At 43.1% G+C, this 71,919-nt stretch overlaps 4 protein-coding genes and 1 long non-coding RNA gene across 7 annotated transcripts in view; 4 read left to right on the top strand and 1 right to left on the bottom strand.

The window, feature by feature from the left end:
- LOC310788198 (uncharacterized protein) overlaps positions 1-2,647 on the top strand; it is a 29,969-nt gene extending 27,322 nt beyond the window's left edge. Inside the window, exons 8-9 of the mRNA XM_083649733.1 lie at positions 1-170; positions 1,175-2,647. The exon at positions 1-170 is cut by the window's left edge and continues 4,656 nt beyond it. Of these exons, the coding sequence (XP_083505859.1) occupies positions 1-170; positions 1,175-1,245 (241 nt within the window). The 3' untranslated portion in view covers positions 1,246-2,647. The remainder of the gene's footprint in view (positions 171-1,174) is intronic.
- A 16,595-nt stretch (positions 2,648-19,242) lies between these two features.
- LOC310787903 (uncharacterized protein) lies at positions 19,243-33,852 on the top strand. The gene is made up of 15 exons (XM_083649357.1): positions 19,243-19,493; positions 20,312-20,624; positions 22,072-22,154; positions 22,547-22,703; positions 23,266-23,427; positions 23,516-23,641; positions 24,042-24,265; positions 24,878-24,994; positions 29,516-30,059; positions 31,220-31,302; positions 31,856-32,012; positions 32,123-32,284; positions 32,580-32,705; positions 33,036-33,256; positions 33,645-33,852. Exons 1-15 carry the CDS (start codon positions 19,354-19,356, stop codon positions 33,733-33,735), a joined length of 2,706 nt encoding a protein of 901 aa, XP_083505483.1. The 5' UTR covers positions 19,243-19,353; the 3' UTR covers positions 33,736-33,852.
- Positions 33,853-35,908: 2,056 nt separating this feature from the next.
- Positions 35,909-40,325, top strand: LOC310787589 (keratin, type I cytoskeletal 50 kDa-like). Its single transcript, XM_083649057.1, has 7 exons — positions 35,909-36,359; positions 36,904-36,986; positions 37,522-37,678; positions 38,433-38,594; positions 38,796-38,921; positions 39,456-39,676; positions 40,113-40,325. Exons 1-7 carry the CDS (start codon positions 35,988-35,990, stop codon positions 40,231-40,233), a joined length of 1,242 nt encoding a protein of 413 aa, XP_083505183.1. The 5' UTR covers positions 35,909-35,987; the 3' UTR covers positions 40,234-40,325.
- Positions 40,326-49,338: 9,013 nt separating this feature from the next.
- LOC310787590 (keratin, type I cytoskeletal 13-like) lies at positions 49,339-53,549 on the top strand (the record flags this gene model as incomplete). Its single annotated transcript, XM_083649058.1, has 6 exons — positions 49,339-49,656; positions 50,199-50,281; positions 50,523-50,679; positions 51,708-51,869; positions 52,732-52,857; positions 53,325-53,549. 6 exons carry the CDS (start codon positions 49,339-49,341, stop codon positions 53,547-53,549), a joined length of 1,071 nt encoding a protein of 356 aa, XP_083505184.1.
- A 2,073-nt stretch (positions 53,550-55,622) lies between these two features.
- On the bottom strand, positions 55,623-60,136 carry LOC310787591. Of its 3 annotated transcripts, none has more exons than XR_014553265.1 (3): positions 60,058-60,136; positions 57,340-57,478; positions 55,623-57,234 (listed from the first exon to the last, which is right to left on the bottom strand). It is a non-coding gene; the product is annotated as an uncharacterized lncRNA (long non-coding RNA). The 3 variants fall into 3 exon arrangements; XR_014553266.1 differs by having other exon boundaries at positions 57,340-57,483; positions 60,068-60,134; XR_014553267.1 differs by having other exon boundaries at positions 60,068-60,123.
- Between the last annotated feature and the right edge of the window lie 11,783 nt (positions 60,137-71,919).

Here is a 71,919-nt window from a genome sequence, read left to right as displayed (position 1 = left end):
GAGGGTGATTACTAGCAGTGATGGGCCAATCAGGACCACGGGCAGCGGTGCCGGAGCCAATACGGAGAGAATCAGTGTCTGCAAGATGGCGGCCCTGTCGATTTCAGCAGCGGGGAGGGAGAGAAACCAGGAGAGACAAGCTCTCAGGTCCCAACAGCAGCAGGCTGCAGGTAAGAGACTTCACATTCAACTTACATTCACATTAATAGTCGCTCATTTGAACAAAAACTTTAAAGTCTACACCCTGAATTGATGAACAAACAGAACTGAATCAAAATTTGACTTTCACTTAAATGAACAAAAGTTAATTCAACTATTGTCATCTGCAAGATTTGAAACAAGACTGATGTATTTCATAGGCATGGCATATTTTCAACTGGAAAGAACGAGCTAGTGAGTAGTAACGCTTTCATTGACCTGCTTGCTTAAAGGAGAATTCAGGTTTCTTTTACAACCTGGACCTTATTTCCAGCTTTAAATATCATTTTTAAGTCACCTTGAGAAGTTCGGTTTGATTAGCATCACCAGAAACGATAATCAGTTTTGATTGCCAGCAAAAAACGAGGAATATGGGGGATGTGAAATGATTGTATTTATGTCCTGTAAATAGCTTATTTTCCGACATGCAGTGGCTCATATCCTTATTATATCATAGAGAAAATTAGGAAATCCTCATTTTTAGCTGGCAATCAAAACAGATTATCGTTTCTGCTGATCCTAATCAAACCGAACTTCTCAGGGTGACTTAAAAATCACATTTAAAGCTGGAAATATGGTCCAGGTTGTAAAAAAAAACACTTAATTATCCTTTAAATAAACTATAATGAATAAAAGTGGATTTTTTTTTCAGGTAGCTGAGATTTATTGCCCCGTCATGACACTGATATTTACTGCAATGACCGCGTAGAGAATGTGGTGCTCTCTCCACCATGTTTCTCTCTCTGCTCTCGGCCTGCCTTCTTTGTGCATTCTTTTCCAAATGTTCTTACGCTAAAAAGTATAAAAGAAGTGTCACAGCTATTTCTAATAATAAGGTGAAGAGACGTGCAATTTGAAATTATATCCTGTAGCCTATTCTCACTTTTCTGCCTCCCAACTAACTTTTCTCTCTCTCTCTGTCTGTCTGTCTGTCTGTCTGTCTGTCTGTCTGTCTCTCTCTCTCTCTCTCTCTCAGCACACTGGCTGACCACAGGTCTGGAAGACACAGGCGAGGACAATGATGGCCTTGATGACCTCAATGACTAACGGGGGAACTGGTCGGCGACCCACGTTGTGCTTTCAGGACGTCATGTTCTGAGTACTAAGCAGTTATCTGAAGACAAACCAGAGAAAACAAAAAGCAGAATAAACATGGTATAATTCCAAACATGATACTACGGTATATTATATCTGAGGGGGGGGGGGGGGGGGATTACTAACAAATATCCAATGCTCAAAAATCTTAAAATACAACTCATGATATAATCTAAAATGTCTTGGAATCTAAAATGTCTTGGAAGTGAATAAATTATGATGTAATGTGTAACTTTAGCAATCTTTTTTAGTTACTTGAGTTACATTCTGACTGTGGCTGTTAATAATATTGTAACCATCCTCCATCCACCAAGCCAGGTTTCTATAGGCAGCGTATGCGATCAGCTGCTATGTGTTAGGGTGCATTCGTAAATCCAATCTGACGCTCTACGCTTAAATGAGAACGTGGCTGTTCGCTGTATCCCAACAGCGCTCCCAATTGACGAATGGTCGGAGTGGCTATTTACGAACGCACCCTTAGTCAATAACTTATAGTCTGAAACATCTTCTCTATGAAATGGTCTATGTACACCAGCTGCGTTACCGGCTCCGTGCAGCCGCCAGACGCATGCGGGATCCGACAAAAATAGAAGGTGTGTATTTTTTCCGTACCGCATGTATTGCCCATCTATTAAAATGGGCGAGAGGCTGTTCCGACAGTTTGACCAGATCCGCACAGAGCCGTACCGCATCTGGTGTACATTGAGTTTAACTCTGTCTTCACCAAGGTTTGTACACTTGATTCTGACCAATAAAGCTTGCAGATTATTTGATGTGAATTCTATCAATTGAGCAGCATCCCCCTGTGGCTGTATGATGCCACTCATCGTGTGAGACATACTGTGATTTGCACTCTGTTTTTGAACCTTTGAACTTTTTGTCGAACTTTTATGCATTTTTTGTTTTGTCCTAATCATACACTGTATTTTTTTGTGTGGTGTTTCCGATAATTGAGTGGTGTCTCCTCTAATCAAATATCACATAATTATATTATGTAAAATTCTCAAATTGTGTGGTATCGCTCTTTAATTACCAGCACATCTAAAGCTGGTTTGAGATTTGCTGTCTGCACTGCTTGACTGTTACCTGTTTTAATATATTCATTGTTGACTGTGAATACATCACATGAGTGTGTTTTTCCCGTGATAACACTGTGACATTGTGTGTTGTGCTCCCTCATTCTATGAGTTCATATTGTGTGGTGTTACCCTAAAAACCAGCAGCTTTGTTTGAGATTCGCTCTCTGTTCCTGACTCTGTTACTGAATATGTCCAATGAATGTTTTTTGTTTTTTTTACGGCATTTGAATCATTTTGTGCATTATTTCCTTGCAAAAATAAATCTCCCATAATCAGTGAATTCTCAACAAGAGTGGCTCCTGACATTTTCTAACACTGTTTGATGGTTTATATCTTTATATACACCGTTGGGGTTTGTCTCTCAGCCATTTCTCATCTTATTGTCTGGCTGGAACCCAGCCTTGATCTGCTTTGTATATTTCTATTCTCACAAATAAAGCTGATATAAGCCTGATAAGCGAGACGCTCCTTCTTTCTGTAGTCCAGGTCAGATCTGGTGTTTGTAGTCCAGGTCAGATCTGGTGTTTGTAGTCCAGGTCAGATCTGGTGTTTGATCTGGTGCAAAAAAGACTCAGAACATGGAAATAAACAGGAGTGGGTAATTGGTTGGTAAATAATAGATGTATTCAAATAAATAATATGTAACTTTATATGGAATTGTAAATAATTAATTCAAACAGTTGCAGTTGTCGGCCTGTGAGGTGCCAACAACCTTTCCTGTGTTCAAACAGGAAGGAGGCTGGTTAGGGCAATTTAAGATTTTTATTATTTTTTTTACAAAGAAAATGACAAATTATGTCAGACAATCAATAACACAGCACCATACAAGAGACAGAAGATGTAATGAGGCAGTGATGTCACTTAACTGCTGAGCCAATCAGACCACTGGATGGCAGTAGAGTCACACTGATCAGATATAGAAGGATATAGTAGATAGATAGATGATAGATAGATAGATGATAGATATGTAGACAGACAGACAGACAGACAGACAGACAGACAGACAGACAGACAGACAGTCAGATATATTTTAGTTATCAACTGAGTTACTTTACATAAGAGAAACGGTGGAAAGGGCCTTTGTTGGTTGGCCCTATGTTGTTCAATGACAGAACTGAGCTGCTCCACTGACTGCACTGTGTGTGTGTGGCTGTGTGGACATTAAACTGAAATGAATTGAGAGTAGAGAAAATCAGGAACGATGATCAATACTTTAAATCACAAGAAAAAGGCACTGATCAGAAAGATAACACACACGATCATGAATTTGTACATTAGTCATGTTAGTTTCACCTCCCATAAATCATCTTGTGGAATCCTAACCTCTGCTGCAGTGAAGCCCCAGGACTCACCTACAGCAGGTAGAGCTCAGAATTGTTGAACATCTTGTTGAACATCTCGTTCCAGATTCCAATAATATTGTATTATGATTTAAAATGACAAGTCATGTCATTATCTGTCAGTTAGTCATAGCATCACTTACAGGGCCTCCTATCTTCAAAGTGGAAACATATTTGATATTATCTATTATATTGTCTATTTCTGTCCTTTATAGCTCTACAAAGTCATTTGCTCTTCGTCACTCCCAGATTGAATACCCACATCTGGGTATTCACCCGAGTATCTGGACGTGGAAGGCAGCTCTGTTCACCCAGTGTTTTAATCCAAGGGAGAATTTTCTGTTTCTTATATGATTGCTCCTTCCCCCTTTTATATTGGCTTCTCATATTTTTACTACTGTCTTTCTATTTGATCTATTCATGTTATTGTGTGCTGTATATGATCATGATGTAAGTCGCTTTGGATAAAGGCGTCTGCTAAATACCAATAAAGTAAAAGTAAAAAGAGTTCATCTGCCCATCATGTAGCAATGAGATATTGAGGCGGGTGAGCTGGTTGCTCAGTTGTTTCTTCATCCTCTCGATCTCATTCACCAAAAGGCGTTCTTTCGTGATGTAGCCTACATGCGGTGACACTTCAGGTACTCCGACATTGTGTCCCGGATGTTTGAGACTTTCTCTTCAGTGAATACACGGCGTAACATAAGGCTAGACGTTTCGTTAGAGTCATCTGTGTCTCCCATGCACAACTCTAGGAGGAAGGAAAGCACGAGTGCATTGTGGGCATCTCGTCATCGGGCCCAAAACAGAGCCCAAAATGTTGATGTAGTCCGGCACAGTGATCTGGAGGTTCGGGTTTTTTCTGGAGCTCAAGGTTAGACTAATGGATTCTGGGATGAAGTTCTGGGATGAAGCTTCATCCCAGAACATCTCAGCAGGCAGTCATCTACAGCCTATCGACATTTGGCAGGATGCAGTTGGATTGTAAAGCAAAATTGTGATACTGATACCCATAAAACTAAAGTTAGAAAAAGCTAAACTCATAGTCATAGTCTATTGAGGGTCCAGAGCCCAAGTTGTCACACGTGCTGTAAGAGGCTCAGAGAGAGAGAGAGAGAGAGAGAGAGAGACAGAGAGAGAGAGAGAGAAACAAAGAGAGAGAGAGAGAGAGAGAGAGAGACAGAGAGAGAGAGAGAGAGACAGAGAGAGAGAGAGAGAGAGTCTGACAGAGAAACAAAGTGAGAAAGAGTGCAGGTATAGAGACCAGTGTTGGGGGTAACTCATTACAAAAGTAACATATTACATTTTAGCAGTAACTCAGTAATATAACTTATTACTTATAGGATTTCAGTAATATTATACCAGTTACTTTGTCAAGTAACTCAAATTGAGTTACATTTTATTAAATCAAAGCACATATTTAAAAAAGATACAATCATTTCCTAATCAAACTGTGTGTTTTTATGCAAAAAAAAAACTATAGATGACAATAACAAAGGAAAATAATACAATTTAGAATTTTGGATTGTTTACACTGACTTCAAGGCGTTTGAAATTATTTCTCGGGATGGTTCCGGGGCGGCAGTGACATTCTGCTGCTGCTGTTGTTTTGGCAATGCAAAAGTAGTGTAATAAGTAACGAGTTACTCTACACAGAAAGTAATATTGTAAAGTAACTTATTCCTTTCAAATGAAAGTAACTAGTAATATGTAGTACTGTACATTACATTACATTACATGTAATGTAATGTAGTATATTACATTTTGAAAGTAACTTGCCCAACACTGATGAAGGAATGAGTCCAGACTTTTTCCGCTCCCATGATGCTCCACTGTGCCTCTTGTCCCATCAGCAGCCAGCCCAGTAGGCAGAATAAAATGTCTGCATTGTATGTTTGTGGAATCCACCGATATGTTATCACATTTCTAGACATATTAACGTTACATGTCATAGAGTCTGCTATTGAAAGAGCATGGTGGCGAGTAATTAGGGTGTTGTGGTGGACAGATGGCGTAAGCACTTGTCTTTCACAATGGTTCAATTCCAGTCATGGTCACATTTAAAGTGAGCTGAACCATACGTCTAACCTTAACCAAGTTCAACCTTAACCAAAGTTGTTTTACGTGCCTAAACATAACCAAAGCTGTTTAATTTGAGTTGGTAGCAAGGTTTTCAAACCACCATTTTGTTTCAAATTTACATTGAGATGGTAGAAGTAAAATACCATGTTTTAGAAACATGTTTTGTTTCAAATTTACGTTGATATTCTACATATCCAGACACATAAAATGTCAACGTTTTATCCTGGCGACTGGGTCGGGCCTAATCGCAGCGCAGCAGCACAGCAGTGATTAGCTGCAGACTGTAGGCGTGGTTTGTCTCTGACAGCAGTTTAATTGGCAGCCGTTGGCAGAGAGAGTTCTGGAGAAACGTCCGGCTGTCAGAGCGGCACAACATTCACATCACTCGCCCGTCTGGATTACTTGATTATCTCAATTTTGTGAAACTTTCTAACCCCCCCTCCCCACACACACACACACACACACACACTACAGTTATCTCCCGGCTGGAGTTACGAGTAATCTCTCAAGACAGGTTGACGCTTGGTGGGCGTGGAAATCCGGAAGCAGCAGCTAGCTCCCAAGCTAGCTCCCAAGCTAGCTGCTGCTAGATTTACTTTGCTTCTTTGAAAATTGGTGGAAGAGAGGAAGTGGAAGAGGACAGGAAGGGTAGGATAGGTCCTAGGACGAGCTCACTTGGCTAGCTTTGTACTTTGTCAAATTCCACCCCGCCCCCTCTGTTGCCCACTGTCGCTTCACAAGCCTGCTACGCGTCGCTTGGTCTCCCAGCATGCTTCGCGAGGCGTCGAGCAGCATGTTCCAATACAAAGTGGATGGGCAGCAGCGTCAGCCCGCGTCAAACGACGCGTAGATGTGGCCGGGCCGTCAGTGTTTCGTAACGCAGTGGTGATGATGTGGCCGATGCAGCTTCCATGGACGTTTCGATCCGTTGGTAGTCAGTTCATAAAGGCTCAGGGTGGAACGCTGCTCGTCAGGTTGGGTTTGCATGAGGACCACATGCAGCCTGCAGATGTCATGTGCATCAAAAAGACACACAACTGTACTTCTTTCAAAGAACTTCCGCTCCCACATCATTCAAAATCCTTGAAATGCTTGATGATTTCACATTTTTGCTCTGACAGTCAGAAAAAATAATTCAGTGGATTGCGAGAGTTTAATAAAACCCAGATTTTACATTTTCACACTGCTGCAATGTTAAGCACATACACAATATTGAATGAATGAATGAATGAATGAATGAATGAAACAACTCACGTGCACAAAATGGACTGCATTTATATAATGTAGCGCTTTTATCCTGTGTTTTACAATCTGCCTTACATTCACCCATTCACACACCGAGGGCGGCCAGCTGCCACGCAGGGTGCTGGCACAGCCATCGGGAGCAATTTGGGGTTCAGTGTCTTGCCCAAGGACACTTCGACACGCGGACTGGAGGAGCCGGGGATCGAACCACCGACCTTCTGATTAGTGGACAACCCGCTCTACCTCCTGAGCAACAGCCGCCCCAAAGTGAATGAGTAAATGAATGACTAAATCACTGAACTTGTTTGGTTAATTAATAGGTAGATAACAAAATAGTTATGAATGAAGTGAACCATCAATCAGTCAAACACAAAAATGAATCCATGAAATGGTGAAACCATACACATAAGGATGAATCAATGAATTCACACTGGTTTGTGAGCTGCAGATCAGAGGCGATGAGAGTGAATGAGGAGAAAGTGACAGAGAATGTGACAAGCAGCATGCGTGTCTGGACCTGACTCACAGTATGACTGCTATTTCCCACAGGGCTTTCAACAGGCCTGCTGGAACAGAGCCTGCTCTCTGCCCGGCGGGGTGAGGGAAATACACACCCACCCACACGCACACACACACACACACAAACACGCGCACACACACACACACACACACGCACGCACGCACGCACTCACGCACGCACGCACGCACGCACACACACACACACACACACAGACACAGACACAGACACAGACACCGACACACACACACACACACACACACACACACACACACACACACCTACACACAGACACACACACACACACACGCACACACACACACACACACACACACACCCACACCCACACACACGCACACGCACACGCACACACACACACACACACACACACACACACACACCTTGCGTGAAGTGAGGCAGGCCCTAATCTCTCAGTGTGAGAACTACTCTTGGTTCCATTTCAGTCACTGTAACTCTTCTCCTTCTCCTCCTTTCACACAACAGATGCAAGGCCAAGGTAGAACTACGTTGAACTACATTTTGCAGTAGCTTGCTGGTAGTTCAACTACATTCATATTTGTGTAGTGAGTCAAGTAGTTAAACTACTTTTGGGTCATTTTTGTGTAGTTTAACTACTGAAACTACAAACTACAATGTTGGGCAATAAAATGAAAGGAATATATCCATTTATTTATTTTTATTTTACTATTACTGTTGAACCCGTTTGACAGCACAGCCCCTTTTTCTTTCGTCCTGACCTCTTTGAAGGCAGCAAAGACCGTGAAGACAGCCAGAATCCCAATAACCTTACTATACTTCTTGACAAGAAACACAGCCTATGCTGCCTCTGACTGACCTGATATTCTTACCCTAACCTTAACCAATCCTAGCGCAAGACACATAGCCTATCCTAGTCAAGTCTTTACTGTTTATTTGTCTGATAAAACGAAACCCAGAAGAACACAGATTTGTTTACAACAAAAATATAACATTGAATGTAGGGTTTCAGCTATTGCAATAAACTCAATTGAGAGGCATTGCCACTCAATGCCATTTTGCTGGCATTGTGCTTTTTTGTAGGCTATTATATTTTATTTCATATATCACATGTACACTGTCAATTGAATGCATTTTTTTTTTTACAAAGTATAGTATAGTATAGTAGTATAGTATAGTTTGAACTACTTTTCCTGTAGCTTGTAGTTTCCTAAACTACATTTCTCCCAGGGTAGCTTTGCTATAGTTTCAACTACTTCCATGGTTAAGTAGTTGGTAGCTTCCTAAGCTATGCTTTCAAAGTAGCTTCCCCAACACTGCTGAGGACTTCATTTAGGACTTAGATTAATGTTGTTCAGAGTACAACTTGACTTGTGGAAAAATTTGCAAAACTAGATAATTGTGTTCACATCCCCATTGGCACAGTAAAATAGGTGTAACTTAAACCTAAGATTAAATAACTTGGAAAGAGAACAGCTGAGTTACTTTGAATTAATCCTGCATGTGATGTTAAGCACACGGTCCATCCTGCACTGTCAGCACACTTCTCACTTTCATGAGAAGATCGTTCTTTCCACTGGGAAGAACTTTCTCCACAAGGTCACGAGTATCGACTTGGCCTTCTTGGATTTGATCATGAGCTCACACCTGCAGGACAGAAAGTGAATGTGATGTGAGCAGTGAAGGGTGAAGCTAGCAGTATCTACACTGGCACATAATTACCGCCAATTTAATAGAGTAGACACTTGGCAGTGGATGAATAGAACCAGTTCTATCCTCATTCCTGAGCTGTGCTTCCTCTCTCCTCCTCCTATCCTTTTTCACTTGTCGTCTCACCATCATGTTCTTGCGTGTCGCACATGGGCTGTTGCCAACATCGTTAACTGAGGTGGGAGCATTACAGAAATAACAAACTAAGTCAGTCTTTGTACTTAGAATGCAGTGAATCACTGCTTAGTGTTTCATTGATCTGCACCCTGAAGAGAAGTTTAAACTAAGTCAGTCTTTGTACTTAGAATGCAGTGAATCACTGCTTAGTGTTTCATTGATCTGCACCCTGAAGAGAAGTTTAAATTAAGTCAGTCTTTGTACTTAGAATACAGTGAATCACTGCTTAGTGTTTCATTGATCTGCACCCTGAAGAGAAGTTTAAACTAAGTCAGTCTTTGTACTTAGAATACAGTGAATCACTGCTTATTGTGTCATTGATCTGCACCCTGACGAGAAGTTTAAACTAAGTCAGTCTTTGTACTTAGAATACAATGAATCAATGCTTATTGTTTCATTGATCTGCACTCTGAAGATAAGTTTAAACTAAGTCAGTCTTAGTCTCTGAATTATTTTCTTAATAAATATGTATTGAGTAATATAGTTGTCAAATGTTATTTGGCATTAGTAGATAAAAAGGTTTACAGTGATAAGAGTGATAACACGTGTTATAGAGGCTATTTGCACTGGTATATATACAGTAGGTGTGCCTTGAGATTTTGTCTTGCCCTTTGTTGTGCCGCTGGCACTAAAAGTTTGAAAACCTCTGCTCTCTAACGCCCAGCTGTGGTTGTGTAAAACATTACACACATAAAGTTGAAGCAGGGTGGGACTGAAAAACAGAATGCATGCTCAGTAAAACAGCAGCATCAATTATCAAAAACTTTACGTTCAGACCTTTGAATTCCTGTGAGTGATTTTGCAGGCTGTTTCACAGGCTGAACTCGTCACATTTCAAAGAAATCTGCCGTTTTGGGCAAATCTACTGTTTTACCAGAGTCAGAAACAAATAAGTGCATCCAGATAGACATGGCAAACAGCAATATCAGGCTATCTAATCCAAAATGCACGTAATCTGTCTTTTTGGAAGGAAAAGAGGTCGGCAGCCATGTTTGGAAAGTATATGCCGGCTACCTCTTTTCCTTCCAAAAAAACAGATTATGTGCATTTTGGATTAATATTCCATCGTGTGGTGAGTACCCGAAGCACAACATGTATTTTGGCACCGTGAGATGTGTGTTTTTTGCAGATTTTTAACAGCTGTACCATTACTACTACTACTTACTAACTTCACGACTGTAGCTCACTGTAAACTGAGCGGACAGTGCCGGTAAGGCATGGTGTATGTTGGTTATGTGGGGGACAGTGCCGGTAAGGTATGGTGTATCTTGGTTATGTGGGGGGGATGTGGCAAATGAGCTAAACTCCAGAAAAAGTGGAGTATCGCTTTAACAAGGACGCCAAAATGAAACTGTCTCCGTGGCACTTCTGCTCCTGGTGTGTTTCCCACCGTTAGACTGCGTCTTCTGGGGTAAATGACAAAAAGGCAAAAACATCTTCTACTGTATCATGGTGCATATGATATTTGAGCTTTTTTGCATCATTCTGCTTGGTGTCTATGGGTTGGACATGAAAAGATGCTGGGCTTTATGAGAGTTGAAGCAGTGTTGAAATGTATTACTTAGTGGGACCTGCAAGTTTTTGCATTATGTCAGTTATAGCCTGCCTCTGTCTGTCTTCACCCTCAGAGTGTAAGACCACTCCTTACTCAGGAACTTTGCCGTGTTTAAACCCCTATTTCACCTCCAGGCACACAACCCCACCACTCGCATTTCAAGTGTCAAAGCAGGCATTTCAAATAGCAGTTGAGGCTTGTAGCTGATATTTTGTATCCAGAGTGGATTTACAGTGCAGTCAACAGGATACATGGTTATTGGTGAGAACACACTTTGGCTATTAGCCTTTTTCACTTCCCACCCAATTCACCCATTTTGTGTCTAAAGGGCAGGAAGTAACACAGGTGCAAGAAAGACATTAATGAGCGTTTCCAACTTCCAATCCATTTAGGTGATCCAGTGCCGGGTCCCTCGTTAGTCTTGCTTGCACCTGTGTTACTTCCTGCCTTTTAGACACAAAATGGTTGAATTGGGTGGGAAGTGAAAGAAATAAATTGTGGGGATTAAATCTGTGTGACCTTTGGGTTACGAGTCTCAGCGTGTGGTCGTCATAGTTATGACCGCTGTCTGTGGCCCTTCACCTCCACATCATCACTTACTGTACTTACTTATGGACAGCGGCAAGTGGCCTCAACTTGTGTCTTTAGCCAGATTGCATTTACACCTGAATCCAAGTTAGCATTAAAGGAGAATTCAGTTTTTTTTTTTTTACAATCTGGACCTTATTTTCGTATTTTTTTTTATGATTTTTAACTCGCCCTGAAAATACATTTTCCATATCCATCCACCACAAGGCAATTAATGAGCCCAGCCGTGGCCTGGAACAGAGGAAGGCGGGGCATGTGTAACGCGTGCATTTATGTCCTGTATTAAAGTATATTAGTGTTTATACAGTTGTTTCTCATTTTGTTCGGCCACTTTGCTGCGGTACTGCTGGACTGCTCTGGCAGCAGTAAAGAAAGAACAAAGAATAGAACCCAGGCATCCAGCTAGTGTAGCAGTAGATTCCCTGCCTCCCAACATGAGGGTCACAGGTTCGCGCCCCCGTGTTACCTCTGGCTTGGTCGGGCATCCATAGAGGCAGGATTGGCTGTGTCTGTGGGTGGGAAACCGGAATGAGGATTGTCCTGGTCGCTGCACTAGCGCTTCCTCCTCCGCCTGTTGGGGGCAGAAGGGAACTGGTGGGAATAGCATGATCCTCCCACGCGTGCTATGTCCTGCCGGTGAGCTCCCCGCTGTCAGGTGAAAAGAAGCGGCTGGTGACTGCACATGTATCGGAGAAAGCATGGTGCTGTCTATATATATATATATCTATATCTATCTATATATATCTATATCTATATCTATATCTATATCTATATCTATATCTATATCTATCTACAGTATATCTATATCTATATATATATACATACATACAGACACACACACACACACACACACACACATATATATAGAGGTAATTTCATGTATATTTTAACCAGGCCCCACAGAGACTGTGCTAAACACACCGGTAATTTAATATGCCAGGCCCCACAGACTGTGTTATGCCTGTAGGGTATAAACACACACACCGGTATGCCTGTAGGGTAAGCAGCATGGGCCTGCCTCTCCCACAACAGAGGCGCTTACATGGGGAGAGGGGGCGGAGTCTCCAACCTGCTGGTTATATAACTTTATATACACCTTGTTAGGCAGTGTAATTCAGGTCACTGAATGATGTGCTGGAGGACTGAATGTCAACATGCCTGACAGACAGCTTAATAGATGTATGGGCTAGCTGGAGCAGGTATTCTGGGTAGGGCAGGCTGCCGCAGGGCAGGTGAAGGGGGGTGAGGCGGAGGTGAGAGTGGATGGAGGTTTGCTGGGCCACAGGGCACAGACAATCATTGTACAGGAGAGCCAACCAACACATGCTGCATGGCACAAACCTCACAGCTGTTCAGTGCATGCTGCCCAACACATGCTGCATGGCACAAACCTCACAGCTGTTCACTGCATGCTGCCCAACACATGCTGCATGGCATAGACCTCACAGCTGTTCAGTGCATGCTGCCCAACACATGCTGCATGGCACAAACCTCACAGCTGTTCACTGCATGCTGCCCAACACATGCTGCATGGCATAGACCTCACAGCTGTTCAGTGCATGCTGCCCAACACATGCTGCATGGCACAAACCTCACAGCTGTTCAGTGCATGCTGCCCAACACATGCTGCATGGCATAGACCTCACAGCTGTTCAGTGCATGCTGCCCAACACATGCTGCATGGCATAGACCTCACAGCTGTTCAGTGCATGCTGCCCAACACATGCTGCATGGCATAGACCTCACAGCTGTTCAGTGCATGCTGCCCAACACATGCTGCATGGCATAGACCTCACAGCTGTTCAGTGCATGCTGCCCAACACATGCTGCATGGTACAGAAATCACAGCTGTTCAGTGCATGCTGCTCAACACATGCTGCATGGCATAAACCTCACAGCTGTTCAGTGCATGCTGGCCAACACATGCTGCATGGCATATACCTCACAGCTGTTCAGTGCATGCTGCCCAATGCATGCTGCATGGCATAGACCTCACAGCTGATCAGTGCATGCTGCCCAACGCATGCTGCATGGCATAGACCTCACAGCTGTTCAGTGCATGCTGCCCAACACATGCTGCAGGGCACAAACCTCACAGCTGTTCAGTGCATGCTGCTCAACACATGCTGCATGGCACAAACCTCACAGCTGTTCAGTGCATGCTGCCCAACACATGCTGCATGGCATAGACCTCACAGCTGTTCAGTGCATGCTGCCCAACACATGCTGCATGGCATAGACCTCACAGCTGTTCAGTGCATGCTGCCCAACACATGCTGCATCGCACAAACCTCACAGCTGTTCAGTGCATGCTGCCGAACACATGCTGCATGGCATAGACCTCACAGCTGTTCAGTGCATGCTGCCCAACACATGCTGCATGGCATAGACCTCACAGCTGTTCAGTGCATGCTGCCCAACACATGCTGCATGGCATAGACCTCACAGCTGTTCAGTGCATGCTGCCCAACACATGCTGCATGGCACAAACCTCACAGCTGTTCAGTGCATGCTGCCCAACACATGCTGCATGGCATAGACCTCACAGCTGTTCAGTGCATGCTGCCCAACACATGCTGCATGGTACAAACCTCACAGCTGTTCAGTGCATGCTGCTCAACACATGCTGCATGGCATATACCTCACAGCTGTTCAGTGCATGCTGCTCAACACATGCTGCATGGCATATACCTCACAGCTGTTCAGTGCATGCTGCCCAACACATGCTGCATGGCATATACCTCACAGCTGTTCAGTGCATGCTGCCCAACGCATGCTGCATGGCATAGACCTCACAGCTGTTCAGTGCATGCTGCCCAACGCATGCTGCATGGCATAGACCTCACAGCTGTTCAGTGCATGCTGCCCAACACATGCTGCATGGCATAGACCTCACAGCTGTTCAGTGCATGCTGCCCAACGCATGCTGCATGGCACAAACGTCACAGTGGTAGTGCATGCTGGCTGCAGCTTTTAGGTGGGTGGCAAACAGATTGCTGTAAAGCACATTGTCCATGATTGTCCTCTAGGCTATGTATGTTGGTTTCCTTCACATGCCCAATGTCTGCATATCTGAACATAAAAGCTACATTGAGGAGTGCCAATCCACATACTTAGTTAGTAGAGTAAGAAGATTAACCTTGACGATCATTTAAATTAAGTAGGACTTTTGTTTGTGTTAGCAAAAAGTATAATGTAATGTAAGATATAAGCTAGCAGTCGACTTGAATCAGTGCCCGCGCACTGATAAGACTCCCAGCATAATGAGTGTTTTTGCGTTAATAAGAATGAGAGCAGCAGTGATAAGAGAGTACAGACGCAGAGTACAGAACTTAACTTCTGAACTAACTTGACACAACATAACTTGAACCAATTCAGCCTCTTAATAAACAGTATAGATAGCATTAGTATTAATTTATCTAAAAGCAATGTCCCTTAATTGTGCTGTAACACAGTGTAGTTCCCAGGGCAGCAGCCAAGCAGCTGAAAGGCATTCGGCTGCCAGTGCAGGAGATCTTCAGAGATCAAATATATATTGAGGCTTTTGGTCCGTGCAGAGATGAGATCCAAATAGTCCCATTTAATTGTGAGAAATGAAGCTGCAGGAGTGTTGGTGGTGATGAAGCTGCAGGAGTGTTGGTGGTGATTTCTGAAGAACAGATCTCAAAACAGAAGACAACGCTCTGTCAATGGGAGGGTGAGGCACTGGTAACAGCTGGTGCTCTGCAGCAGTGGATTCAAGTGATCATAGTCTGCCCTGCAGGAGGTCAAGTGTGTGTGTGTGTGTGTGTGTGTGTGTGTGTGTGTGTGTGTGTGTGTGTGTGTGTGTGTGTGTGTGTGTGTGTGTGTGTGTGTGTGTGTGTGTGTGTGTGTGTGTGTGTGTGTGTGTGTGTGTGTGTGTTAAGGTGTGCGTTTGTGCTCATAACAATTGGCTAAAAGGGGGTGGTTGGGGGTGGGGCAAATTTCAAAATGCAGAGTAGGTTGTGCTGCCCTGCTGTTATTTCTCTAGGCTCTTTTCTTTGTAGGCCTATCTATTTCATGTAAAGCACTTTGAATTGCCTCTGTGTAGGAAATGTGCTATACAAATAAACTCGCCCTGCCTAAAAATAGTGGCCTCTGATTCGTCTGTGGGCTCTGAAGTGAAAATACTGGCATCTGATTGGTCTGTGGGCTCTGAAGTGAAAATACTGGCCTCTGATTAGTCTGTGGTCCCTGAAGTGAAAATACTGGCCTCTGATTGGTCTGTGGGCTCTGGAGTGAAAATACTGGCTTCTGATTGGTTTGTGGAGCTCTGAAGTGAAAATACTGGCCTCTGATTCTGGGCCCTGAAGTGGCCAGTTTTGATGTCACGATAGGCTGAGCCGAAACTCCTTTTCTCTTCAAGCCTTGCAGACACTTCTCCAACAGTATAAGTGCATTTGAAATACCTTTGGCATCCAGTGACAGAGGTTTACAAGCCTCTTAGCAGGACACGCTTGGCATCACCTTGAATCAGGTTAAAACAATTCATCTTAATGATTTGAGGTTATAAATCGCAGGAGTCTGTGTGAACTTGTTTGTTATTCCTCCGGCTTGAGGAGAGCGCCATCCGATTATGAGAACGCCTCCAGCAAAATACCACAGATGCAAGGGCGTAGCTTTGATTTGGAAAGTGGTGGGGACATTTGGCAGGTGGTTCGCAGATGCCCTAGGGGTCCGGGGGCATGCCTCAGGTTATAAACCGCAGGCGTCAGTGTGAACTTGTTTGTTATGCCTCCGGCTTGAGGACAGCGCCATCCGATTATGAGAACGCCTCCAGCAAAATACCACAGAGGCAAGGGCGTAGGTAGGGCGTACACCCCCTATAGGGGTCCGGGGGCATGCCTCAGTCGCTCTCCCCCCCCTGGGAAGAAAATTGTCTATATTTTAAAGTAAAATGCATCAATCTGGTGCACTTTGAGTGCAAAATGAAGAGGCTAGATCTATGAAGAACTACACACATCACATTAATATCCTCTTTACTATGCTGTGGCTTTACAATGATAAAAAATATTATTGTCTCATTATATATTCTGCATACATAATTAATTAAGAACATTCACATATCGACAAACCAAGAACTCGACATCTCTCTCTCTCTCTCTCTCTCTCTCTCTCTCTTTCTCTCTCTCTCTCCCTCTCTCTGTCTCTCTCTCTGTCTCTCTCTCTCTCTCTCCCTCTCTCTCTCTCTCATTTTATTTAATGACCAAACACAGCAGCACAGCAGGGCAATCAATGTACTGAACGTACAACCTTATTATACTGCACTGCAGCTTATATATTCAGAATATCAGAGCCACACATGCTAAGGTGACCAGATTTCTGTAATGAAAATCGTGGACAATTCCCCAGTTCTGCAGTCAATGTATCAATAAAATATCCAATATAATTGTCTATGAAATAAAAAAGGGGGACAATTCCGGTTTCATGTATTTTGACCACTGTAATAAAGTATGCTTCAGGCTGACTAATATTGCTCCAAAATCCCACCAAGACCTTGAGGAACCCCATAGAAACATGCATGCTGTGATGGGATATCAAAAACTTTAGACAGTTGGAGATTGCACTAAATATCTGTAGCATGACATGGTTGGGAGCTCAGGCCTCAGGTCTTCTAGATTCATATGATATAAGTAGCCTATCTTCATTATAGCTTTAAAAATGAGCATGCTAGAACCTCTGAAAGGCAGTAATGTTGGCTGGGGACGAGGAGTAGAAAATCGGGGACAGCTCCAGCCGAGGACAGGTCACCAAAATCGGGGACTGTCCCCGGAAATCGGGGACGTCTGGTCACCTTAACACATGTGCCTATCCCATTCCCGACAGCAGAACAGCCGAGCGTAACAGTCCGGCACAGCTGCTAAATCAGAGGTGCCCAAATTATTTCGTATGAAGGGCCAAAGATTAATCTGGATGGAGGGCCGTGGGCCAAAAATAAATGTTGTTACGTGAAATTACATTAGATTAAAATTTATTATAATTTATAGACTATTATAGACTATCAAAATCTAAAATAAATAATACAAATAATAAAAACGTTATTAGAACTTTTATTAAAAACTTGTATTCAACTTAGATTCAGACTTAATTGGAAAACAAAGTTTATTTATTATTATTATTATTCCACATTTTCAAAGTGGAAAAACACCTTTCTGACAGAAAGTGCATGTAGCCCTAACCCTACCCATATAACCCATTTTTATTCAGATATCTTGAGGTGATTGGTCAAGCGACCCCTTTGAAAATGCCCATGCCAAGTTTTTCCCTTGCCAAAATTGAGCCTAAATTAAAAATAGTTTTGTATGAAACCGCTCAATCGACTACATTTCTCGTGTCGTGTCGCACAATACGTCACACTAACAATAACATAGCCTGGCGGGAGGGACGTCACTTACGCGACTGGTTGTGCATAGTCTTTCTCATTTATAACTTATTATAGTGCCACAGTTTTATCACAAACGGCGACTTTCTTGACTTGGAAACTTATCTTTTAAATTGACAAACATTTATGTGCACCCCGTGGCACAATCCAAACGGGATCAAAAAAGTAACGTCTTTCTCTGTTAACCACCATTTATATTTTATTTTTTCAGATGCTGGTGTGCTTATTAGGGTCTGACCCAAAGACGAGGGACTTTGACTATATTTTCCTCACCAGATGGCACAATGTAACTGCAGTGTAGAGGCGGGCACTGCCAGTCTGCTCCGGTTTTGCTTCTTTATGGTAAGTAGACCAATGTCTCAAAATGTAATATTGTTATTAGAGTCAAGAGTGTAATCAAGAGTGTAATATTGATTTATTGATGTTTCAATTCTGCAGAAAGCACCTTCATAATCTCACTTGAGCTAATGGGCCTATAGACGACAAGTCGGAGGGATTAAAATTCTCCACACACCTAATCAGTGTTTACAGAATGCTATTTGGCAGTAGAACTTTGTTACTTCACACTAGATCAGATTCTTTTAGTGATCTTAACGAGCGTGACCGAACCACTCCTCCCTCTTTGAGATATAGCTGCTTATTGTTAGCGCTGTTTACTCAAGATAAGGCAGAGGCAGAGCTTTAAATCTTTAGTCAACTTTAGTCAAACAAGTGGTTTACTCTTTAAACTGGTTTTGCGCCTGTGTCACAGTGAAACAAACCAGGAAACGTTGTCAAGAGTTGCGCAACGCTGCAGTAAAAAAGAGGGAAGAAAGTTGGTGGTATAGCAGCCTAGGGGGGTCGAGGGGGGTCGCGCGTAAACTGTTTGATGGGGATCTTCATGCTGGGAGTGTGAACTTTAACGAGCTCAACTGAAATCACAGCCTTTATTGAGGTAAATGTCAGCCAGGACCGGGCTTGTCCCTCAGCACTTCCTGTGGATTCTCCATTGCTCTTTTTTTTTTTAGGTGAAATGAGAATTGGGCGTGCAGTGACCAATCCCTCTATTGAAAATTAGCCTACGGGAGATGGATTAGATATGACATGTTTCTGCCACACCCACACCCTGTTACCTTTGTTCGTTAACTCAGAAATGCTTTTTATGAGTTGGTGCAAGGACAGGTGTCTCCTCCCACGCTTGGCACAATCTCTCCCTCTCTCTCCCTCCCTCCCTCCCCCCTCCAATGTCATGGAGTTGTATAAAAAACAGCTCTGGCCTCAGCTCTTCACTCTCTCCTCTCCAGCCACAGCAGGAAAGCAGCCTCCTGCAGCAGCAGCAGCAGCATCATCATCATCATCATCATCCTCAGCACCATCACCACACTGACAACATGAGTTTCAGAAGCTCCATGAGCGGCGGCGCCCGCGTGTCCGTGTCAGGCGGGGGCGGCGGCGGCCGCATGTCGTCCAGCAGCGTGTACGGTGGAGCCGGAGGCGGAGGCACCCGGGTGTCCAGCGCCAGAGCCTACAGGTCAGGGATGGGGATCGGGGGAATTTTGTATTGATATTTAATATAGCGATCCGCGTCTTTATCGATACTACTATCGATAATTTCCTATTATTTGGAGGAAAGACGAGACGACAATACATTCTTAACAGAATGGGTATTGCTTTTATTGTTTAACTGTGAGTGAATGATTTGATGTTTGAATGAGTGATGTTTGATTTCTGAACAGAGTTAAATGTCCCTTGCCTGGTGAGGGAATTCAATTCTTTGTTTAGTTTATGGCAGTTGGCAGCAGGGTGGGAATTTTGTCCTTTTAGGGCTGAGGCCATTTGGGCCTTCAGCGTCACATATTTTTTTAGGGCACAAGGCCACATGCCAGCGCACAAAGGTCATTGCTCTAGTGACATCGTGAAGAGCGACTTTTCTGAAATGTGTGTTAAAATGAGCTAATGACACATCCTTAGCATACGGCAGCTACATTAAATTGAGACCACTGATGCTTTTAAAGCACCTGACAGTAGCAGGCTGCTAGCAGGGCACTGCCAAGGTGGCCTTATAGGGATCTCAGGGCATCACGGCCAGAAGGAGGAGCAACGGAGGCCATGGCCTCATGGCCTCCGTGGAATTGCCACCCTGGTTGGCAGGCAATTCAAACACTTTAATCGATGTATGTTTGTGCACCAGCATGACTCTCGAGACATAACAGGTCTCTCAAGACACAACAGGACCCGCTAGTCCAGATAGCAATATCGATAAGCTCAGATATGATTGATTTTTGTGTTTTCAGAAATGATCGATCAATACCTATTGATACCGGCTCTTCATTCCCATCCCTACGACAGGTCCTTCTCCTCCGGCGGTGGCGGTGGTGGTGGTGGTGGCGGCGCGGGGGCCGGCTATGGCTTGGGTGCAGGAGGCGGCTACGGTTTTGGCGGGGGCGCCAGCGGCGGGTGCATCGACATCTCTACCAACGAGAAGGCCACCATGCAGAACCTGAACGACCGTCTGTCCACCTATCTGGACAAGGTCCGCATCCTGGAGAGGGCCAACGCGGAGCTGGAGCTGAAGATCAGACAGTTCCTGGAGAGCAAGGTCGGCCCGGCTGCAAGAGACTACAGCGCCTTCACCGTCAGCATCAGCGAGCTCCAGGGCAAGGTAGGTCACCACCGACATGGAGATGACGTTTAGTCCCGTGACTCAGCACATTTCAAGTTAACATCATGATAGAAGGATGGTGTGCACAGACTATGTGACATGCCACGTTCTTCCTATCAGTCTAAATGTATGAAGAAAAAGTCTCTAAAATGTCGACTTTAGAGGCAGTAATCAAAAAAGCCCTGATCTTTGATTGGCCACCATGCATTTCTGAGTTTAACCAATGAGCTCTGAGAGTGCTTCATCAGCCCAGGGGGGTTAAGTTAACATGACTGTAAAGCCTGAAAATCTGTCAAATGATAGTGACAGTATGGTCAGAGACTGTGATGCCACTGCAATGAGACTTGCCTGCATTCCCAAATCACAAGAAATAATAATTTATGGCCGACTGTAACCTGAAGCTAATGTTTTACATGACTGCACTGACAGCTGGAATTCCTCTGATACTGAACCAAGCTTTTTTTTAGGGGGGTTGCTCAAGAGTGTTTTTTACATGGACTGAGAAGCACTGCAGGTGGCGATCAAGGTGTACAGAGTCAGTTACACCTGCATATATATATATATGTTTATATATATATATATATATATATATGTGTGTGTTTATATATATATATATGTTTATATATATACATATATATTTATATATAGATATAGATATAGATATAGATATGCCATATATATATGGCAAAGCAAGATCACAACTGCGTTAGTTAATCAAGTTCTTCATGTGATTTTCCACTATGAGTCACGACCCACACTGCCTTTTGTCCCTGCTGGCTATTGTTGACTGTCAACAGAGCAGTGAGAGAGTAAGAGGGTTTGGCCTCGAGCAGAACATCAACACCAGTCAACAGCAGCAGCATCTGTGTTGAATACAGAACATCACAGCCTACAGCGAGCAAGTCCAAATCTATCTAATGGAGACTAGTGGACCCGTGGGCGTTAGATCCCCACTGGGAGTTGGACCGCCCCTGATGTCACCAGGGATGTCACTCGAGCACTCAATGATGATATCATCAGTGAGTGATGTCATCAGTGAGTGAAGTTATCAGTGATGATGTCACCAGATGATCATTGCTCGTGTGACATCATCATTAGGTAATTAGGGCAATCATTTATCATTAGGGTAATCTGCTCTAATTAAATAATTAAAATAATCCGGCTCCGTAAGGTCACCCGCAAGGGTGCTCTTTACACTTCCTGACAGATTGAGCCCGAGCACATGTAAATTGGCATAGCTGTGGAACACCTATATAGCCTTGGAACCTGACAAATCTGCATGTTCATGTTTGATTTGCTCTGGCCAATGCATCTGGTCCCCCTTCCCTTCAGGCAGATTTCCACCGGACGTGAAAACGGACGGGCCTACAGTGTACTAACAGTTGATGAAGAGTATAACTTTGCATCAAAAAGGTCATCATCTCCGTCTCCTTCTTTTTTCTTGCAGATCAATGACGCTACCACCTTCAGCAGCGGCATCTACCTGGCCATCGACAACGCCAAGCTGGCCGCCGACGACTTCAGGGTCAAGTGAGTGACATTATTTTGACCGTTGATTCATGTTCGTTAATGAGGCAATGGAGGTTTGGGTGAAAGAGCAGAAATGCCACAAAAATCTGAATTTGACAGTTAACATAGAAAAGAGGATTTGATGTTAAAGTCCTTAAGTGCCATAACCCAGGGCTAACTCACAATGCGACATCAGGCTACCTGACTAGATTAGCCTCCACGAGATTTATAAATAGATTTCTCTCAGTCTTCAGTGAAGTCTGTTCATCTGATTGTCCTCCTCTCTCTGTTCGTGTCCTTTCCTTTTCTCCCCTTGCATTCAAGATTGTCTCCAGGCTTTTTCCTTCAAAACCAAAAATCGCTTTAATCGCAGGTAAAACCTGTTCAACACTAAAAGTCTTCCCTGTGCTCAGGTATGAGACCGAGCTGGCCATGCGTCAGTCGGTGGAGGCAGACATCGCCGGGCTGAGGAGGGTTCTGGACGAGCTGACGCTCAGCAGAGCCGACCTGGAGATGCAGATTGAGGGCCTGAAGGAGGAGCTGGTCTTCCTCAAGAGGAACCATGAGGAGGTCAGTGTAACACAGTAGCCTACCCTAACCCAAACTTAACACTAACCCTAACCTAATGTAACATGACACTAACTCTAACCCTAAGGCAGTGTATTGAGACCATCTGCTAAAACGTTAGACCCATATTAGAGCAAATTGAAAATATTTTGTCCCATACAGGGACCCTCGATAGTTGATGATTTCTTATTGAACTATCTAAACATGAGGAATAATAGGAGTGATAGTTAAATCTATGACTAGCTATGAAAAGCTATTTACAGTCTTTAATTGAGACCATGACCTTGGTAATTGGAAATGAACAATTTCTCACGTGGTTGGGGACCACCTGTAGCCCCCTCAATGACCACTAGGGGACCCCCGTTTGAGAACCAAAGTGCGAAACCGTATAGCTAGCTAAGCTACTGTAACTACTTATTAGACATGGAAAATATCCCTTGTGGTCTCTTCGCAATCCTAACCTTTTCCTTATTAGACAAACAATTTTCCCTTCAGTTTGCTGCAGGTTTAGCAGGCAGCGACGCTTCTGCGGAGGTTAACATGTCCTCTGTCCATGTTGCTGTAGGAGCTGCTGGCCTTGCGGGCACAGATGAGCGGCCAGGTCCATGTGGAGGTGGACGCTGCTCCTCAGGAGGACCTCACCAAAGTCATGGCAGAGATGAGGGAGCACTATGAAGCCGTCTCCGGCAAGAACCGCAGAGATCTGGAAAACTGGTTCCAGTCCAAGGTGAGCTATGTGGTTTACGTGGGTCCTACTCCAACAAATCTCAGTTGTTTAATGTTTTAACCATGATGTTTCCCCCCCCCTCTTCCAGACCGAGTCGCTGAACAAGGAGGTTTCTGTACACACGGAAACTCTCCAGACGTCCCACTCAGAGATCACAGAGGTCAAGCGCACGCTACAAAGCCTTGAGATCGAACTGCAGTCGCAGATGAGCATGGTAATCCACACGTCCACGTCACTGTGCTGCTAGCTTTAGAAGAAACCATACAGGCCTTTCCCAGCAAACATCTTGACGTTGATTCAACAGCCTGCCCCAACATTGGAAACCTGTTTAAACAAAGTAAAAGTTGAACATGAAATGTCCTCCTGCACGTTACCGTCTGTCAAATGCTTGCTGGGTCAGCTCACATTTGATGCACTCGTATTACGAACAGAAACCACAATCCACTTGTTCTTGATAGGGAACTCTGCATTATTTCATAATATTTTGTAACAAGTTCCTAAGCCTGACTACTATTATCTACTTCATGACTTGACTTAATTCAAAGTAGACTCAACCCAGCCCTGCTAACGGTCGGCCCAACTGGTCCCTCGGTTGTTCACTCTCTGTCCTGCAGAAATCGTCCTTGGAGGGGACCTTGGCTGAGACGCAGAACCGCTACTCCATGCAGTTGTCTAGCTACCAGGGGCAGGTGTCCAGCATGGAGGAGCAGCTGCTGAGCCTCAGGGCCGACCTGGAGCGCCAGGGGCACGAGTACAAGATGCTGCTGGACATCAAGACCAGGCTGGAGATGGAGATCGCCGAGTACAGGAGGCTGCTGGACGGAGAGGGCAGCGGCAGGTGAGATGTAGTTTTAGGCTTCTCCGAATCAGAATAACTTTATGTTAAGTACAACACATTTACAGGACCGCACATAGTGCAAGAACTGCAACAGTGAGCAGCAATAAAAGGGTTGATATTGATCGATTTATTCAATATCGGCACTTGGTCATGTTGTTGCCTGACCAAAAATTGACTGAAAATTTATTTATTCATTTCATTGTTCAATAAAGTTTTAATAATGATAGTTTCTCTGAGTAGATGTGGTGGGTCCCTGCCTTAAAGAGCGGCTGACAATAAAACAATTACTCTGGGTTTCAAGTAAGAGTTTTAGTTTCCTGTGATACTGTTTAATATGGCCTTCACAAGGATATTGAGTACCGGTAATTGTAATTATTCAGTATGAAAATGGAAAGATTTAAATTTAATATTGGTATAAAATATCTGTTATCAGTAGTGTCAGTACAAAAACGTTCATATCGGCCTTCAAAAACCGGTCAAAGCCTTAGTGTTACATTGCTGTCTTGCATCTTTGATTTACTGCTGACTTCCATCTTGCTGATGTGATTGTATTTAGAAGTAAAAGCTCTGCCTAGAACACTAAACGCTGACTGTGCTGTGTGTCTCCCTCAGCTTGTCCAGCTCCTCCTCCCACACCACCAGCACAACACGCAAGGTGGTGACCATCGTGGAAGAAGTGGTGGATGGCAAGGTGGTCAGCTCCAAATCAGACGTCATCAGCCAGACCTTGTAAGAACCTGCAGGTTTCCTCTCGACGCTGTCCAGCTGATGATGCCCAACTCGAGACACCAACAACTCATCAAGCAAGAGGGCAAATAAAAGTGTTCTGAGGTGCTGAAACATCTAACACGGTCTGCTGTGTCTTCTGTCCAAACTGTCATTCAGAGTCAGAGAAAATCAGTGTGTAGCAATGTGGCCACATTCAGTTTCAGAGAGCCAGATTCAATAAAGGTTCATGCTATTCTCTAAGCTGCCTAATAGCGCCAATCAAAAAATAAAGCCTCTTTGTGTCCATCATGGTCATGCATATGCACATTTTATGTATGCATATTTTTAGTTGAGGTCATGTTTGTCTCGCTTGCCAGACTCTCCCAGCAAAGGGGCTGGGAGAGTCTGGCTGGGGACGCTTTCTATTGTGGACTAGCCACAATAGCCATCCACCGAACGTACCATGCAGGCTGGCTTCATTGCATAATCCACATCAATCATTTTCAGCGTGTAGCAACCAGTGTTGGGCAAGTTACTTTCAAAATGTAATCTACTACATATTACTAGTTACTTTCATTTGAAAGTAATAAGTTACTTTACAATATGACTTTCTGTGTAGAGTAACTCGTTACTTATTACACTACTTTTGCATTACTTTTACCAAAACAACAGCAGCAGCAGAATGACATCGCTGCCCCGGAACCATCCCAAAAAAGAATTTCAACCGCCTTGAAATCAGTGTAAACAATCCAAAATTCTAAATGTTTTCTTTTCCTTTGTTATTGTCATCTATAGTGGTTATTTGCATAAAAACACACAGTTAGATTAGGAAATGATTGTATCTTTTTTAGATATATGCTTTGATTTAATAAAATGTAACTCAATTTGTAACTTGAGTTACTTGACAAAGTAACTGGTATAATATTACTGACATCCTACAAGTAATAAGTTATATTACTGAGTTACTGCTAAAAGTAATATATTACATGTAATATGTTACTTTTGTAATGAGTTACCCCCAACACTGGTAGCAACGAGCTAGCGACTAGCGTTGCTGTTGTTATCGTTTCAAAGGCAGCGGCGCAGGTATCCACACGTACAGCAGCAGAGGCATACAGATTCGACACGGGGGGGCGTGGAAAGGAAATCCAAATATGGTCGCAGCTGCAGTCAAGAGTGGGTCGGAGCCAATGCAGAGCTTGGAGGGAGCGGAATGGTATTTCCATCCGGCACCGACTAGGTGTAACCATTAAAACACAGCAGAGGAGATTTTGAGTGTGCAACTTCTTTTCTTTATGTTACTTTGACTTTACATTAGTCTGCACCTCTTCAAACTTTTTGGCTGTGCTCCACTCTATATACTTTGAACATCCGGCACCGACTGAAATGGTCGGCACCAATGAGAGAGCTAAGTCCACCACGCTGCTTCCACCCAGTCAGACTATAGGTCATGTAAATCAACAGTTCACAGTGGCTGAAAAATTAAGCCAATGCAGAAGGGCCTTAAACCTGCATTCTTTCTAATGGCCAGCAGGGGGCAACTCCACTGGCTGCAAAAAGAAGTCCAATTGTATAGAAGTCTATGGTAAAATGTCCTACTTGCTTTATGACCCCAGTGAACGCATTAAGAAAGTTCTTCATGGTCTCAAATCTCTAGTTTCAAGTTTTCTTCAATTCAGCATGACATTAATTTAGTAAATTAGGGTCCAATTTAGAGTAAAGCAGACTATTGGTGTTTCCTGGAAACAGAGTTCCCAGAGTAAACGTTGAGAGGGAATGGGGAGAACGAGAGGAATGGCATTCCTCCTCAGGTTCCCCTTCAACATGTCTTGCAGTGCAGTGGAGAGCAGAGCAGTGGAGAGGAGGCAGCTTGAAAGAAGCAGAGAATATTAGGGGAACATGTATTTGGAAGCTGAATAAGCAACGTCAATATCAATGTGTCATCAAGTCTGTCATGAATAAACTCAAGGGGAAATAATCAGTAGTGCTCGGCAATCTTTCATAAGACATTTCTATGCAGCTGTAATGGTATAATAGGTAAAATAAAATAAAAAAGTCAAACATTCAGAAATAATATCGTGGCCCGCGCCTCGTCCAGGAACCCCCATCCTGCGTAAGTAAGGTTCCCAGAGTAAAACCATTTCTGGTAACTTGGTTGTTACGACTGGCATAGTCAGTCAGTTACTGTCATAGTTCCAACAAAAACAAACCAATCCCTGACTGCATGCAAACAGTATGAAAATCCTGCTTCCTGAGGGAGAGGCTGTTTGCTATTTGGTTCCACGTAACAAAACCAAGGCGAGGCTCACAGCCTCACACAGAAATTGGACCAGATTTGTAGTGGTAAACTTTTATTATAAGAAACAATGAAAGAAAGAAAGAAAGAAAGAAAGAAAGAAAGAAAGAAAGAAAGAAAGAAAGAAAGAAAGAAAGAAAGAAAGAAAGTAGAGGGCATAATGAGCACACACACAGAGGGGAGACAGAGAGAGTCAGAAAGTCGAGACTGCAAGTAGGAGTCAGTGTGTTAATCTTCCACTTTATGCACAACGGACCAAACGAGACACTCATTTCCTAGTTACTAGACCTTAAGCCAGGTAATCCTGTTAACTCCCTTTGAAGAGTTCCCTTTGATCGAAGTGCAAATCCCAGGTGAAACAATAGCTCATAAAAACACACAGAACATTTGTATTGTAAGAGGAAGAAACTTCATACAGTATGATGATGCAAGAGATTAAAAACATGTTTTCTGAGCATGAATCACTGACAGCCTACTTATAATGATGCAAGATCCACAATATACAATACGTACCAACAACGCCACACTAACATGGCCGTACAGGAAACTAATCTCTCAAGACAGACTCCATCAAAAGGGGTGTAACAGCGCTCGCACGCATGCTGCGCTTTACCCGATCAAAATGAAGTGAACGTGACCGGGTGGGTAGTCAAAACTTACCATTTTTAGCATATAGCAAGTTGCTACTTGCTACTAGCAACGAGCTACAGTAGAGTTGTTATTGTTGTTTCATAGCGACGGACGGATTTGAGAGCGACACACAGGGATCGGAAAAGAATTCCATTAATGGGCGGAGTCGGTCGGTTGGAGCCAATGGCAGAGCTTGCAGGGAGCGGAAAGGGTTTTTCTTCCGCTGCCGACCGCGCCTCTTGAGTTCCTGTTGCACCTCATTGAAACGGGGCTGCTGCCCCCAGAGGATAGAGAATTTTTTTGTTTGTTTGTTTGTTTTGTTTAACCGATGGGTTCCCAGATTGACAGGAAATAAACCCTACGTAGTTGTATTGATATCACACTGTCAAAGATGGTAAATTGAGGGAAAACTGCTGATGTGTCTCAGTAATTGACTAAACTAGTTTGCCACAAATTTAGGGCAACGCATTTGCCAACATTTGTACATCTTTACATTAGTAGATCTACAGCAAACTGTATTCCTCCACATGCCATTCTGTCACTGGAACCTGTGGCCAGAGGAATTACTGCCCATTTCCTTCCAGGATGGCCTTTTTCTGTCCACATGAATAAAGACTGAAGAACACTGATAGAGAATAGAATTTCTCTTCTCCGCTAATGTGATAATTATAACAGCCTATCTAAACCAAATAAATTGAAGCCAGGAGTCTAGGAAGATGTCTCATAAAAGTATATTTATTTACCATAACATTCTCTGCAATATGTATTGTCAGAGGGCTGAATCTCAATGTCCACATTTCTGATCAATGTACAGAGTCAAATATTCAGCCGCGATGTCACAATTTGACATAAGCTTTATACTGTAAAGAAAGAGGAGCAGAGAGGAGGGGAGAGGAATGAGATGATCTCTTGGAAAGGTGTGTGCATCGTGCAGGCTCCTGTCTGGCCTGAGTTATCAGTTGTTATGGAACATAACGCACTGACCAAGGTCTCAGCAAAAGGAGCAGTCCTCTGCTATGGGTGAATCTTTATGTGTCAGAAGTCATGTCATAATGGGTGAGATGTCATGTCATGTTAACTTATAGCATAATTATGCGTATGCAATTATAGCTTATAGCTTATTGATTAGGAAATGCCAATGGAACTTATATTTTTCTCCAACAAACACACACAAAGGACTTCACTGTTTCCTCACACAACGCAGACAGAGATAAGCTGCTGCTGGAGGCTGTCTCTCCGCACACATCCCAGAACAGACGGCAGAAGGGAACAACAGACAAGCACAGGCAGGTAGAAAGGAATCCAGGTAGAGCAAAGGGGGGACAGAGTTGGGGTCTTTAAAAAAAACCTGTCAATCTAAAACAGATCAAATGACTCATTCCAACAGAGGAACATAGATACACCTGAACAAACAGCACCTCTGAGTCACACGAAACACATGTTTTAGATAGAGGCTCCACAGCAAATAGAGGGGCCCAGTCCAAGTTATTGCAGTGTTCCTATAGTGATATCATTGTGCAAGGGGGTATACTTAAGATTCCTCCTCTGATACAGGCATGTCTCTTTGTTTGCAGTCTGATTACGTCTGTCTTTTCCTAAGTCCTCCCTCCAGGCAGTGGGGGCTGTACCGCTGCAACCCTTGACTCCCCTCCCTCACTTTGTTGTGGGTTAAATAGGAGCTGTGCCTGCACCTTCTCCACATTCAGCCTTCCCTTCTCCCCTTCATCCAGAGCAGACAGACAGACCGCAGACGTGTCCATCATGTCCTTCTCACGTTCGTACGTCTCTGGGGGAAACCGTATTGGTAGCATGAGGGCCCGTAGCGTTTACGGCGGTGCCGACGGCACTGGGGTTCGCATCTCCAGCTCCAGTGTCCCCAGATCCTTCTCCGCCCGTTCGGGGTTCTCTGCCGGTGGCACTTGCGGGACCGGGGGCGGGTTCAGCCTTTCCGACGCCATCGACAACACGTCTGACAACAAGAAGGCCACCATGCAGAACCTGAACGACCGTCTGGCCAACTACCTGGAGAAGGTCCGCACCCTGGAGAAGGCCAACGCCGAGCTGGAGCTGAAGATCAGGGAGTTCCTGGAGAACAAGACCAAGCCCGAGGGGCACGACTGCACCGCCTTCAAGGCTGCCATCAGCGACCTTCAGGAGCAGGTGAGGCTGAGAGTCAACACTCATTTAGATCGCTTTGTAAGTCCGTAGTAATACAATTTCAAAGGGCATAGAATAAAGAGAAATCAGAAGTGATGTTATAACTTCATCAGATGACAAGAATACAGTCTGAAAATGAAGATGTCCCATTCATCTGTACACAAAGCCTTTATTGTGATGAAAAAAAGTGTTGTATGAACAAAAGCTTTGTCTGTTGAACATTCTTCATCTTTTGAGAAAGACCTCAGCAAAATGTAGGTCAGAAACATCATTAAAATTCAGTTGATGCAGCCAAAGAGGCAGATTGATGCCAGACAATAATTTGTCCTGTGGGCTGGATACAGCTGGAGCCACTCCCTCTCAGCAGGTACGCTCACCTGTAAACTGATCCGGCTACACCGAGGCGCCATGCACTCCGGGTTTGCATGATATGCAGATACGAAAAGGGGGGGGGGGGGGGGGGGACACTACAACTACAAAGGAGAATTTTGCAAAAGTTCTGTATCTTTCAATTGATTGTGTTGCCCACATTTACATGCTGTGCCTCAAAACCCTTGAAGTCGGTGTGCAATTATTTTCACAACCGTTTTTTATTATTATAAGAGGTTATAAAGGAATGAAAATAATTACACATTGTGACATATAAGCTATAACTCGATAATAAACGTTAATGTTAGTACTGTATGAACAATGAATAGATTTGTCTCGAATAGCCTTGTACAAGTTTTCCCACAATTTGCATAGTGGAAAAGGTTTGAGAAGTCCTGCTCTACACAATGGAAATTAATTCATGAAATCAGAGCAGAAGACTTGTCACTGATACATCTCAAAATTAAGAAAACATGTATACTATTCTTTTGTATAATACAATTGAGTAAAATGTCAACATGATGCCGTGCCAACGTGGTAAACAAATTTGCGAGCCACACCCGATATTGACCCCTGTTTATTGTTGCAGTGTCTGGTGCTAACGTCGCTCCTGGAGCATTCGCTGAAATACTCACTGTGTCAATGTAAATAGTTGTACTCAAGTGCAACAAAGTCCCTATAAGGACAAGCATACTCTGACTGCAATACTGGATCAGAAGTACTTGAAGCTAGAGATGGAGGAGACACACCCTCCCTGACATCTGTGTGAACAGCTGTGTTGTGCATCCTTTCAGATCTTTGATGCCACCCACACAAATGGAGCGCTCTACCTGGCTATTGACAATGCTAAGCTGGCTGCAGATGACTTCCGGGTGAAGTGAGTCAATGAATATCTACGTTAGTTGCATCATCAGCTCCGATTGTAGTTTTTATTGTAAAACATTTGGAGACAGGAACCATTTCAATGGTTGATTTAATTCTAAATGGGCGGAGCCAAATAATCTCAGTTTTTCCTAGCTAAGTAAGACAAGAGAGGAGGAGGCTAATGTGAAGAATAGCATTGTGCTGCTAATACAATCCAGCCTATCCATAGTGAGTTATCTAGGCTATAGCTACATCACCTTCAACAACATCATGAATTAATAAAAAAGGTCACTGCAAAAAGGTCCTTCTTTGCAATTCAAACTAGCTAACTTGAAGAGCATTTTTTTTGGCTCCGCCCGCTGATGTTCACTCCAATAATGTTGCCTCCAACAAATGTGTGGAGAATAAAAAATACAATACGCAGGCAGATATCTTTCCTCCGTTTTTAAGAGCTGCACTGAGGCAAATGCCTCGTACTCTGTTGACATGGCAATAAAGTATTGCATTTTGAATTACTTGATTAAAGCAGCTGATGTGATCCATGTTGATGGTCTGATGTTGCTCAGATATGAGAATGAGCTGGCCATCCGTCAGGGTGTGGAGGGAGACATCGCCGGGCTGAAGAGGGTTCTGGATGAGCTGACCCTTGGCAGATCCGACCTGGAGATGCAGATCGAAGGTATGAAGGAGGAGCTCATCATGCTGAAGAAGAGCCATGAGGAGGTGAGGATGAAATTACAATATAACATCTACAAACGAGGCATAGATGGTGACGTTCATTATCAAGTATCACATAAGATATGTAAGATATACCACAATGTGTGTTCCTCCAGGACCTGCTGGCCATGCGCGACCAGATGGGAGGTCAGGTGAACGTGGAGGTGGATGCTGCTCCTCAGGAGGATCTGTCTGCCGTGATGGCTGGAATCAGAGAACACTACGAAACCGTCGCCGGCAAGAACAAGAGAGACCTGGAGACCTGGTTCCAGGCTAAGGTAAGGATATGAAATGTTTGATTTGGGGTTTACTCTTGAAAATGCTTTTAACAGCATTGATACAACATAACAAAAAAAAAGACAGGAAGGACACATTTTCCCATATTTTACCACGCTAGAGCGGGTTTTAGCCTCTTGCTGAACCTCCCATGCCGCGGTTCTGAGTTCAATCTCAGCTGCGGAGGACGTTACACAACGTGGGTTACATCCTTGATGCTCCCTCCTACAACATCACCTGCATCTTCCGTAGAGGTGATCTCTTACAGAGTGTGTCTGGTTGATGTTCCTCTTACAGTCAGACGACCTGCAGAAGGAGGTTGCTGTGAACACCGAGACGCTACAGACATCGCGCTCCGAGATCACAGAGGTCAAGCGTTCACTGCAGAGCCTGGAGATCGAGCTCCAGGCACAGCTCAGTATGGTGGGTCATTCTTGTCCTCCTCTACATTTCTGGTGAACGACATCTGAAACTGGCCTTCACTTAAAATGATAGACTTCAAATCAGCTGTGTTCAAAAGACTCCTATAGTACTGGAACATTAGCTAAACAAAATCCACAAGATATATCAGTGAAGTGATCAATTATCGAGCTGAGAAGGCCAAAATGTCTGTTTGGAAACACAATCAGCTGTTCTCAGGTTTTGTTGCTGAGCTGAGGACCGGTACTATGGCGCCCCCCAGAGGGTCCATTGTCATAATCAGGTCAAGAGAATCTGGAATCAACCCATCTCCTCCCTGCTCTCCCATTGCAGAAAGCTTCTCTTGAAGGAACCCTCGCAGACACCAAGAACAGGTACACCATGCAGCTGACGGGCTACCAGAAACAGGTGGGCAGCCTGGAGGAGCAGCTGGCCCAGCTGAGGGCCAACATGGAGAGCCAGAGACAGGAGTACCAGAGGCTGCTGGACCTCAAGACCCGGCTGGAGATGGAGATCGCCGAGTACAGGAGGCTGCTGGACGAAGAGCTCTACAGGTGAGTTGGGTTTGACCGGGCTGATATAGCAGTTTTATTAAATTGGTTGTCTGGCTAAATTCCCAAACAGGCCTTCCTTCAATCATGGCCACCAAATCATCCCTCGTTACTTAATTTGCACATTCAGTCCTCAACTCTGCACAATGAGAGCTGATGTGTGGTGAGCGTTCTGGCACAAACTGGATGCCGTGCATCACCCAGGCGGATTGCTACACATCGGTGGCTGGATGAGTTGAGTTCCCTCCCCTGATAATGTGAAGCGCTTTGAGTGTCTTGAAAGGCGCTATATACCTCCAATCAATTATTATTATTATTATTGACTATCTGCTGGTTTTGCAGAGAAAGCAAGGCTAATATGAGTGGTCTGTTGTTTCTGTGTTCCCCACAGTCCCCCTGCCTCCACTGCAACCCGCAAGGTGATGATTGTCACCCAGGAATATAGTGAAGAGGAGGACGAGGATGCCATCGTAACTGACTGAAACACAGGGACGGGGTGAAGACGCCTGAAGAAATCCCAGCGCGCAGAGCATCTTACCATTTACATACGCTGCCAACCGTTCTCAGAAATAAAGAAATACAAATGTCTGATGAACAGAGACATGTGTTCCGTGTGTTTCTGTGTTGGCATTAATTGCTGCTGTCTGCAGGCAACACTCAGCAGGTAACATTCAAATTGAACACACACTTGTTTTCGCTATTCATCAAGTACATGAATAAATGCACAGGAATGTAACGGCAAAGTCTGTTACTAAATCAAGTAGTACTGTGCCAATTATGTGTGTGTGTGTGTGTGTGTGTGTGTGTGTGTGTGTGTGTGTGTGTGTGTGTGTGTGTGTGTGTGTGTGTGTGTGTGTGTGTGCAACCCAATCTCACAAGAAATTGTGACATACTGTATAACGTTGGTCCATAGCCTAAAGACATCATAGTTTCACAAAAACAGCTTTAACAAACGCTACAACTGGAAGTAAGCTAGGGACAATTTAGAATGTCTATTGTCAAGTTAAAACCGTCTATAAGATGGATTGTAAAAACGGGTCTTTGTCATTAAGAAAGAAAAACAAACTAAACAAAATCATGACTTGACAAGTGCTGTCCACATACTGTTATAATAAGGACATGCAAAAAAAACATTACAATTGGGATTTGAACCCATGCCTTCCAAGTCTGCAGCATGGACCAAAAGCCACTCCACCACAGAGACCCTAGAATCATGATCACTGTGTTTTGCATTAGTTCATTCCTTTCTATGTGCAACTCTGCCCTCCTATACATGCTTGCCCCCCCTGTGTAAACACCTCACATCTCTTCCACTGTCTATAATATGGTAAACACACCTTGTGCAGAGCTGTTCCTCCTGCAGTACCGCATTTCAACCACCAGGTGTACAAATGTTTATCCCATGGACGCTTGTGTTTAGAGACTACAAAATAATCTAACCTCATCAAGTATGGTCTGCACACACTAGCCTATTTAAAGGGAAAGGGTTCAAATGTATATTTAGGTTGTGAATTAATTGGAGTACCAACATTTCATCTCGTGCGATAAGATGGACTGTAAAAACAGGTGTTAAAATAAATAAATAAACAAACGAATGTGCGGTGGAACATAAGGAATGCATTTCCTTGCCATAAAGATACCGGTGCCCATTTTCCGTGACCGTTGTGTCAATGTGTTCCACCCATGACAGTTGACTATTTATTATTACACCCAGAAGTTTGACCTTATCCACTTGTTGTATGGGTTACCCGACAAATGCAGATTCAGTGTCGCCATAGATGACAGTTTATGACTGGTTCCCAAGATAATAGATTTGGTATTTGAGATGTTCAGTGCCAACTTATTTAATTTTATCCAGTCATAAACTAACTCAAAAGATAAAACCTTTTCTAGCTCTGCACTACAGTAGTATTAGCTGCGTAGTGTAGTATAGTATAGCATCCTCTGCGTACATTTGAATGCTTACTTTCTGCAAGATGGAATAGAAGAGTGGTCCAAGACAGCTACGTTGCAGCAGGCAACAGTCTAGCCCTAAGCAGTTCCACATGCTGCCGTTGTAATACACCTTTAGAGTTGTGCATGAAAGGTAACTCTGCATGAATGAGATGGCGCTAGGGCTAAATCCATAACGTTCTAGTTTGCCAAATCAAATATTATGATCGATAACATCAAAAGCTGCGCTAAAATCCATTAGCACTGCACCTGTCATCTTTGTGTTCGCCATCTTCTATAACCAGTTTGTGTTAAGAGCTTCACTATTCACTCTGTAAAACATGTTGGAGCCTCTTGTAAATAGCTCAGTGTCATGTGCGGCAGTGTGTGGATGTTCAGGCCTCAGGCTGTGAACGTGGACAGACATCCCTGCTGACAGGACCAGTCCATCAGGTAAAGAAGCTCCAGCGAGCCACATCGCCCAGGCCCCACGGCGACGAGGCAAATCACTGAGCAGAATCTGACCAACCAAGAATGGAGAAAGTGCAGTAACTAACCGTGTCTTTCATTTTTCAAACCCATCGGACCTGCTGGACCTGAGCAGAAACCTGTTTACCCTCTGCTCCAGTTCTGTGTGGCTAACCATCAAGGATGTGTGGTATTCTAAGCTGGCCAACATCTCGCCTCCCCGTCCTCATTTCGAGGTATAAAAGGAGCTCCTGTCCCACCAAGTCTTCACTCAGCTCTCTCCTCTCCACCCAGAGCAGCAAGACCAGCCGACCAGCCCGCCTGACCTCCAGCCATGGCCTCCTCCTCCAGCCGCAGCAGCTATGTGGCCTCCGGCCAGATCCGTTCCATGCGAGCCGGCAGTGTTTACGGCGGAGCAGGAGGATCTGGTGTCCGGGTCTCCCAGGCCTCCCGCATCTTCTCCTCTGCTGCCACCAGTGGAGGTAACTTCAACCTGTCTGATGCCATCGACATGTGCGAAAACAAGAAGGCCACCATGCAGAACCTGAACGACCGTCTGGCCACCTACCTGGACAAGGTCCGCAGCCTGGAGAAGGCCAACGCCGAGCTGGAGCTGAAGATCAGGCAGTTCCTAGAGAAGAGAACGGCACCTGCATGCCACGACCACAAAGCCTTCAAAGTCAGAATCCGACAACTTCAGGACCAGGTGAGAGCAGAATTTAATCTCTAACCTAACTTACACACACTGGTTTCCAGAATGAAGAGAAAGGCAAAATAAACATTTTAGGATCGTGCTGAAGGATCAGAGTAAGTTATAACATTTCACAGGCTGATGCTCTTGAGGCAGAAATCTCATTGGTTGAGTTAAATCTCAATGGTAGAAGCCAAACTATGGTTTTTGCCCCCCGTCCAGTGAAAAAGGCAAGTGGTTCAAGCATATGCCCTGCTGAAGTTTTGAGCAAGATGCTGAAAATGTTTAATTCTTAACAGGGAACAGCTTACCTAATACCTGGTAATCAGTTTGCAATGTAGGCTACTTGCATAAAACCCACTTTAGCAGCAGCTGAGGCCTTCCCCGTGACAATGAAAACATTCTACAGTAAAACGACAGCTCCAGTGACATTTCACATTATGAAAGCAACAAATTAAAGTATGTGTTCATTGTTCCCTAACTGTTCGAGAGCATGTTTCATTGTGGCATTTGCCAATTTGCTTCACAAATAATTTTTGCTTCACCTCCCGCTCCTCAGATCTACGATGCTGCTCGTGGAAATGCAGCCATCTACCTGGCTATTGACAATGCTAAGCTGGCCACCGATGACTTCAGAGTCAAGTAAGTGTGAATCTGTGCTCCTCGTTTCATTGAACCGACAGGAATGAGCATCTGCAAGAGGATTAACCAACCAGGGGAAAAAACTTGAACATAACATTTACCATTTTGTGGACAATGTTTGTCCAAAGTCCTTTATGTGTGACAGGTGCGTAGATTGTTATTGGGAGTCAAATCTCTAACATTCCTAACCATGAGTCGTTCCCAAACTGCTTTTTCTGTGTGTGAAAGAATAAACATAGATGAGATATGCGAGTGCCAAAAGTTTGGTAGTTTTTGTAATCTATATGTACAACTAGCAACATTTATACATGAATTTGGCAATACCCAAAATACTTATTCCACCAACACCAAGTCAAGTTTATCCCTCGTCTGGGATTTCTGTGTACAGTAAAACAATTAAACAAATGTCAAAATGAAAGAAAGCAATACAGTAGTACTGTAGAGCCAATACTCTATTCTTTTCTTTCATTTTGACATTTGGATTTCCATGGTCTGTCCTCTACTGTAAGTGGAAGTCACCCTTCTATCTCTGCAGGTATGAGACTGAGCTGGCCATGCGTCAGTCGGTGGAGGGAGACATCGCCGGGCTGAGGAGGGTTCTGGATGAGCTGACCCTCGCCAGAACCGACCTGGAGATGCAGCTCGAGGGGCTGAGGGACCAGCTCATCATGATGAAGAGGAACCACAAGGAGGTGAGATCAAATCACCTCCAAACAGGGTCTTAGAGAACCAACATAGAATGAGGTCCATCTGCATCAGGGAGGGGAAACTGGAGGGCCGTCACCGAAAGCATGTCACATACCTGACAACACTCCCAGTTTTTGTGGGAGTCTCCCCATTGTTAACCCTTTCTCCCGCTGTGCTCTCGATTTGTAATTTCTGCCGTTAATCTTCCGATTTCATAGTGGGCTTACGGCGGGGACACACCAGAAACGTCTTCAATGCAGAAGCGTCACCACCTGAACGCAGTTTCATTTCTGCATCCTTGTTAACAGTTAGACTGATCACACGCATCGTGTCCGTCTCGTATCCTGCAGCGAGAGTTGTGACCGGCGCAGATGCATCGCGGAGCAAAACAGAACGCTTCTGGTGTGAATGGCCAGGCTCTTGCTCAACGCTTCTGTGACACGCTGCGACGGAGACGTTTCTGGTGTGGCCCCGCTAGTTTTAAAGCCACCTCCTATGAAACTAGAACACCTAAAGCCACATTGGTAAAAGTTAGGAACATTTTTGGTGAGGGAAAAACTAGCATGGCTATTTTCAAAGAGGTCCCTTGACCTCTCACCTTTAGATATCTGAATGAGAGGTAGTGAGGAGTGGCCATCTCTATCCTCAAAGTTGCTGATCCCTGATCTGCATTAATGATACGTGCAGTGAAATGAAAGCACAGTCAACCATGAAGGAGTTACTTTACTGATGCATCCTTGTGTGTGTGTTTCCCTCCAGGACCTGCTGGCTATGCGCACTGAGATGGGAGGTCAGGTGAACGTGGAGGTGGATGCTGCTCCTCAGCAGGATCTGTCTGCTGTCATGGCTGGAATCAGAGAACACTATGAAGCTGTCGCCACCAAGAACCGCAGGGAGCTGGAGACCTGGTTCCATGCTAAGGTAGGTCACTCTGTCCTGCTTTCGTCAACCACAGTTAGGCTACTGTCCTCTACTGCTGCTCACTGCTCTACGGCAACTTCATATGTTGTTACTGAGGCTAACATCTTGATTCATGTCTATATGTCTTTTTATAATAGCAGTAGTTAACCAGGACTTTCTGCCCCCCCCCCCCCCTCCCCCCCAACACCCCCCAATCCACAGACCACTGAGCTGAACAAGGAAGTGGCTGTGAGCACCGAGACCCTCCAGACGTCCAAGTCTCAGATCACCGAGGTCAGACGAAGCCTGCAGAGCCTGGAGATCGAGCTGCAGGCCCAACTCAGCATGGTAAGATGCCAAAAAAGAGGGGAAATGGTTCTGAAATAGAATTAAATGTCTGTTCTGTTTGATGCAGAAAATGAGACGAATTTCTGTCATTTGTGCTGGAGGTATTTGATGTTACACATGGTTTTGGTTTGTGTGCTGACCTATAGTGATAATGACAATGGACAGTTAAATTACATGGTTGAGCCATAATATGGTATTCAGTGAGTGATGTAATCGAGGGTAAACTCGGATTATTTCAAATGTAGGCTGACAAAGCTCTTCATCATAGTTTCAAACTGATGCAAGAGGATATAGGGCTCTTTTTTAAAGGAAACAGTAAGTTTTTCTGAAAGTAATTTGAGTTTTTGTTTATTCCGATGAAGTTTGATCACCATGGGAGTCATATTTCAGCCTGCTTTATATTTAACACCACATCATGAAACAAGTGAAACTATTGATGCAGAAAGCATTTCTTGAGCAATGAACCCAAAATAATTTTTTGCTTTCCAAGAATACAGTTTGACTGACCAAGTCTTCCTCCCATCTCCCGAACAGAAAGCTTCTCTGGAGGGCACTCTGGCCGACACCCAGAGCCGGTACTCCAGCATGCTGGTGGGCTACCAGAGACAGGTGGTCTGCCTGGAGGAACAGCTGGCCCAGCTGAGGGCCGACCTGGAGCGCCAGAAGGCGCTGTATGCCGAGCTGCTGGACCTCAAGACCCGGCTGGAGATGGAGATCGCCGAGTACAGGAGGCTGCTGGATGGAGAGTCTGAGAGGTAGAGCACTTCATTCTATTCTGCTTCACGGGATGGTTGATGTAGGAAGAGAGACAGGAAAGATGGGTGAGGGAGAAGAATGACATGCCGACCCATGGTGTTTCATGGTGTGAGCTATGGAATGAAACTTGCATGCAACTTAATATTTCACATGTAAATAAATCATCATCATCATCATCATCACCATCGTCTTCTTCATCATCATTATTATTATTATTATTATTATTATTATTATTATTATTATTGTTATTATTATTACAAGCGCAAATGTGTTGTTTTCTGTTTTTTTCTCAAATGGCCACCTCATTTTGTAGGCTAATGAAAATCAGGACTTTAAGGATGTCTACTCAGCCTATAGGTTGTAATTTCAGCTCATTCTAGGTAAAGTGAAGAAGCAGTGAACTTAACTGTTTTGTGTCTTCCTGGGTCTCTGCAGCTCCATCACCACCAAGACCATCAAGGTGGTGACCATCGTTCAGGAAGTGGTGGACGGCAAGGTGGTCAGCTCCACCTCAGACGTGGACCTCTCCAGCACGTCCTCGGTCAGCGAATGCTGAGCCAAAACTATCAACTAACTAACTAACTAACTAACTAACTATGGTGGCCTGTTGGTAGCCTAACTGACATTCTTCAATAAAAATGAAGTCCTAAGGTGATGCTGTCTTCCAGCTGTTTTTATTTGTCTGATACTCAAATGAATGGGAAGGTTTCTACTGAATGAAGGGGGGGATTTTAGCAGTGTGAGACGGCCTGTAGCTGTGTATTTGTACATAAAGGGACAGAATGTGCCTGCAGCTGAATGACGTAAACCAGTGGTTCTCAACCACTGGGGGGGAGCGCCCTCTAGTGGGATGTGAAATATTTTCAAGTTGAAGCTCGTAAAATTACTGGGTCTTGGGTCGCAGGGGCGATTTTAGCGTTAGCCCTTTAGGGATGCTAGAGTTATCTGATTATTCAAGTGTCATGTAAACAGCATCCTTTATTGGATAAAGGCCGTTATCAGTTTATGAGAAAACCGATAAACACACCTAGGTTACTGCTGAATCATCGGGTTTATTAATTGCCGTCAATGTCCACTCACACACTTTGAGGTGAGTTCCCACTATTTACTAAGTGCATGTAAATGCGGAAATCAGATTATTGCCAGTTACCTGATTATTCTCAGTTATCCGTTTATTGTTTGCATGTAAACGCACAATGAGAACCCTCTACGGGGGTCCCGGGGTCATACCCCCCGGGAAGAAACGTTTGTACATTTTAAAGTAAAATGGATCAATCTGGTGCACTTTGAGAGCAGAATGAAGAGACTAGATCTATGAAGAACTATACATACACACATCATACAGACATTATCCTCTTTACTGTTCTGTGCCTTTACAATGATGATACAATTATTGTCTATAATATTCTGCATAGGCGTACAGCTAACTATATGGTGGAATACTGCTTGCTTAAATACAATGGCCCATCTATTCCAAAATCACTTCCAGGGGAGAACTCAAGTACAGAGTAACATTTGCTTTGTAGGCATAAACAAAAGGTAAAAAAAAGGGGGGGGGATTTCATAACGTTGATTGGAATGATGTTCGGCCAAGACCATAGCTGAGCCCACCCAAAGAAAATACTCGACATCCAGACGAATCTGTAGGTACCAATCATGTTATGCTAGCTCGCCTGGAAGCGGGTTTAACATAGCTCCAAAGTTGGCAAAGTTTTTGACAAATGTAAATGGGCATTGACTACTCAATTGGGTCCCTTGACCTCTCACATCAAGATACTGTATCTGAATGAAATTGGGATAATTAGAACCACATGAGTCTTAGCTTTAAGCCAGGTCTGACATACAGTATGGCAGCTACATAGGGTATATGAGCTCCAGGGTCCTAAAGACAGTATTCTGCATGCAGTGAAAATGTTATTCTTGTCTTTTTTGTTTCCTTATTTCTGCACACTGTGGTGCCAAAACAATCTTGGAATTGTATAATTTGGGTATGGCTACAAAGCTGAGACTCCTGTTAATCCAAAGAGCCCAATCACGTTAATGTGTGATGCAATATGGCCTCATAGCATAGAATGTATTGGCCTCAAAGTGATCCTTTCCTCTGAAATGTCCTTCACTTTAATTTGCATGTATCGACCACCTTCCCCGAAAATCGCTTTTTATGACCAACTCAAGGTAATTTTAAAACACTGTGACTCAAAACGGGAGCTCATCCTTTTGGGGGATTTGAACACAAACTGGGATAACAAAAAAGACAGAAAAAATCTTAAAGCAGTTACAGATAGTTTTAACCTAGTCCAACTCATAAAGGATCCCACTAGACTCACAAATCGTACCAAAACCAAAATTGACCTGATCTTCACCAATAATCCGGCCAGTATCACCAAATCAGACAACCTCCTGACCGGTCTCTCTGACCACAATATAATCTTTCTCACAAGAAAACTCACCAAACAACGCCTCCGTCATTCACATACTTTGCTATCTGACAACTCTAGCTCAACCTTTATCCCAAAGAACCAACAACCCGATCTCGAATCAGCCATTAGGGGACTCGACAGGGATAACTTGATTTCCTGTGACAATATAAACCTTTGTGCCTCCTCTTTCCTCAATACTATTAAAGATGTCTTACAGTCACTCTCCAGAAGAGGGAGCCCTCGGAAAAGAAATCTTGGCTCTCTCCCGTGGATTACAAGTGACTGTATTAATATAATGAAACTTAGAGATCAACTACTCAAAATGGCTGGGTTTCCCAAAAGCTTCTTAGCGCTAAGAAGCTTCTTTAACCCTTCTCAAGGCCCCCTTAAGAAGCAAACGCGTTTCCCAATTGCTTCTTAGCCTAAGATGATCTTTCGTTACGAAGGCATGCGTTTCCCAAAAGCTTCTTAGCGCTAAGAAGCTTCTTTGACCCTTCTTAAGGCTCCCGTAAGAAGCCAACGAAGCCAACGCGTTTCCCGATTGCTTCTTAGCCTAAAATGATCTTCCGTTAAGAAGGCTGCGTTTCCCAAAAGCTTCTTAGCGCTAAGATGATCTTTCGTTAAGAAGGTTTTGTAAGAAGGGTCTGGGGCATTCTTAACACCTTAATGACGAAACACTGGCAGATCCAGTCGCGTCAGGCAAAAGGAGATACTTGTGTCCACTGTTCCTCTTGTGTTTTTCCCTTTTTCCTTTCTTTCATGCACCCTTTAGTGTTTAAAATTGGGGAACACTTGACAATCTCCCCTGTATGTATGGTTACTTGTGTTTTAAATGTTTTACCGTAGGCTATATTCCTCTAATCAGAATGGATTCCTTTTATAATAAGAATCTTGTGGATTTATATAGCACCTTTCACAGAACCCAAGGTCGCTTAAATTCTGTAGTGTTTCTCGCAATTTTGTTGTATGCTGTGTATATAAAGCAATTTGAACTGCAGTCCATGTCTGAAATAAATAATGTTCTGTTCAGACCATTTTCTGTTCAGACCATTTTGTCCATTGTTGGCGGTAGGGTATGGAACGGTCTCCCGCCCGCAGTAAGGGAGTGCCCCACATACCCTACCTTCAAAACTAAACTTAAGGAATGGCTCAAAACTAACCAACACTGCACCCATAACAATAACCAATAGCCCTCTCATCATTTCCTTGATTGCACTTTACTGTATCAGCACTTTATTGTACTGATATTGCACTTTAACTGTGCACTTTAACTGTATTGCTTTTATCTTGTTTGTGTGTATTGTTTTTATCCTGTGTATGTATTGTTATCCCTTGTGCATTTTTATTTTATTATATTGCTTTTATTCCCGTATTGCTTTTTATTCCCGTATTGTTTTTATTCCTGTAGTTACCTTGTAGTTTTTAGTTCTTTATGTCCCGAGGACTGCGGGTGAAAACTAGCTTCGGCTAATCCCGGCACTTTTACTGTTGACATGTATGATGATGATTCTATATGTGTAAACTGTTTTATTAATGTGCACTGTCCTGTCTAACTAAACAATAAAGTAAAGTAAAGTAAGTAGTAACCATTTCAAAATGTGATGATACTTTTTTTTTTACTTGACCTTATATAAAATGACCTATAGAGACATTGCGTAACGCGCCATCATTCAGAAACCACGCCCAAGACGGGGGAAAACAGAAACCAACCCTCCAATCCTGGCGTTCTCCTATGTCACGTGCATGGTTGCGTGTTGTACAAATAGATCGTATATACAGAAGATGAACACTCCAACTTATTTCCTTGACAGCTAGATCCACATTGTTCTTCTCGTCAATTCTCAATGGCTTCCTTGTTTTGCTCAGAAGTACAAAAAAAACTTTAACTGGCGATTTTTTACATTTGTTGTCTGCGCAGCCCACCACACAACAGCTTTTAGCTATGTTTAATTCAAGGAAAATGATGCTGGTGTGTGGAAATGAACAGAGCTTTTCCCCCGTGATGGGCATGGCCTATTTCATGCAGTGTCTCTATTGTGGGCTCTAGGATAATCACATCCTGGACATCATTCCAAACAAAGTTAGGAAATTCCACTTTTGTTATTTTATTATTTTACTTTTGTTTATGCCTAAAAAGCAAATGTTACTTTGTACTTGAGTTCTCCCCTGGCAGTGATTTTGGTATAGTTGGCTACCATTGTATTTAAGCAAGCAGTATTCTACCTACCATTCTACCTATATGCAGAATATACAGTATATAGCGAGACTATTATTTTTTCATCATTGTAAAGCAACAGAACAGTAAAGAGGATATTAATGTCATGTGTGTAGTTCTTCGGAGATCTAGCCTCTTCATTTTGCTCTCAAAGTGCACCAGATTGATTAATTTTTACTTTAAAATGAATAATTACTTTAATTATAAAAAAAATCACATGCTGGGCATACCCCCGGATCCTATAGGGGATCTACGGTCCAGGATAGTGTGATTGGGGGCTGAGCCCCCCCAAAGGTCTGATCCTAAAACCGCCCCTCCCAAGACATTACAATCAAGCCCTTGCCAAACAAGTTCCCACTAAAGAGCTAAACAGTCACGTGACATATTTTGCCCCGGAGGTTTCCCATTCATTCTCTCCATAGTCATTTAGAAAAATCCTTAAAATAATAATAACATCTATTTTTTCACCGTTTTTATTTTTTATTTTTGCTCCAAGAAAATGAATGGAAACTCACTTCCGGGGCAAGAAATGTCATGTGACTGTTGAGCTCTATATGCTGATTAGCCTATCAGTGCAGCTCTCTCTGTATTCCACAGACCAGAGATTTCAATCTGCTGTCACTCGGCCACATTCCCGTGCTCGGCTCCGCCCGGCCTAGCCGGCTAATTCCAGTTAGCCAGCTGCTTTTCTAAACTTTCCAAATGTTATTGGATCGAATGGATCAAATTGGGAAGTAAAACGAGTCATTTTGCGAGGGCTGTGTGACTGTGTATTACAGTCCTTGCATGGTCCTATTTCCCGAGTTAAAGAGTTAAAGAGTACAACAACAATGTGTTGGACTTTATTGCTCAGAGCGCGGAACAGAACGGAACGGAACGGAACGGAACGCAACGGAACGCAACGCAACGCAACGGAATGCAACGTTCACACTCATCAAAGTTCTGAAACTGGGGTCTGCAGATGCAGAAGAGTCTATTCCATAACAGCTCTGGAACGGTACCGGGGCGCCAGTGAGAAAGCACCCTAGAAATCCCAAAAACTATACATCACATCGCTTATATTTTGACATTCTGAGTCAGAAGTAGCTCAAGGGTCTGATGTACAATATATGTACTGTATGTGGTGTTAAAGTTGTGTGAACTGCCTGTGTGTGTGTGTGTGTGTGTGTGTGTGTGTGTGTGTGTGTGTGTGTGTGTGTGTGTGTGTGTGTGTGTGTGTGTGTGTGTGTGTGTGTGTCACTAGCGTAGCCAGACTTGGCTCTTGGGTGTGCCACAGAAAGCCAGGGTATGCCAGGGGGCGGACCATTTGGTGGCGGCAAAAATTTGGGTATTTTCAAACCAGATTTAGAGGAATATTAAGATAGGACCATATGACCATAACCATCAATGTTTGCTCCTTTTCGCACTCATTATTAGCAGGTAGAAGCAGTCAATTAAATTGTATTTTTTGGCAACATGTAAAACCACTTTGGTATCTCAAAAAAGTCTCACCTACTTTTTCCAATGAGCGTTCTAGTCGGGAAAGAATCTTAAAAAGTAAACGCCCACAGCGCTCCTCCAAAAACAACAGACGCCACCAGCACTGAAACGCCAGGCGCGTTCAAGAGGAGCACGTCTAGCGCGTCCTTACATAGAGAATGAATTGCAGAAAGACGTTGGCAGCTCCAAAAACGCTATTGGTCTGAATGAACAAACAAACAACTTAATTTTTCCCCCTTTCTGTTTGGGTGCGCCAGCTGCCTGTGTGGGTGGCATTTGCACACCCAGGCGCACCCGTGGCTATGCGCATGGTGTGTGTGTGTGTGTGTGTGTGTGTGTGTGTGTGTGTGTGTGTGTGTGTGTGGCTGTGCATGTGACTGTGTGGGTGGGTGTGTGTGCCTGTGCGTGTGGATGTGTGGGTGGGGGGTCTGACCTGTCAGACTGGGCGGAGGTTGGTATGAGACTTGGACCTGTGTGACAAGTCGAACAGCAAAGACAGCAGTGCCTTTATTCAATTTATTCAAGAGAAACAGCAGAGATAATTTGGTCACCTGTATGTCTGGAGGCTTGGGAGGGTTACTTAAAGAATGGAATCCGATACAATTAGGCCTCCTAGTTACCTGCTAAAAATTTGAATCAGTAACGTAATCCAAGTATCACAATATTAAAGTAGTGTAACTGATTAGGTTCCGTTACTTTTCGATTACTTTGAACAAATGTCCTGCATTTGACTACTGGAGTCGGGGGGCATGTAGCTGCTCAGGGGGACATTTTCCCATAAAAAAGCTCTGTACTCATTTGACCCATCATGTGTTGGTTACAGCAGGCTATCAGCTAATCTATCTAGTGTCACCTGTTTGTTTCTCATTAATACGATAATAATACAATTACAATCATAATATTTCTACACAGTGCACTGATATTATCTGATTTATAGTCATTTATTTTCGGGTGCACTCGTCCTTTTTAAGAGCCAATTGTTTTTTTCCCCTCCAAGCTCTGCCAGTGTTGGGCAAGTTACTTTAAAAATGTAATATACTACATATTACTAGTTACTTACATTTGAAAGTATGTTACTTTACAATTTTACTGTCTGTGTAGAGTAACTCGGTACTTATTACACTACTTTTGCATTACTTTTACCAAAACAGCAGCAGCAGAATGACATCGCTGCCCCGGAACCATCCCGAAAAAATATTTCAACTGCCTTGAAGTCAGTGTAAACAATCCAAGATTCTAAATGTTATTATTTTCCTTTGTTATTGTCATCTATACTGGTTATTTGCATAAAAACTCACAGTTTGATTAGGAACTGATTGTATCTTTATTTAAATATGTGCTTTAATTTTTTTTTAAAGTCACTCAATTTGTAACTTGAGTTACTTGACAAAGTAACTGGTATAATATTACTCAAATCCTAAGTTATATTACTGAGTTACTGCTAAAAGTAATATATTACATGTAAGATGTTACTTGTGTAATGAGTTACCCCCAACACTGTACTGACTGGCTTTAGTTTGAAAATATGTTAATTATAAAGTAAAGCCAGCACTGTACCTATATATTACCTATGCATTACCTGTTCCATTAGGGTAGGGTAATGAGCCATGCAAAGAAATGTTACAGACAAGACGCAAGCCATTCAATATGGTGAATAATTAAGTTGAAGTTTAGCTGTAAAACAATATAGCACTGGTGCAGAGCTCCCTCCCTCACAGACTTTCATTTGGTGGTAGTTTCTGAGGTGGTTGGTGAATTCAGTGGAATTTATGCACCAGGGTGGAACATTTTAGGTTCACAAAACACCAAAAACAACAACACAAGATACAAGAAGCCAGAAGGCAATTAGTGAGACACAACATATAAACAGGCTTATAGACAGACACATGAAAAACACTTCATGTCTGTGCTTTAAGTCTTGTTGGTCACATTGTAGATTTAAGGATAGTAATGGCACTTGGCATGATGGACTTCTTGAATATATTTATAGTTGTCAGAGGGACTCTATAGCACCTCCCAGAGCTCAAAGGCTCAAACTGGCTCAATAAAGGATGGGAGCTTTCTATGAAGAGTAGAGTCAAGGGCTTTTGAAGTGTACCCACTACTTTGCTGCCATTGACACAATAAACCCTTTTCACGGGGGCCATTTCATGTCAAAAAGGCAGGGTAAACACAGGTGCAAGCAAAACACTAATGAGGGTTTCCAACTTCCATGATTGGAAGTTTGAAACCCTCATTAGTGTTTTGCTAGTGGTGTTTAGTCTGCCTTTTTGACACAAAATGGCCCCCGTGAAAAGGGTCTATCCTATTGCCATGCTTCATTCTGATTAACACTTTACCGCCCTGTGCTCATTGACTGCTCTCCTCTATCAAATTCTAATCCTGCTAGTCCCCCTTTTTTTTACTAAATGTAAAGTACCCTAATATTGATTACATCTTTTTTCTGTAACTGTAATGGATTTGCAGTAACCATTTTTGTAATCTGATTACGTAATTCCATTACATGTAATCCATTACTCCCCAAGCCTGCATGTCTGTATAAGTCTTATTGAGTTTAAAAGGGTCGAAAACTGCCTCTACCTTCATGCCTCTCTGTTGCAGGGCTGCCTGTGTTTACACTGTGAATAGGTCTGTGTGTACAGTATGGCTAAGCATTACCTTGTGTACACAGAGAGAGAGAGATGGAGAGAGAGAGAGAGAGAGAGAGAGAGAGAGAGAGATGGAGAGTGCATGAAAGGAGAGGTCTAAGTATTATAGGAAAAATGGAACACTGAGTAGATGAAAATGATAAATTATCCCACCCATGACAATAGCATTTGATAAGCAAAACTCCTAATTTTGCTTACAAATCAAATGCCCCCCCCCTTCCACACACACACACACACACACACACACACACACACACACACACACACACACACACACACACACACACACACACACACACACACACACACACACACACTCAATGTTGAGAGCATTCTGAGCTTCAGTATTCACTTTTTAAAACATGTTGGAGCCGCATGTGAACAGCTCGGGGTCATGTAGGAGGGTGTGTGGATGTTCAGGCCTCAGGCTGTGAGCGTGGACAGGCATCCCTGCTGACAGGACCAGTCCATTGGGTAAAGAAGCTACAGTGAATTGCATCACTGAGGGGGGACGGGAGGAACCATTGAGCAGAATCTGACCAGGAGAAAGTACTGATAACAACTTAATTTCCAAACCCATCGGACCTGCAGAACGTCACCTGTTAAGCAGAAACCTGTTTAGCCTCTGCCCCGGGCTGTGTGGCTAACCCCAGAGGATGTTTGGTATTGTAAGATGGACAACATCTCGCCTCCCCCGTCCGTCCTCATTTAGAGGTATAAAAGGAGCTCCTGTCCCACCAAGTCTTCACTCAGCTCTCTCCTCTCCACCCAGAGCACCAAGACCAACCAACCAGCCCACCTGACCTCCAGCCATGGCCTCCTTCTCCAGCCGCAGCAACGTAGCCGGTAGCTGCGTCATGATGCCATCCTCCATCAGCTCCTCTCGGCAAATCGGTTCCATGCGAGCCGGCAGCGTTTACGGCGGAGCAGGAGGATCTGGCGTCCGGGTCTCCCAGGCCTCCCGCATCTTCTCCTCTGCTGCCACCAGTGGCGGTGACTTCAAACTGTCTGATACCATCGATGTGTCCGACAACAAGAAGGCCGCCATGCAGAACCTGAACGACCGTCTGGCCACCTACCTGGACAAGGTCCGCAGCCTGGAGAAGGCCAACGGCGAGCTGGAGCTCAAGATCAGGCAGTTCCTGGAGAAGAGAAGGGTACCTGAAGGCCACGACCACACCGCCTTCAGTATCAGAATCAGACAACTTCAGGACCAGGTGAGAGCACACGTTTTAGAATGGTGTGGAATGGTGTTTGGTCAAAAGAGAAAGGCAGATGTTTGAGGCAAAAAATAAAATAAATCTTAATGGTTGAGTTCAATCTCAATCGGCAAGGGGTTCAAGAGTCCGTGTTAGCAAGCATCTGATCTGTCCTGCTGACATCTCCTTAAGAAAGGCACTGAACCCCCACCATTTAAATTATTCTCAGTGAACAACTTCAGAGGCCCAGATCGGTTAATTCAATATTTGCTGTGTGTCTTATGTAACCAATGCACACATGGTCTACATCTCAGGCTGAGCATCTCATCTCAGACCGTTTGCAGTGTATTTGCATAAGAACATGAATGTGGCCTGTAGCACATCTTCTCCAGAGCCACACCCGAACCTGACATTTGACCCAAAGCAGCGCCATCTTCATGACAGTGAACACAGTGATGATTTAGGATCATGAATCTTGTGTCTGTTAAAGTATTAACTTTTCAAGATCATGTTTCGTTTTAGTATTGCTAATTCTACATTTCTGCTTCATCTCCCCTCAGATCTACAATGCTGCTCGTGAAAATGCAGCCATCTACCTGGCTATTGACAATGCTAAGCTGGCCACCGATGACTTCAGAGTCAAGTAAGTGTGAATCTGTGCTTCTCGTTTTATTGACTGACAGGAGGCTTCCTATTCCTCTATCATCATGTTCATCTGAACTGAACACAAATGCTGTTTCAACTCTAGATGATTTGCTCTAGTCCAGCATTTCCTAAAATATTTAATCTGCTCATACACTGTTAAATATGTGCTTTGGGGTGCCTTGCTGAAAATATAGTTTTCATGGTCTGTCCTTTTAAGTGGAAGTTATACTTCTCTGCAGGTATGAGAATGAGCTGGCCATGCGTCAGTCGGTGGAGGGAGACATTGGCGGTCTGAGGAGGATTCTGGATGAGCTGACCCTCACCAGAGCCAGCCTGGAGATGCAGGTCGAGGGACTGAGGGATGAGCTCATCACGCTGAAGATGAACCACGAGGAGGTGAGATCAAATCACCTCCAAACAAGGGCTCTGAGCACCAATATAGGATGGGGTTAATCTGCATAAATGATAACATTCAAGTTGATTAGGATCACCATTAGCTACAGCATTGCAGCAGCTATCTTTCCTGGGGTCTACAAGCCTAGATGTTATTAGGATTATTAACCTTAACATACATATCTTTGGAAGAAAAAACACTCACTAAATATTCCAGTTATATTGGAAATGACAGACAAGTTAGATTACAGTTATCTTCACAAATAAAATAAAAATTACATTAACGAAATTACTAATCTGTATAATACATGTATGTTATGGAAACAGGAACACAAATTAAAGGAACAATGCCAATTTTCAACCAGCTTGCTGCACAAAATCAGTAGTATCTGAAAGCTGTAAACAGTTTTGCAGACATTCATTTAGTTTGACGGTTATTGAGCGTTGATTTGAGTTAAGTTGTGGACCAGTGATGTCATATTTTGTAATGATACAAAGCTGTTTGAAAGTGTTCCTTTAATATAATTCCGTTACAGAACAACCTCTGTAACCATTAGGCCGACCTGACATATTTTTCCGTTTGATTTTCAAATCTACTATGGCTCAAGATAAGAAGATAGGTGGTATACATGTGGTTTAGTTAACACAAACAAACTAATTTAATTGATTAAGATGAATGAATTTGAGTACTAAGTCCTGACAATACCGAACTCTGATTGGCCGACAGCAGCAACATCTCTAATTAAATTGAGGGAAACCTGATGAGTGGACGCTTTCCAGTTCAAATGCTGCAAACTGACCTGATTGTTGGACAGATGAGGTAGCCAATCAGGACCAAGTCCAATTGTGATGCATTTCCTGGAGTTATTCTGAAATTTGCTGCGTGGGAAAGGATGGGTTTATGACAATGCAATAACTTTGAATTTGATCACCCAAACGAAATCCAATTTGATATAGGTGAGGAACATCTCAATTCATGCAGTCTGGCCTCATTAAAGAGACGAAACATCATGCTGTGTGTTTTCCTCCAGGACCTGCTGGCCTTACGCGCACACATGGGAGGTCAGGTGAACGTGGAGGTGAATGCTGCTCCTCAGGAGGATCTGTCTGCTGTCATGGCTGGAATCAGAGAACACTACGAGGCTGTCGCCGCCAAGAACCGCAAGGAGCTGGAGGAATGGTTCCATGCTAAGGTATGTGAAAGAAGTAGGGTGCGCACATTAAGCAGCTTCAGCAGATCAGGTGCAGGACAGAAAGAAGTAGGGTGCGCACATCAAGCAGCTTCAGCAGATCAGGTGCAGGACAAAATACCAAATCAACTTAGAAGAAAAGTCATGTTTGCACACTGAAAATTAGCTCCCAGGTCAGTTTATTTGACGTTTCGACCCAGAGGTCTTCATCAGAATGTCAGGTCACTCTGTCCTGCTTTCGACAGCCACTGTTACTGCGCTCTACTGCTGCCTTGCTCTACGGCCACTTATGTCCGTTACTGAGGGAAACATTGTTTTTCATGTCTAACCCTAAGAGTTCATTTGAAAAATAATAATAATAATAATAAAAAAATAAAAATAAATAAATAAATAAATATATATATATATATATATATATATATATATATATATATATATATATATATATATATATATATATATAGTAGTAAGTTTAAGTATACAGCTACCTACCTGGGGTTAACAGTAGTAAGTACAGTAACCAGGTGTGAAGTACTAACTTGCCTAGTAGTCATAATTTGATCTTCTGTGTTAGCCAAGTGGACAGATGTATTTTGGGCTCTGTCCCTTGTTGTTGTTGTTGTTGTTGTTGTTTCTCTCCCCCGTTGATTCATGGACCTGATTGGTGGTTCAACAAACTTGGCACTTCTTCACTTTCCCCGTCTAGATGTTTCCAGTACGCCTGCTTCTTTAGCCCCCCTAGTGCTAGACTGAGTCAAAGAAAAAACAACTGTTTTAATGATCTACTATTAAAAATGGCTCACTTAATTTTATAATTTCAAATGAGCACGTTGGAAGACCACAGCTTTTACATTCTAATCCACAGACCACCGAGCTGAACAAGGAAGTGGCTGTGAGCACCGAGACCCTCGAGTCGTCCAAGTCTCAGATCACTGAGTTCAGACGAAGCCTGCAGAGCCTGGAGATCGAGCTGCAGGCCCAAACCAGTATGGTAAGATGTCGAAAAAGAGGGAGAATGGTTCTGAAATGGAATGTAATATCAGTTTAATGCAGAGAATGAGATTTGGTATTATGTTGTTTTATTTAATAGAGATATGAGATAGACCTATGGACAGCTAAATTACTCGATTGAGCCATAATATTGTATTCAGTGATGTAATGGAGGTTAAACTCATCTTAGTCCAAATGTAGCCTGACAAAGCTCTTTATCATAGTAAGTAGTTTCAAACTGATGGAGGATATAGGGTCTTTTTTAAATGGAAACAATATGTTTTTTTTTCAAGTAATTTGATTTTCATTTGGTGGTTGTTTGATCACCATGGAGGTAATATTTCAACCACCATCACAAGTGAAACTATCCATGCAGAAAGCATCTCTTAAGCGATGAACCCAAAACAATTTCTTGCTTTCCAAGAATACAGTTTGACTGACCAAGTCTTCCTCCCATCTCCCGAACAGAAAGTTTCTCTGGAGGGCACTCTGGCCGATACCCAGAGCCGGTACTCCAGCATGCTGGTGGGCTTCCAGAGACAGGTGGTCAGCTTGGAGGAACAGCTGGCCCAGCTGAGGGCCGACCTGGAGCGCCAGAGGGCGCTGTACGCTCAGCTGCTGGACCTCAAGACCCGGCTGGAGATGGAGATCGCTGAGTACAGGAGGCTGCTGGATGGAGAGTCTGAGAGGTAGAGCACTTCATTCTGCTTCATGATGGTTGACGTAGGAAGAGAGAGAGGAAAGATGGGTGAGGGAGAAGATGTGAAAAGGTCCTGGACCGGAGTCCGACCCAGGACGTTTCATGGTGTGAGCTATGAAATGAAACTTGTATGCAACTTAACATATCACAACAGGGAAGAAAAAAAAAACATAATTTCAACCGCAAAAGTGTTGTTTTCTAATCTAATCCCAAATGATTCCATCTCAAAGTAATGAAAATCAGGACTTTAAGGATGTTTACTCAGCCTAGTTGTAATTTCAGCTCATTGTAGGGAAAGTGAAAAATCAGTACACTTAGTTTTGTGTCCTCCTGTGTTTCTGCAGCTCCGTCACCACCAAGACCACCAAGGTGGTGACCATTGTGCAGGAAGTGGTGGACGGCAAGGTGGTCAGCTCCACCTCAGACGTAGACATCACCAGCCAGACCTTGTAAGAACCTTCTGGTCCCTCTCAACGCTGTCCAGATGATGATGCCTGACCCGAGACACCAACATCTCTTACACAGAGAAAATGGCAAATAAAAGTGTTCTGAGGTGCTGAAAGTGATGACTGAGACAAAACGTTCACCAAAATCCTGTTTGGTGCCCTTTTGTTAGCAACATTCTTCAATAAAAATGAGTCTTACAGTGATGCTGTCTTCCAGCTGTTTTTATTTCAATCAGAAGAGACCCATTTGTAGTTTTACAATGATTCATTAACAATGATTAAGTTACACGAGCCTTTAGGCAACATTAAGAACATCTTGGATGATTAGACTCCATCATGACATCAGCGTGATAATGACATCATGATCAGTAGGGGTAGTGCAGTCAGGAGTAGGATGGAATAGCGCCACCACATGGTATGCAACATGTTTTGCTTCGGAAATTTCATATTGTATATTTCTGTGGATCAAACATACAATGCTGACATTGTATTCTGGCGAGTGGGCTGGTCTTGTGGTCCTGGGTCTGTTACAGTCTGATGTGGGTGTGGCTTGCAGATAAGCAGATGTTACATTTTCTTTAGGAATATTTGAGAGTCTCTGAAGCCCTCTTGATGGCAGCACATGCTGCTGTTAAGCTCATGAGGTGTCAGCAGTCACGTCTTTGACTGGTGGAAGAACCTGCTTCACAGGTTTGGATGGTGTCAATCTTGACACTTTTACTACCTGAGAGGCAAGTATGTGCATGGAACAGGTTATAGTAATCATTTGCTAATATGTAGTCTTAGTGTTGCTACACGTGTACAGGTACCATACAAATACTTAGACTTACCCCTGTGGGTAATTTATTTTGAGTCGACTATCCACCTGACCTGCATGTCTTTGGACCGTGTTTAAGAATATTATAACTGTATTTGTTTCCTCCATCTAAGACACATGACTGATTTTTGTGTGTTCAAAGTCAGTCTCAAGATGGTCCATATCAAATTCCATGTGAGTCAGATGACCGGCTCAAGGGCAGTCATGAAAAAAGTGACTTGGGACGAAAAAAAATCCAATATGGCAGACATTGAAAGTGATGTATGGGTTGTACTCAGCACCTTACAAAGGGGACATAATAATTTTCTCTCTGTGAGTAAAGCAGCAAAAATGTCAAGTTGCTTGTTACAGCGCCACATGTGGCCGATCGATATAATTTAGTTTTGTTGAGTAGTGGAGGGCCGTAGGAGCCCACTTGCAATATGGTTACTGTAGGACTTAGGGGTTTCTGAGCTAGAGACACTTTTACCAGACAAAAAGAAAACACAAGAGGAAGAATATTTCCAATAAATACAATAGGGACCAGCACAAAAACAATACAGGGTTTCAGACATAAGGACTTGAGACCATAAAACAATTAAAGGTGAAAGAAGAAGATATAAAAACTCTTTACCTACAAAGAAGTTGAGGATTTAGAAAGCAGAAGCCTGAGATGTGACCAGTTTTCCTCACTGTGAGTGAAGACTGCCCTCTTCTGCCATAAGAGAGAACTGCATCTCATCCCTGCATCAGTCTTTATTATGCACCATGTAATGGTCATCAGCAGAGGATAGAAAAGACCACAGAGGAACAATCACAAACTGTCTGTGAAGAAACGTTTATTAAACTCGTAATACACAAAGTTTTTGGTCAATTTCCATGTTAAGTTTTGATTTCTGGGAATAGCACACTTTGACACAGTGAAAGCACATATTTAGAATGACAAGTGGAAAGTACTGAAACATTGTTGAAAGACCAGCACCTAATTTCCGTGAGAAGCCAGTCAGTGTGTGAAACGCAGATGTGAGTTATAGTCTTATTTAAGTCACTTTTGGGGTATTTACATACATGCATTTCCTGGAGACTACTTGCTTTTTATCAACTGGCGAGACCGTTTCTGTCCCCAATTGCACAAGCCGTCGCTTAAATCACCTTGTCTTAAGTCATGTGTGTCCAATTTTGACTAAAGTAAAACCACAACAATATGACTGATCGCTGTGTCTCAGTGTTTGACATCATTTAGTGTAAATAAAGCTGTGCACCGTCACAGATATCATCACAGGCAACATTGAATAAGTCTCCTCCTCAAACAGCTTAATCACATACATCATCATGTGTCTATATATTTCAGTTTCTGAGGCGCATGAGGAGTAAAGCAGACAAGACATATCTACAGTATAACATATTCTTGATCCTTTGTGCTCAGGAGAAAAATCTATGAAAATACTTGATTAAAGGACCGGCTTTTTTTAGGGACCTTCAAACAATCTTTTTTCTTTCTTACATCATAAAGTCATATTCTTGAAGAGTAGAACTTCTACACTTCCAGATTTAATTATTGCACCATAACTCAAAACACAAGCATGTTTTTCCCCACCGTTTACAAACAATACAAATGTAAACCAACTGTTTATGGCTTTCAATTAGATCTCAAACTCATTTTCAGCTCTTACAAACTGATATTCCTTGTTTCAAGAGCTCTGTCAGAGCTAAAACATACTTAAAATGTAAAACAGAAGAAACAAAATAATGTTTGTTTACATTTGAAGGGCCCCCAAAAAGTTGCATAATACCTTTAATGTTCTATACGAGTAAATGCAGCGGTGGTGAGACAACCAAAAGCTTGTGAACATGTTTGAGAGCAACGATCACTGTGGATTTCTGACGTTACATTATATTCTCTATCAGCCCAGACTATTAAGACAATAAATCATATATATATTTAAAAAAAGAGAGAAAGAATAAAGCTGAATTTTGGAAATAAATAATTTACACATCATTTCGATTAACTACTCACTGGGTCTGTTTTTCACTTGCATCCTGATGGCTGCTATGGCAGCATTTGACATTGTGGCCATGATGAGAACATCACTGCCTTCATAAGTCAGACAGGCTTCATCTGCTTTGCCTCTGACAAACTTCTTCTCACTTTTTGTATACATCTTATCATAAAGATCATAATCACAGTTTGTGTTCTTGTCAAAGATCCCCGCTGCATACCAGTTTCTTTCAAACATGTCGCTATAGGGCACCGTGAACATGACAGCCATCTTCTCAGTGACCTGCTTTGTGTGGTTGTCATGGAGGTCATAAGTGATGACGCCAGCAGATCCCCACAGTGAGTAAGGAGTCTTGCTGAACACCGCAGTGGCAGATGTGGATGGCTCAATAGTAGGCGGGAACGGGTAGCTGCAGTTCCCGTTTTTAAGGTACATCCTGGTCATAGAAGCAGTTGAGAATGTTAATGAATTGAACATATTTGTGGAGAATATTATAGGATTAATAATGTAGGAGAGAAAATATTTTGGGGGAAAAAAGTACCTGGGGTTATAAAAGGCGTAGGTTGAACACTCATTTTTGACCTCAATTGTGCACTGGCGATGTGTGCCAACATCAGTGCTTACAGTGAATGGTCCTCCTGAAGCTGACACATTGGTCATGATGACTGCTGTGTGTCGACCTGTTCTGACAGATGGAGCACAGTCACAGTAAAAATGCATTATATTTTAGAGACAATTTACATTCTAAATCTAAAATATCTTCAAAATCTTAAGGGAGCATGTGGGCAATGTTTCTCTGTTTCTGTGTTTGTTTAAATTTGTGTCCCACTGCAAGATGTCATCAGTGATGTCATAAGAACAATTGTGATGTCATCAGTGATGCATGCAGTAGTTGATTGATGCATGTAGTAGTTGATTGAAATAACACATAGCCCATTTTCAAAGGGAAAGACACATTTCTAACAGAAAGGCTCTAACCCAGGGGTGCCCAACCAGTCGATCGCGGTCTACTGGTCGACTGCGGACTGACCCCAGGTCGATCGCGAAGGGTGTCAAAAATCGATCATTAAAAAAAAATATATATAAAATAAATAAATGAAATACAATATAATGGAAGTACATGCAGTTGTTTATTTTAATTATGGATCATAATACAATGCAATTCCAAATGCACTTTTATTTTAAAAGTAGCCACACAGTGAGAAAAAAGTAAGTGAGAAAAAATAAATCATGTATTGGGGAAAAAAAGTGATGCATCAATTTAAGATGCATCGAGATGCATCGATAATCGTAATCAAATCGAAGCCCTCTGAATCGTAATCGAATCGAATCGTGAGGCCAGTGAAGATTCACAGCCCTAATGTCAAGTGGTTGTGGGACAACGAGAAAGTGTTGTGAGGTTAGTTACTGCAGGCTGGAAACGATGCGTGTGCGTTTGCGATGTTGAAACTGGACTTGTAGATCTCGGGAGGCTGGCTACTTGAAAAGTAGATCTTGGGTCAAAAAAGGTTGGGCACCCCTGCTCTAACCCTCCCCATACAACCCAATCATTCAGATTGAGGTGAGGTCAACGCACCCGTTTGAAAATAACCAGAACCGTTTTCCCCTCGCCAAAATGTAGCCTACATTTGGAGCGTTATTTACCGCCCCTTCCTGACGAGCTATAGGACGAATCAGCATGACGTCACTTGCCACCCAGAAATGCGGAACCCCGCGGCAGTTAATAGTACTGTATGAGTTGTGTCAAACAAACGTTAATATCTCAAAAACTATACATCACATCGCTTATATTTTGACATTCTGAGTGAGAGCAGAAGTAGCTCAAGAGTTTGATGTATAATATATGCATGTCGTGTTAAAGTTGTGTGAACTGCGCAGTTTTTAAAATGTAAACAGAGTCAAGCCGGCTAGAGCAGACACTCACGCCTCGCGCCACTCGGGCTCCATTCAGAAGCGTCATGCCCATTGTAACTTTCAAGTTTACGTTTATGTATGTTTGTAGTTCAAACAAAAACTTAAATACTGTATAGGCTACATACAGTACAACACAAAAGGCTGTTATTTACCCTTTGTCGCCACCTGGTGAGTAAATATATATAACTAAAACCATTCAAATTGACAACCGGTCCGCAACTTTTTTCCCATGTATCTACCAGTCCTTGGCACAAAAAAGGTTGGGAACCCCTGCTCTAGAGGAAAGATTTCTACCTTCTGAAAAGGCAATACCAGCCAAAATAAACATTGTGTTACATTGCTTTGAAACATGTGGTCTCCCTTTTTTGTCAAGTCCATTGAGCCTGGGCAGTGGCAATGTACTTAGTCTGGTGATTATGGATCTTTCCAGGAGGCTGAGCAGTTTGGAAAATAGCCTTATGGTTACACCTGCTCAGTCTGTTAATTTAAAATGAGATATTCCTCTAAATCTGGCTTCCAACCCCACAAATTTTTTGGCGCCCTGTGGGCGGCGCCAGAGTTCACCCCCTCAGATTGTTGGCTTGCATGACGCCCCTGGTTCCATTGCCGTTGCCACCCAGTGACGCGGTTTGTTTACCAAAATGCTACTCGGCTGATCCCTCGTATAATTTGACATTGTTGATACTCATGGATCCCTTGGCTCTTCCAGGATCATCGCGCTAGCTTCAGCCCACCACAACCTTTGAAACATATCGGTTAACAGTCATATCGGCTGCAGATTTCTCTTTTTTAGATCCGGGGCTATTTCTAAAACAGCCCCCAATGCCCAGGCCAATGCCCAGGCCTAACAACGCCCATGCTGCCCAACACTGTAGTTCAACACCTGGCTTCTCCTTTGTTTAAGCCTTCCCCACAACTAACAACACAATGAAAATAATACTCTAACCTGCAGCTTTGACTCACTTCCTGGATTCCTGAGATCAGGGCAGTTTAAATAGTCGACTGATTAGACCAACTGAGTACATCTGCAGTGGAGGTCAATTGGACCAAAATCAAGTTGCACAGAAAATGTATGTTTTAGGTTTAGCTTAATCTTCACAGGCAAACAAATGATAAACATGATTATTTGCTATTTTAAATTATTGGACACATTCTCAGAGACATTGGAGTGAGTCAGAGGTGAATAAAGGTGCAGCACACTGAAATAGTGTGAGAGTAAGAAGCATAGGGCTCATCTAAAAACCATTCCGTGTGAAATAAAAATAGTTGCAGACAGACAGTGAGGATGCCAGAGCCTACAACACTGTTGCAAAGAGACGTTCGGCATGAGAAGTTGAACGTGTACCTTTTCTTACCTGGAATGGAGACTTCTGGAGGACGACTGCAAGCTTCAGCTATCAGGCTGGAAGTGCGCTCCATCTGGGTCATTTCCCAACATTCAAAAGTAAACAGTTGAGGGCTGAACCTTGTCCCTTTTTTTTCTTTTAGGGGAAGTCTCACTGAGAGCAATGCTCTCTTTTTCAGGAACGCCCTGTTCACATTCACACACACATTCATACCTGGAAGCTGACCAGCACAACCACAGTCTGATCTGCTGGCCACTGATCAGCTCCACTGGAGCAGTTGGGGTTAAGGGCCTTGCTCAAGGGCACCTCAGTGGTGGTAATGAGGGAGGGGCCAGCGCTGACTTTTCACTAAATTTCCCCACCCAGATCTATCCAGCCGATCCTGGGGATTGAACCGACGACCTTCCAGTCACAAGTTCACTTCTCACTTCCTTTAAGGCCCTACCTCCAGATAAGATTCTGCAGTTTACAACCTACTAAGTCACTTTCACTTTGCCACCTACACACACACACACACACACACACACACACACACACACACACACACACACACACACACACACACACACACACACACACACACACACACACACACACACATTTTTTAATGTCTTGTAGTTTGCAACAAATACCTTTTTTTATTTTCACTTGTTTTCATTCTAGAAACATGAAATCTTGTCACATCCCTTTCACACGCATCAATGAACAACATGAGGCTGAAGCTAGATGCAGCGTCCTCTGAGAGGCTGAAGCTAGATGCAGCGTCCTCTGAGAGGCTGAAGCTAGATGCAGCGTCCTCTGAGAGGCTGAAGCTAGATGCAGCATCCTCTGAGAGGCTGAGGCTAGATGCAGCATCCTCTGAGAGGCTGAAGCTAGATGCAGCGTCCTCTGAGTTGCCCAGCAGCAGAAATACACCTTTACTCTTTGTCATTTTGATTAAGTGCTGTGATTTGTCACCCGCCCCATTGTATAGCTATGGGCGTGAGTGGAACCATATCATGGCTGACCTACTGCATTGTTATCCAGGGCGGGTTTTACTCCAGGCCCGCTTCGAGGCACAAGGGTCAAAAGAGTTTGTAACTGTGTCATGAGTGTCTTCTTGACCTCACCTACAGTGGTACAATTTGAACTTTTCATTAAGATGTCATTAAGATGTCATAGTAGGAAATGAAGAACAGCCCATCCAAATGCTGGCATGCTGGATCCACTTTGGATCCAGCTGGATCCACTTTGACCTGTGGATGAGAGAGTTCACTCAGTGCTGTGATTCAAACAGTAAAGCTCTTCACTGTGCTGCTGGCACACACATCATGCTGTCTCTTACATTCCTCTGCTATCTCTCAGTGCCTGGTCCGGCCCCACACCGCTCCTTCTTCTTATCGTCTATCATGACATTTATGTTCTCTTTAAATCAGTTGGACTTTTTGTTCAATACCAGATTTAATGAGACTTTTCTCTGCTGAGGCTTCGTGTGCTTGTGCTATAATAATAGCTCTTCCTGAGAGAGAAAATACTTGATTCAGCTGTAAATAGGGGAGTTTGCCATATTCTGATGTCTGAAAACGACAGTTTATTTTCGTTCCTTGTATAAAAATCCTGAGATGTGAGTCACATAGAGAAGGCAAAGCTGCGGTCAAGTGTCTGCAGCTATAGCAGCTGAAGCAGAGACATAGACTCATGCAGATACTGTGTGTCTGCAGGTTATAGCAGCTGAAGCAGAGACATAGACTCATGTAGAAAATGTGTGTCTGCAGCTATAGCAGCTGAAGCAGAGACATAGACTAATGTAGATACTGTGTGTCTGCAGCTATAGCAGCTGGAGCAGAGACATAGACTCATGTAGAAAATGTGTGTCTGCAGCTATAGCAGCTGAAGCAGAGACATAGACTAATGTAGATACTGTGTGTCTGCAGCTATAGCAGCTGAAGCAGAGTCATTGACTTGTGTAGATACTGTGTGTCTGCAGCTATAGCAGCTGAAGTAGAGTCATAGTCTCATGTAGATACTGTGTGTCTGCAGCTATAGCAGCTGAAGCAGAGTCATATACTCATGCAGATACTGTGTGTCTGCAGCTATAGCAGCTGAAGCAGAGACATAGACTCATGCAGATACTGTGTGTCTGCAGGTTATAGCAGCTGAAGCAGAGACATAGACTTGTGCAGATACTGTGTGTCTGCAGGTTATAGCAGCTGAAGCAGAGACATAGACTCATGTAGATACTGTGTGTCTGCAGCTATAGCAGCTGAAGCAGAGTCATAGACTTGTGCAGATACTGTGTGTCTGCAGGTTATAGCAGCTGAAGCAGAGACATAGACTCATGTAGATACTGTGTGTCTGCAGCTATAGCAGCTGAAGCAGAGTCATTGACTTGTGTAGATACTGTGTGTCTGCAGCTATAGCAGCTGGAGCAGAGACATAGACTTGTGTAGATACTGTGTGTCTGCAGTTATAGCAGCTGAAGCAGAGACATAGACTCGTGCAGATACTGTGTGTCTGCAGGTTATAGCAGCTGAAGCAGAAACATAGACTCGTGCAGATACTGTGTGTCTGCAGTTATAGCAGCTGAAGCAGAGACATAGACTTGTGTAGATACTGTGTGTCTGCAGCTATAGCAGCTGAAGCAGAGTCATAGAAAGACTTAACGCCACCACTCCCATCCCTTCAGTACCAAAGAAAATGTAGGAAGAATATTGTGTCGATTCGTAAAAGTGTACTTCCTTTTTTATCCATAAACACTCTCATGTCTTTTCCTCTGGCCCGGTTGTTTCATATCCTGCAATTGTTCTCACTTCTTGCCAGCGGAGCTACAGTGGCTCCACATGCTCTTATATAAGATGTTTTTGTGCAGACAGAACATTCACTCCAGAGGTCTCTCTCAGGATGTGAACACTTGACTGAGATTTGCTGAATTCAAACAACTCATGACATGTATATATTATGCGGTTGTTGAGTATACGAGGGATCAGCCGAGCAGCATTTTGGTAAACAAACCACGTCACTGGGTGGCAAGTGACGTCACGCTGATTCGTCCTATAACATAGCTTTCTTCCACACCTCCTACAGAATTTCTATGATGACTTCAGTGACAGAGACCCAAAACAGCCCAAGACCCAAGACAGCCAATCACAGTTTAAAGAAGCATGACATCATCCATAGCAACAGGGTCAACCCCGCCCCCCGGCATTCCAGCACGACTCATCCATTACAGAGTGCCCATATTCAGGCTGCAGATGAGGAAGCGGGTCGGAGAGCGACCTCGAGCTCCAGGCAGACAGTTCTTTGTATGTACATAAACACATAATGTTGTAATGTATGCTCATGTTTTTGTATCTGTTGGCGGGCTATTTTAGATGACTTTTTACGACATGGGTCTTGGGGGAAAACCGAGTCAATGCATTGAGAACATAGAGATTAGTTTTTTTCATTTCCCCCATTTTTTTTTAATCCCCCATTAGTGCTAATTTTAATTTATTTATCGTGGTTGCTGCTCCACCCTCTGCCGATCTGGGGAGAGCCGAAACTGGTTCCATGCTTCCTCCGAGACATGGGCAGTATAGCCAGCCACTTCTTTTCACCTGACAGGGGAAGCTTCACCGGTAGGACATAGCACGTGGGAGGTTCACGCTATTCCAACGAGTTCCCCTCCCTCCGAACAGGCGCCCTTAATGACCAGAGGTGGCACCACATCAGTGACCAGGATATTGCATGTTTTGGTGAGGGGTTCCTATATGAAGGAAACCCCCAGGGGGCATGGGGAGAACATGCAAACGCCACACAGAAAACGTCCTTTTTGACAACCCCACCCGGGCGGTGGACGCTCGAGGACATGCGGACGGGCACGCACTCCTTCAGAGCTCACAGCGTCCCAGGTGGGAATCAAACCCAGGACCTTCTAGCTGTGAGGTGACAGCTCTACCAGCCACTAACAATCACAAACCGTCTGTGAAGAAGCTTTCATTAAACTCATGAACCAGCTATTGTGGCCACCTGAATGAAAATAATACATGTACAGTGGATAGATGGATTGGTGTAGATACTTGTTATCTACCCAGCTAAAATATCTTCTTCAATTCTTGTCTGAGTCATATCTATGAAGGATTTATTGGAGCAAAACACCTGAGATCTTGCATGTTGGGATTTCAACTCAGAATTATACAGTTGTTTTTGTTTGGGGAAATATAGTCAAGATAATTGAGTGTTTACAAGTCTGGAGCTTCAATTCCCTTCATTCAAATGTTCACTTGTACATTTTTAAATGTTTTGTGTTCATTCAAATTTAGGCCAGAGGTGTGTGAATATTTTCTGGTAGTGTAATGTATAAATGTATAACCAGTTGGCGGGTGATTAGTGGTGAAGGAAGGAATAGCCAGAGTTTTTGGGAGATTGGTCTATTTCCCTAAGTTTGTATCCTGGCTTGGAATAGGCTACATGAAAGCACAACTAACATTGAAAAGTTGGCACACTAGCACAAGGCAAACATAGCTTACAAAGAAACAGAAAGTGTGCCAGAACAGCAACACTCAGTGGTCTCAGCCAATCGCAGTGTGAAACTGACTGATGGTCATATTATGATCAGTGAGATCAGAATTATTCTCAGTTCTCTTTCATTCTTCTGATTGGACCTGGAAATTATTTTGTGACAAAAGGACTATTTTGATATTAAGGGGATCAATAATGCAGGTTAAAACAAGCCTCTCTTAGAACTTAGAACTGGTTTCACACTTTTCACACCCACTGGCCAAAGGAGTGTGTGCCAATGGGCAGGTCCAATCACAGAAAGGCGCCTACATTCCAAACGGGTTACGTAACAGCACAAAACATTGTAGATTGGTCATGGGCCAATGCTGAACTGATCAACTTTCCACGCCCTCTGGCCAAAAGAAGACGTGGGGGTAGCCATGTCACAAAAAGGCCAAACGTGTATACATCACGTCGTGGTGGAGGTACAGTGTTGGGAGGGTGAATCTTAAAATGTGTCACTCAAGTTGGTAACCTATTCTGAATACTTTGCTATTGTTAATATGTATATTATGCCCCCCCCCCCCCTCTTTTTTAGGCTACTTTGTTATCTGTCTCGTTTCCCTGAAGCCCAGTGCGCTAGGCCTATGTATCAGATGTGAATTTAGCTTGAAGTTTGATATTCATCAGCTAGCTGGGGGGGGGTTTTAGAGAGAGAGGAAGTGCTAGCCTGGTAAACCAGCCCGTCACGTGAACCCACATTTCATTTGGTTCTGCGAGACGGTCTGGACCATAGACTGTAAATATAGGTCTGGACCCAAGGCCTGGGAGGGTGTTAAGCAGAAGCTGCAAAGCGGAAGAGCCAATCAGCGACTGCGCTGTGATTGACAGCGCAAGGTGGCAAATCAGGAACGCCACTAGCACTGCACTAACAAAACAATAATGGTCGCCTCCTTGCCTGATCGTCTCGAGGAGGAATGTCAGCGGTTGTCTAGTTTAAACAGCCATAAAGTGCAGTTATTGCAGAAATAGACTCAATAACAACAATTAAACAAGTACAGGAGTATCGCCGCAACCGTGGAGTTTCTCGGCGGAAAACATGTTTTTTTCTCCCGAGTGGATTTGGGTTTGACTGGATCCGACGCTGATTGGCTGAAGGAGTTGTCTGTCAAGGCAACTACGCCCACCCATGCTGCCGCCCCTGCTAAGGACTGGGTGAAGAGTTGTGGCCAGACCGTGACGCAGAACCAAATGAAATGTGAGTTCACGTGACGGGCTGGTTTACCAGACTAAGGAAGTGCCACAATCCCCCCTGTTTTCTTTAGCTACTTTATCTTTCTCATTTCCCTGAAGCCCACGTGTCGTAACAGATGTTAGCTTGAAGGTTCATCAGCTAGCTTCCTTTTTTAAGAGGAAGCTTAAGAGGAAGTCTAGATTGTGACACATTCCTCTAGAGGAATGTGTCACAATCTAGACCAGTGATATTCAACCTGCGGCTCCTTTATGGGTGGTTGTGGCTCTTTTAAGACCTACTTAAAAAAAACAATAACAACAACAACATTGTCAACAGAATAATTAGTCAATATTTCATTCGCATTCTCAAGTCACATCAATCTATTACGCCCCAACCCTTCAACCATCTGAACATCCAATCACAATTTTTCTCAGGTCTCACGTTCTGTTTGCAGGTGTGCAAAACTCCATGACACTGGCAAAACTAGCTTAGCATGAAAAAACAAAGACAAATATGAAGAGGAATGTGGAACATTTAAAGAGGACTGGGAGCTCGAGTGTTTCTTTGTGTCCATGGGCTCAGGAAAATGCATGTGTCTTCTTTGTGTTCAATTCATTTTAAACAAAGCACCCAAGGTTCAGCACCAACTTTCTGAAAGGTGGAGAGCTATAGGGCTGAAGAGCTGGAGAGACTCAAACAGAAACCAACTGGTTTCAGGGAGGAAATAAGGGACCTTTTTGTATTGTGGTTCTTGCAAAACTCTTGTAAAATATGTTTTTGTCAATGTGGCTCCTGAGTACTGCAAGGACCGTTGAGTACTGATCTAGACTAAGTCAAAAGTGCCACCTTAGTGCAGAGTCACCAGGCTGATTATAGACCATCATAAAAGTACAGTGTGTACAGTTTAAAAAGAAACATCACCGTTTCTCAGCCTTTTCAATGGATTCACGTCAAGCCATGTCTAATTTGTCTATAATATTGCTCACCACCATTCACAGTTAGTAGTTTGGAGTTTTATATTCACTAGCAGTTATAGTGACTATAGCTGACTTAGCTTTTAACATCAGCAGCTCTGTGATAGCATCTTTGCTCTCAGATGAGGCTGTTTCCTACAGATGCAGATGAGCCAAAGTGTCACAATCTTGATGAAGTCAAAAACCACTACGGTTATGATGCAACCGCCTCACCACATGTCTCAGTCATTCACTTCTTGTGTTAAAACCCCCTCATGCAGGCCTCAGTGTGTTAAACCCCTCATGCAGGCCTCAATGTGTTAAACCCCCTCATGCAGGCCTCAGTGTATACGTCATCGCCTACATAAGGATTTGCACACAGGTGAGGAGAATGTTACCCTATATATATTTAAATTATTTAAATATAATTGATTAAACTGTATAGCTCTGCCTGCCAGCAATCTGAAAAGAGGCAAGTTTGCCAAAACGCATGTCAGCTTTGGAAATTGATGATGTCATTAATTGTTGTAGAGATTTCATGTGAATAACAGACGCTCAAATGGTGACATCTTATGTCTCAGAAAGGTAGGTATGTTACATACGTATTGGCCAAGATATGTTACTTTATGGGGGAGTAATTCTGCCAGTTTAGATGCGGAGTGTGCGCAGCCATCTTGCCTGCGGAGTTTTTGGCAAGTCAAAACGGAAATACTATTACAAAATGACGTAATGCGGAAGCGTCCATGTGTGGGCAAAGAATAAGGTGAATAGCTACAGCCCCTACATAGCCCCGCCCCCTTCACTATACATATGAGTGACTGACTGACTCTGGCGTCTTCCACCCCCTCGGCCTGTACCCTGCTGCCAGCACCTTGGGAGAACATACGGTAATGTCATGACTTTATAAGGGATGTATTCATGGAGAAATGTGTACTTGAGGGCTTTTTCATGCCTTTTGTGCATGGCTTTAAGTCACACCCATACTTTTGTGTCCATTTGTATCCTCTCCTCGCTATTTGGAACTAGTACTAATAACTATGGAAACCAAGCAATGTATTTGATGAGCAAGCAGTTTGTGAGGAAAAATACATATTCATATGAGGACAACAGGTTTACATTGTAAGATGAAATCTAGCATTATAACATTACCTCCTCCTGTATAGCCCTTTTATGTCTTTTTTTAAATTTCGTTTTCATCAATGTATTCATTATTGTATAATTTATACTTGCCATTGGTGGTATTATTATTATTATTATTATTACCTTTATTATTATTATTATTATTATTATTATTATTATTATTATTATTATTATATTATTATTATTGTTGTTGCTATCATATTTGGTTTTTGGGGATTTCATGTCTCCCCCCTCTCTCCAATTGTCCATTGTGTTGTAATAATGATCACTTAAGTAGAGGCCATACAACTGATGTCAGTAAATTGCCACAGCCAGCTGGCCGGTCTGCTATAAATTTGACCACAGGACACCAGAGACGAGAGATGAAAAGATCTAGACCGTTTTCTCTCGGATTTTTCTATGCGTCACGTCCTGAAATTTCAGGGAAGATTATAAACACAAAAGCAGAATTTCATTGGTGTAAACAGAGCAAACCTGAGGTCTCAGTTAGTGAGGATGGGGCGCTCTGCTCTGCTGCAGACACATCACTGTGGTTTAGGCTGAGAAGAAAACAAATCTGAATGCGTCGTCATAACTCTTGATGCATCATCTGCCTCAGAGCCAGATTAACACCCCCAGGGGCCCCTGGGCACTGAAGCTCCCAGGGGCCCCCCTACCCATCGTCGTCCACCAGGGACACTCGAACTGTTTTTAAGTAGGGGGTGCTGCAAGGAAGGGACTGTGAAAAATTTACTTTTTTGGATGTTTGGATGTTTTTTAGACATATTTAGAGGAATATCTCATTTTAAATTAACATTAGTATTATACTGTTATTATGTCATTATTCAGTAAAAATAGTAGTGTGACTGGGGGGACAAAGAAATTTTGTACATTTTAAAGTAAAATGCATGAATCTGATGCACTCTGAGAGCAAAAGGAAGAGGCTAATCTTCACAGTAATATCCTCTTCACTGTGCTGTGGCTTTACAATGATGAAAAAATAATGGTCTAATAAACACAGGTGCAAGCAAAACACTAATGAGGGTTTCCAAATTCCAATCATGGAAGTTTGAAGCCCTCATTAGTGTTTTGCTTGCACCTGTGTTAACCCTGCCTTTTAGACAACAAGGCCAGGTCGAAACCTGGCATACGGCCGGTGCATGCGATCGTCACCCATATACTATACCCATACACATTTTAACAATCAACAGAACACATACGGTAGCCTATAAGCCGTCATCTGATTTTCCACCTTTTTTCCCTGTTTCTGTTTAGGGATGCAGGATAAAGATTTTTTTTTTAAATAAATGCTGCAGCTGCACACTTACTGTTTAAACTTGAATTATAATTGTAGTTTTTCTTTGTTCTTTGATGTGAATTTATGGCTTTTTGGCACCTATATGTAACCTTTTAAGGTTGAGATAATTGTATTATCATTATATGGTCCAAATATTTCAATAAAGCACTTGAAACACTTGAAATATTCTTGCTTGGGTGGTATCATTCTACTTGAAATGATGGTAAAATGTATTATTTTTAGTAAAATAACATGTCACGTGTGCAATGCAATATTTGTAATGGAATCATTATGGGACACGGCTAAGACCCAAACTTAGCCATAGTTCCATGATTCCATTTGCATTGAACACGTGCTACACTATGCTAGCTAATGCTGTGCCAGGTATTAGCCATGTCCCATAAAGATTCCATTACAAAACACGTTAACGTTAGCCAAACGTTTTTTGGTTACACAATGCATTGCCAGCTAATGTGACAGGATAAGGTCCGTTTGATATGTTGTTAAACGTGTTATTTTACACCGTTTTAAAGAATGAACCCACCTTGAATTCTTTGAACAGGTCTGCCATAAAAAGTTGAATGTAGGCTAGCTAAGTAAGCAGCAGAAGCACTATTGTTTTTGTTTTAAATACTTGAGGGCTACATGCCACTGGTGTTGCACTGTCTGCACTCACTGCCATACAGAGTTGAATGTAAGAAGTAAGCAGAAGCACATTGTTTTGTTTTAAAGTTGAAGGCTACATGCCATTTGTTCATTGGAAATGGTTGCATACTTTAATAAAGGAGATCTCACCGCTGTTTACATGCTTTTCCGATCGGCTAACACGCTAGTTATAGCCTACTTAGCTCAGCTGTTAGCTACTTATCTTAGCTCTCTGCCTCGCAGTAAGATGTTCATGTTCCTTATGCATAACATTCATGTATATTTGCTGGAAGGGGAGACGTCTCCCGCTACTGTCGATGTCCAGAGACACTGGGAAGTGTGTGTTTGTTTATTTGTTGCGTCGCGTGTAACGTTAACATGGACCCTCTGCGGCCGTGAGCGACTCTGTCAAGCTGAACGATCAGATCAGGGTAGACAGGAAGTCCGAAACCGGACATTCGTCAAATAAAACAAATTTCAAAGTAAAAGCCCATCTTGATGAAAAGGTGCCAGGAGTCGTGTATGAAGCCGTGTGTGCAGCGATTGGGACACACATGGTCCTATAGGCCAGTGCAAGCACCGGCCTAAAAAAGACCCCGTGAGAAGGGTCTACTGTCCCAACTCCCAGGCTATGTAAATAGCCTACAGTAAGCAACACATGTGACTAAAGTGTGTAGGCTACAATAAAACAGAACAGACAGGTTGCTGATATGGGATTCATGGCTTCTGTTCAGATATCAAATGCATGGCATGTTTGTGCCTTCCAACCATAGCAGTTAGTCCATCTTTTCTAGTAGAACAATGTACTAATAGCTTATACTGAAGTAGAACCATACTGTAACTGTAGTAGGCTACATTACTGGTTCATTTGAACAAAACATTAAGAATAAGAGCAGCTTATGGAATTTATAAATGTCCTTTGTAACAGCAGTGTAGAGAAATATCTGCAAATGACATCTCAAAGACAGGATGCTGTTGAGAAATATTTGAGGCTGTCTTCAATTGTGCTAAAACAACATTGGTAAGCTTTGTACAAAGAAGATACTGTTGCATTAATATTGGTATCCTATTTTATGGTTAAGTAGCCTATATTTGCACGCTATTGGTATTGTTATAAAAAATTTTTACTGGGAGTAGTCTACTCACAAGTCTCTCAGGCTGCAGTAGTGTCGTTAAGTTAAGTTAACAAGCAGCTGGGTGCCAGCCTTGGCTCTCTCTCCCTCCCCCGCTCTCATGTCTCGTCTCTCTCTCTCTCTCTCTCTCTCTCCCTCTCTGTCTCTCGCTCTCTCTCTCTTTATCTCTCTTTCCCTCTCTATCTGCCTCGGTCTCTCGCGCTCTATCTCGCGCAAATGGGGGACATCTAAATAGATTATTACGCAGAAATAAAATTAAAAAATAATCTGGCCAGTAGGGGTTGCACGTGCATCCGGTGCACCAACGTATAATCGCCAGTGCACTCACTTTCATGTCACCACCTGCTCTCCCTTTAGGTCGTTTTACACTACAACAGACAGCAACAGAGGCAGAAACACTGAAATTATTTAGTCTTATATTTTATTATGTTATTATAAACCAAACCTAGAAAAATAACATGCTTTGCTCATAGTCTTCAACTAAACTCTAAATATCGCAGTATAAAACACATTTTAATCATATATATATATATATTTTTTTAATTGACATTACATTTCCAATACAAAACAGCAGAGGGTGCAGCACCACAAGCACCCCCACTTCCCGCACCCCTGGTCACCACTTGCCCACAGGCATCCAATGAGACTAAATCATCAGACTTAATCTTCTTGGAAACAAATTTTATTTTGTCCTGATTGGTCTTAGATTTGTGTCATAGTTCTGTGGAGCCCAACATGAGCCCGACCAATTTTTTTTTTTTTTTTTTTTTTTTTTTTTTTTTGGAGGGCCCCTTCACACCGAGGGCCCCTGGGCACCTGCCCAGTTTGCCCTATGGGCAATCTGCCTATGTCTGAACAGAAGGGAACATCTTATGAGCACTTATCAAGGTGCACCATCATCAACGCTCTCCTCCATCTGTCAGAAAATGTTGTAGCTGCACCGTCATCATGGCTCTCATATTGATTTCCATCTGTCAGAAAATGTTGTAGCTCATATTCATATTCATATTGATTTATTCAGT

Source organism: Poromitra crassiceps, assembly GCF_964638095.1.
Source record: "Poromitra crassiceps genome assembly, chromosome: 13".
Classification (NCBI taxonomy): Eukaryota; Metazoa; Chordata; class Actinopteri; order Beryciformes; family Melamphaidae; genus Poromitra; species Poromitra crassiceps.
Note: the sequence above shows the minus strand (reverse complement) of the source record. Positions and strands in the feature narration are given on the sequence as shown.

What these genes read in the sequence shown, in the direction of transcription:
- LOC310787589 (XM_083649057.1), top strand. Translation starts at nt 35,988, where the DNA reads ATGGCCTCCTCCTCCAGCCGCAGCAGCTATGTGGCCTCCGGCCAGATC. An exon ending in ACCGATGACTTCAGAGTCAA is followed by an intron (nt 36,987 to 37,521) that starts GTAAGTGTGAAT and finishes CTATCTCTGCAG; the next exon opens with GTATGAGACTGAGCTGGCCA. An exon ending in TGCAGGCCCAACTCAGCATG is followed by an intron (nt 38,922 to 39,455) that starts GTAAGATGCCAA and finishes TCTCCCGAACAG; the next exon opens with AAAGCTTCTCTGGAGGGCAC.
- LOC310787903 (XM_083649357.1), top strand. Translation starts at nt 19,354, where the DNA reads ATGAGTTTCAGAAGCTCCATGAGCGGCGGCGCCCGCGTGTCCGTGTCA. An exon ending in TGCAGTCGCAGATGAGCATG is followed by an intron (nt 23,642 to 24,041) that starts GTAATCCACACG and finishes TCTGTCCTGCAG; the next exon opens with AAATCGTCCTTGGAGGGGAC. An exon ending in GACGTCATCAGCCAGACCTT is followed by an intron (nt 24,995 to 29,515) that starts GTAAGAACCTGC and finishes CCCTCCAGGCAG; the next exon opens with TGGGGGCTGTACCGCTGCAA.